Raw genomic sequence first — 53,990 nt, forward strand, 5'->3', positions numbered from 1 at the left:
TCAGTGCTTGCTATTGTTATCTGGAGTAAGCCACCAGCCACTTCTAGATATCAACCTCTATGTGTATGCTGGGCAAAACAGTCTATTTTCCTGCTAATGTTGCAGGGCCATTGAGAAAACAAAATTTGTCTGTAAATTGTCAGTAACTACTTGGAAAGAATATCTGTTTTAAAGTCAATTAATCCTCTTCAAATAAAATTCTCCTCTATATTCAATCTGAACCCCTGTGCTAGGAACGTGGGCTCCCTGAAACATCCGTCTTATTTTCAAGAGACTGTTCATATGTAAATACCTCATCATCTTCAGGAAGGAAATATTAATTATTTGTATATTATCTTTCTCCCACTCACCATCCCTAGAATAGCACCTTGGCACATAGGAGGTTTTCACTAAATATTTGCTAAATTCAATATAATTTCTAATCCTTCATTTTTTCATAAGAAGTAGCCAAGATACATTTAATTTTCATATTTTCTCCTTAAAATAAAGGCATTATTTAAATAAAGTAAAAATAAACCCTAATTCACTGAGGCAGTGGAAATCATTTAAATAAAAATAAAATTCCTGATACTTAAAGGTCTGTTTACAATGGGGAAAGCCTTGGAAGAATGGGAAGAACATGTCCTCATTTTTTGTTTTTGTTTTTTGTTTGTTTTATTTACCTTTGACCTGGAGCTTAATGGTGGAAGTATCAACAAAAGGAATTTTCTCTAGTTTTCTGCTGATGCCCCAAAACCATATAAGTTTTCTCCTGTGTTTGGTTATCACAACTGGCAGCTGGCCGCTAAATATAATAACCTGGAATAAAGGAGAAACAATAGCGATTTTCAGTGGTAAAGACTGTTCGTCTTAAAGAATCTTCAAAGTATTGTCACAGAGCTATGTTTAGAGAAAGGATAGGAAGCACTTACAATTCTCCTTAGAAAAAGTACAGTGAAACAAAAGGCAAACATCCTCCAGCTGATGTTATCCAGCTAGTATATGATGCTGTATTTACAAGTTAGAATTTTATCTACACTGCAGTTGATGTACGCTCCTAAAAGTCTCCTCAGTAGCAACTCTGCTTCCACACAGATGGTGATGTGGAAGAGTTTTCCCTGCAGGTTGCTTTTTGCCCAGGATACCAAGGCTTTTTAAAGATGTTAGCACGGAGATAACCAATTTTATATCCTAGTTCACCAGTGATGAAATGGGTCACTGATTCATCTCATGGAGTTTTTTTTTTTTTTTTTTTTTTTTTTTTTTTTAAGGAAAAGAAAAAATATCTGTCCTACAAATGTGAACAGGCTTTGTCACGAGGTATTAACAAAGTGTACTGAATATATTTTTTAAAACACATTGAAATAATTAGTAGAATAATAAATAGGTGCACCTAGAGTCTGAAAAAACCTCTTAATAAAATGAGCCTTGTACAAAAGTCATATACCATTTAAGTAAGATTTTTCTGCTTTTTGTACCTTTTGGAAACCACAAGAATCTCTCTACAGAGGAAGTAACTCCCGAATTTTAAGACTGCTCCTGAGACAACCTGCTAAACCCTTGTGCGTGGTTCACAGTCTTCTTGGATCCCCCAAATAAAATCTGCCCATCATCCTTCTTGAACTTCCTGATATTCCAGGGCTCCTGACCTGTTTCCTGTTGATAAGTTCTAAGTACTGGTTCAATATCCGCAGGAAAAGGAATAGCTCATTGTGTACCCTGGGGAACTCAGCTCTACCAGGAAAGGCTGTGTTCTTGTTTGACTTTTCCTGCAATTTCTTCAGAATTACATACTTACAACCTAGAAGGATAAAAACATCTTATGCTGAAAAACCAATTAAGATGAGGTCCCAATCTGACTATCAACTGAAAGTTGTTCTCTGCAAATCATATTTTCAAATTCATCTTGTGATTACGTGCTACTCTTTAAAAAAATTTAAGTGTGTGGAGAAAACATTGTGCCATAATGTTTTTGTTCTGAAATGTTCGTTCATAATGCAATCAATATTGTGTTTTTTTGTTAGACCAGGGGATTGAGGGCAAAGATGAAGAAGAATAGTTCAGGGAAAGAAAGTATGTCAAAAGAATTCTCTTTTTCCTCCTCACTATCTACGAAGACCTCTCCTTTAGGTCCAATATTGGTACTGAAGACACTGGTCACCCTTCACTCTTCAGGTAGCTAGACTCTTCAAAAGAATGGCAGTTAAAGAGACATTATCATTCATCCCTGAGCACAGAATGCCAGGAGTCGATACGTAAGTGAGTATTATATCCCTACTTTATAATTTAGTCCATAAATTTATTTGACTTTTTCATTTTAACTGGATTTTCTTTGCAGCAGTAAGGTTTAAATAATGATTGCTTAACAACACACCTAATTCTCATTTCTTTTTTAATTTTTTTTTTTTGGTAGTTGTAGATGGACACAATATCTGTATTTTATTTCTATATCTTTATGTGGTGCTGAGGATTGAACTCAGGGCCTCACACATGCTAGGGAAATGCTCTACCACTGAGCTACAACCCTAGCCCCTCATTTCTTATTCTATACATATTATATTAGCCACTTTCATTGAACATTGCACTCATCATATAAAATATTTGATAATATCCTCAAAGTGGTTATCTCTACTTTTTGTTTATGAATATAGTTTGCCAAAGAAAGTTGTTTATGCATGTTTGTGCTCTCTTATGCTTAAAAATGAATCACTAAATCTTTTTAAATATTTTATAAATTTTCTTTCCTTTTTATATTACAATTTAGGATGTGAAATTAATTTCCCAGTTACTTTATTTTAACAAACGGTACCATTATGAGGAACTTACAAATATTTCTGCTTTAAACTTAATGAAATCAGCTCCATGAAGTAAAATGATTGGCCCATAAGATAATTCAGAATAATAAGTCTAAAACTCTCATTTTCTAACCACAAATGCAGTTCTCTCTGTATGACACAGGATATCAACACAAAATTTGTACAGTACTGAAGACATTTCCTAGATAGCTAACAAGAAGAAAATTAAAAGAAGAGTCCTCAAGGAAGAATCTGCAAGTAGTACAGATAAAGTAACAATCTTACCAAATACAGTCTTACAAAAAGGAACACTGCAAGAGTTTTTTCATCACATGATTGCTAACTGAATGTAATTTCCCCATGAAATACATGTTTACTGAAAATAAAAGCAAAGCACCCTGGTTTTCACTGTTGAAAAATGAAGATTTATAATCTTTTGTGGATGATCCTTTCTAATATTAAACCCCTAAAAACTGATGAATCTATAACCAATAAAGTCAGTAGTCATGACAGTTTTATTCACAGAGATCCCTGTTATGATTGTGCATAACAGCCATCTTGAGCTCTGTAGTTTGTCAGTCTCTTTCACTTTCCATGACCTGACTGGAAATCATGTGGTCTATTGCAAAGCAGTTTACTCACCAGTCATGTGTTGATGTCATAATTTTGCTTCAATATCTCATTTTAGGAAAATATTAAAAACCTTCTCCTTGAAGATAATATGTATTTCAAAGGCTTGGATTTTTCCATAAATAATCACATAAGCAATTCGCAGAGTCCTCACAAACTCTCAGTAAGGCACAATCAAAACAATGATTATTATCATACTCTGAAAAGAATTCTCATGCTTAATTTTTCCCCAAATGACAAATCCATTCTAAAATCACACACACTTTACATTATTTATATTTATTATTATTAACTCTTCAGTACCTGAATGGTATAAAAATGGATCAAATGGGAGAAAATAAGAACTGATACCAAATTATTTCTGGTGTACATAAGAGAGGTTGTTTTCTTTTTCTTTTTCTTTTTTTCTCTTATGATCTTCAGTCTCTCTGAAGTGGGTATCAAGGGCAGTGATTCTATGTAAAGGAGATTTGAGAAATTCTTAGGAAAAAGAAACAACTATTGGAGTATTAATGGGTATGCAGAGGTATGTTTATAAGAAGATTCTCATAAAAGGAGTTGTTTCAGCTGTTTCAGCTGTTTCAGATGCAGTCTCTATCGACAAACTGGGAAAGGAAAAGTGTAAACTGAAGAGGAACAAAAAGAATTAGTCATGCACTTAGAAGCACAGAATGGGAAGGTCTGTTAATTTCCCCTGGACCACCTGCCTCTGGAGCAAAGGATGTGACTTCCATTTAATTCCTCTCTTTTAGTGAGTGTGTCCCTTCTCTACATATGAGGAAGACATAGAAATAGGGAGATGATGTTGGATGTTGAGAAGGAAGAAAACCAGAAGGTTATTTCTAAGTCAAGAAAATGGATAAAAACTGTAAAGTTTTCTGGGACTGGTTGGTGGTCCACAGATGAAGACTTCTTGTGACTGGTAAATATGTGCATGACCCCGAAATTCAGAAATGCTAGTGATCCCAAACAAGAAAAATGGGAATCCTGATTGTACCAGTTGGAGAGTTTGCCTTTCCTGATTATTTTCCATTTCCCAGTGTCTCAAATATGCCTTGCATTGGCCTCCCTTGGCTCAGTTCTTTTGTTGGTAGCTGAAGCAGAACGGTCAGTCCCCTTCATCTGCTGGTTCAAGGGGGCTAATGAAGATTTCCGGGCTCCACTCTTGCTGCCGTCCTCTGACATGCACATCGTCTCAGCTCTCTACAGTCCTTTGAGAAAGCCTTTCCATTGAGGATGGTCACACAGTCCCTACTTCTTAGGCTGCTAACATCTATTATAATCTCAAACCTTAAAAAAAGAAAGAAAGAGTTAATCAGTTTATTTTTCAAGTAAAATATTAAGTATCCATAAAGTCCCTAAAAGTCTTCTTCTGGTGATAAAATTATAGAATATACACCCAGAATGAGTTCACTGAGAAGATGGGGTCACCTATTTCTTTATTTTCAGCCCATCAATTTGATTCTTGTTCTTCAGTGCAGCAGGAAACCCAGAACAACAAAAATTGTTTCTAATTTGAATTTATCATATGATTCTACTGCTACTTAAAAACTTATTTACTGTCTCTTTAATCCATTTACTTAACTGTAAAATACAAATGATTATATTAATCAATTCTATCTCCTGAGAGAATAAATGCTTTAGAGAAGCTTTAGTGAAGAAAAGCAGATATAGCTTTAAGTGTAATATATTTTGGTATAAGGGTTGCATTTTCCTATTCAAATACTTTCATTCATTCTTCTTTCTAAATGTTCTCATTATAAATAGAGCTAGTGTTTTATAATGGTCTGTTTATATTGTCAGCAAATCTACTCTCAGTGAGCTTATTTTTTTAAAGATGTGCTCCCTATTTCACTATACTAAGAAAGAAGGAGAGAGAGAGAGAGAAGGAAAGGAAGGAGGGAGGAAGGAAAGGAAAGGAAAAGAAATCTGAGGTTTTGTCCTTTTTCTAGGTATGACAAGTTGTGGCCTTAAACACTCACTTTTAGAACTTGGACTCCTGGACTTCAGTATACACAGACATAAAAGATTTTCTATTTCTTTCCCTCACATTATAATTATCTAATTCACAGTTACTCCTAGACATCCAGTGTTGAAAACAGCCCAGGAACTGTCTCCTGATATTTTACTAGCACTACAGATCTGTCTCCCTATTTTATAAGCCATTCAAAAGCAAGCAAGCCTATTCTACACATCTTTGGACATCTTGTGAACACAGCATTCAGTAGAAAACAAATGTCTGATTGATGTTTGCTGAACCAAACTGCTAACTCCATCACTCTTTCTGTTAGATGCCTTCCCTGTAATATGTTCTGAAATCTTACAGTTCGAAGGAGTAAGGTGCTCCATCCATCCACAGCCAGGCTTTGCCACTGCTATTGCGGGAGAGCCCTATCCAATAAGAGTAGAAAAACTCAGAGTAGCTCTGAGGCATGGCAAACTCCTGTGAAAGACATACAAGAAAATCTTTAGCTTTAAAGAAGTTGTAATTTATTTTCAAATAAGTGTGGGGGCAGCCAACACTGTTCATGGGAGATCAACAAAGAATTCCTACCTCACATAGATGAGGGTGTGATTAGGAGATAAAAGTATCTGTCATGAGATCCATTAGAAATTCATCCAGGTTAAAGAACTTATTTTGCCTTAGTTGAAGTATGCAATTTTATATATTGATATTTTGAAACCAAGAATTTTATCAGTCAAGATTTATGCATAATCCATTGTTTTTAAGACACAAAATGAAACATCAAGAGTGATATAACATAGTGGGAAGACGATTTACAAAGAGATATGGAATGACTATGGGAAATGGAAAAATTTAAAAGGAAAAGTTCATGAATGGAAAATAAACCTTTATAAACACCTGGGAAAAAAATAACTGGGTATGAGAAAATAAATGGGAATATACTTCAATGCACAAAGAAGTGAAAAATGGACTTGGAAGGATGATCTATGTCTCAAACTATAGGGGACAAAGAAATTTTAAATTTTACACACACAAACACACACACACATATAGTCATGTGTATGCCCATATTGCTAATATGTATATTGAAATTTCAAAAAGTTATTTACTTTCTTTCATCTACTCTCACTCTATATTCATATATATTTAACATAGGAATTATATATAATTATTATGATTATATATAGTATAATTATTATGATCATCCATTTATGTCTTTCCTTTCCAACATATTATGAACTCTTTAGGGATAAATACTTACTTTTAGCAATTGTTCTATCCTCAGTGCCTCAGATAATTAGTGGCACATGCTGATTCAACAAGAGATCATAGGTAATATCAGGGAAACTATTGCAAAGTGATGGTCACACAGTAGTCATGTGAAAAGAACTGTATTTGAACATATTTTCTTCAAATTAAATGGTATCACTTTAAAACTTCTGAAAATAAATCATGTATAAGAGATTCAAACATATACAAATTTATAAAGTATATAAAATAAAATAACTTTATAACTTTCATAGCAAAATTTCCTACCATTCCATATAGTACAGTTTATTTATATAACTGAGTCTTCAGTATGGGCTGGAAGTAAAGCAAACAAATATAATAAGAAAATGTTTTTTCCAGGACATATTATGTTAGTAAAAGAAATTGGGCCGGGTGCAGAGGCACACACCTATAATCCCAGTGGTTCAGGAGGCTGAGGCAGGAGGATCACAAGTTCAAAGTCTCAGCAATTTAGTGAACTTAGCGACACCCTGTCTCAAAAAAATAAAAAGGGCTGGGGGTTTAGCTTAGGGGTTAAGTGCCTCTGGGTTCATTCAATTCCTAGTAACCACCCCCCCAAAAAATATAGAAAGAAAGAAATTGCCTTCCTCTATGCATAAATGGAGCCATAGAGGGTAAAGGATATTAAATAAAGATATTACAAAAGTTTATTCATACAGATTTCAGGAAGTAGGAAGGAATTAATATGTGACTGGAAGGATGTTAAAACTTTGTATATAAAGCTGGACATCTGTTGACAATCTGCTCTGCATCAAGACCACTGCTCAATTATAGAGAAAGATAAACAAGTAATGATCACATTGATGAAAGAATTCAATCCCAAAGCAATAATGAATGTGGAAAAAAAGCGGGGGTGGGGGGTAATTACATCATTTTAAACGTGTACTTATTCAAAATGTGTCAGTCTATAGTTTGATTTTCATATTTTTCTTGACCAGTCTTCTGGAAAGCAAGATATATATTTGTGGATCATGCTAATGATTTAACTAAATATTTGCCACTCATAAATCAAGTACACAGTCAGTGCTATTTTCATCTTCCTGATATCATGTAAACACTCTTCTTACCCAAACTAAAAGAGGTTAAAAAAATTAAGGCATTCTCCATCTATTCCCTGGCTGAGGGGTGGTTTCTGTGGAGTAAGCATTTATGAAGAACGGAACTCCTTTTTATGTAGTTGAGGGAATCATGCAAAGCAATAGGAATAAGACAGAGTCCTTGATCAGAGTAAGTGGGAATATTTGTGAGCTAATATCATTCACTCCTCTGAATTTTCTTGGCCAGCTCTTTCAAGGCCTCTTCTTAAGAATTCTTCAAACATTGAAAAGAACCAGGACCTTACCAGCACTTCTTGTGTGTTTATCTTCAGCATGGTGGCATTCTCACCAGTGCAGAAATATTCACAGCCCTGCCAACTTTTACTCTCTTTATAGAATTGGTAGCATTGGTCCCCATGCCACCTCCATTTTTCTGGGCATGGGTTGCACTTGTGTCCTTGAGAGAAGAAAAATATTTGTAAGTTATTTTCTACTCATGTCTGCTATATTTCTTCTCATGAAATTATAGAGTGTTTATGTCCCAAATAAGAATTGATTTCCCTTCTCTCAGATATTTAAATTTCCCAGGCAATGATAAATACAAATCTGTATTGAGTGGCCACAATATGCCAGGCATTATAATTGGTGCTGATTATACAGTGGAAATTAAAATAGACACCGCTTAATGGAGTGTAGAATCTAGTAATGAAAACTTCCTTGTCTAGATGGAAACTTCCTTGTCTCTTGGCTATGCAATGTAGCACATGGAGAGTAAAATCAATTCATGAAGCAGCTCATATGTTCAGAAATGCATAATGCATTATATTCAATAAACAAAGGATCACAATTTTCTTTCTCAAAATCATATTCTTATGACAAAGGGGTTTTAAAAAAATACAATGTATACCAATGTGAAATGGGCTCTTACTATAAACAAAAATAAAATTTTAGGGAAAAAAATGCTGAGACAAGCCTTGAAGTTAGAATGGTAAATTTCTATGTATCAAAAGTTAAGATTGGCATCCATGCCAAAGAAATAAGTACACAAGTTGAGTGTTCTTAGATGGAACATTAGGTACTGACGGTATATTTAAGAGTTAGGCCCTGAGAGTTACAGGCCCTAAAAGGAATGTGGTAAAGAGTAAATAGGAAAATAGTTTCCTTAGCACAGTAGCTTATACATGCAACAGGCTGAATGGATGTTAGTTTCAAGTCTAATCATGACTGTCACTGTGACAATTTAGATTGGTAATGCCTGCTTGGAGCACTCTGTAGGAAAAGATTAGGAAGCTGCATCTGAGCTCCACACAAAGGAGAATATTGGCTCATTGTAATGTCTGCTCTAGCTTCAGGAGATATAAACTGTAACTGATACAGTTGATGTACAGTTGATACAGTATATTAATATCTTACTCCCCTTTCCAGTTATAAGATTTCTTGCATAACTTTAATCTTCACATATGGTGAGTGATTTTCTCTGTACAAGTAAAGTTCCATATTTCTATAAGAATTGATAGAAAGTGTAATTTCAATGAGTGTATAGGAAAAAAAGCAAGATACAATTAGATGGAAAGGAGAAAGACTCAAATATAGTGCCTTATGTGAAATAAAAATACTAGGCAGCTGAAGTGATAGAAATAGATACCTCTTTACCAATATAACTTTACCTACTTTAATATTTGATTTAATATTACATTAAAAAATTAGAAAAATAGAACGAGTCAGAAGTAATTAATTTTCCCTGGACTTGCACATACATAACGCGCATGTATACATACAAACACACACATGCACGCCATGTATATGGTGTGTATATGTATATATACACACACACTAGATAGGTAGATAGATAGAAAGAAAGAAAAAAAGAAAATATATTTAAGGAGAAATGCATATTTTGAGAGAGAAATGAATGTGTGCACTGAACATGGATTGTTTTCAACTGTTTTATTCATGGCTGTATGACTAGGGAAATTACAAACACCATTGGATTCCTAAGATGAACATGTGTGATTTCTTTGAACTATCCTCATCTATAAATTGTGTGTGTGTGTGTGTGTGTGTGTGTGTGTGTGTGAAATAAAGTGATAAAAATTTAACATTGTTCATGATCAGTGAAGCAATAATGTATATATTACCAAGGCTAATATTCTTAGGAAGAACATTCAGTTTTATAAAAACCTAAAAATATATCATCAAACATAGTCCTATCAATTTTTTTCCTTATAGTCCTTTTTATTTCTGTTTCTCCTTTATTTTTCCTAGGACTTGGACTCAGGAATGCAAGTTTATATAGGTGGTTCAGACCCAAACTTTATTTTTAATATATTCAACTCTCAAGACAGCATTTATTCCTAGTTCCTAACTTTGGGATGTCAGTTTTATATTTAAACTAAATGTGGTTTATTTTCCTAGCTTTTCTTTTAATTTTTTTTAATATAGCTAGATAAAAATTATAGAGAAAGCTGGATTCTCTTTTTGCTGAGATAGGGCACTGAACAAAGAGAAGTATACCCACTGGGCTGTTAGAAAAATAAGAGAGAATAACATGATCTGTGAAATCAGTATTCATGTGAATAAAAATCATTTAGAGAAGTAGAAGTATGCCTATTCATATTATTTGTTTATGCCTATTCATATTGTTGGGTGATTATATAATCAAGATGTCTGCTTAAGGTGTGAAGTAGTGTATGTCTGGAAGTCTGAGATTTTGTCCTGTTTTAGAGTTCCCAAAAGATAAATAAAAACTGAAGAATTGATAATACATATTTCTTCTTAGGTATATATGTTAAAGAGAGCAGAAGATATAGACCGATGAGTGGGTAGCTGAGTCAAATGGTAATTCCATTCCCAGTTTTCCAAGGAATCTCAATACTGCTTTCTATATTGGCTGCACCAGTTTGCAGTTCCATCTGCAGTGTATGAGTGTGCCTTTTCCCCCACATCCTAGGTTATTTGTTCTTTTGGTGTTTCACTTTTTGAGTTCTTTATGTACCCTAGAGATTAGTGCTCTATCTGATGTGCTTGTGGTAAAAATTTGCTTCAATTCTGTAGGCTCTATCTTTACCTCACTGATTGTTTCTTTTGCTGAGAAGAAGCTTTTTAGTTTGAATCCATCCCATTTATTGATTTTTGATTTTAATTCTTGCACTATAGGAGTCTTATTAAGGAAATCAGGGCATACTACAGGGACACAGCCACATCAATGTTTATAGTAGCACAATTCACAATAGCTAAATTGTGGAACCAACCTAGATGCCCTTAAGTAGATGAATGGATTAAAAAATGTGTTATATATACACAATGGAATATTACTCATCAATAAAAGAGAATAAAATCATGGGACTTGCAGATAAATGGATGGAGTTAAAGAATATAATATCAAGTGAAGTTAGCCAATTCCAAAAAAGCAAATACTGAATGTTTTCTCTGATATAAGGAAGGTGATTCATAATGGGTTTGGGAGGGGGAATATGGGAGGATTAGACAAACTCTAGCCAGGGTAAAGGGTTGGGACAGGAAGGGAGGAGGCATGGGGATAGAAAAGATGGTGGAATGAAATGGACATCATTATACCCTAAGTACCTGTATGAAGACACAAATGGTGTGAATATACTTTGTATAAAACCAGAGATATGAAAAATTGTGCTCTACATGTATAATACAAATTGTAATGCATTCTGCTGTCATATATAACAAATTAGAATAAAAAATAAATTTTAAAATTCAAACAAAAAGAGAGCAGAATAGAGGACTGACTTGAATAAAATGGATAATGAAATACAAATAGGACAGGAAATAGTCTCCCTCTCTCTCTTTCTCTCTCCCTCTCCCCCCACCCACTTTCTCTCTCTCTCTCTCTCTCTCTCTCTCTCTCTCACACACACACACACACACACACACACACACACACACCCTCACTGACTTCTCCAACAGTATTTTTATTTATACAACTGTGGTACACCTATCATTGACATTGATGTCTCCTAGAGTACTTTTTAAAATGTACATTTTTTTTCAGTATCAGTCAAATCATATGGAATTAAAATAACAGATTTGATTCAGGTTATCTGCCTTCTTTATCTGATCCTTCTATGATTCTTAAATTATGAGTTTATTGACTTATAATAGGAATGATTTTTCAATTATGGGACAAGGTAAATTGAAACATTTCCATCTTATTTACTTGTAATGTTATGTTGGCTATTCCAAACTAATTGCTTTGTTATTGTTTTAAGTGTTGCATTTAAAGAATTCTTTCATACACAGTAACACAAACATGTATGGACTGCATGACCTCCTAAACTTATCATGGTCTTGCAATCCAAACTCCTTATCAAGTTTTCCAGAAAACTAATTAAATAATACTGGTTCCCAGTTATGTTAATAAGAAATTCAACTTAGATTGACAGATAATATCCTGGGGGCAGAGTGATGAAGACCCGCTTACCTCCACTTTTGTTATAAAGCTCACGACAGAGTTTTTCAGCCACATGCTGCAGGGTTTCTGCAAGCTTCCTATTCTGGGCTTGGACAGACTGCAGATGTTGAGAGAGATTCGCCAACCTTTCTTCCTTTTCAGAAATGCTGTCTTGCTGAGTACTGGATAGCTGGTAGAACTGAAAAACTAACCCAAGTGGCTAGGTCAGACTGGACAGTTCATTTCTTCACTTTTACCTCTAATTTCTACTTAAGATGAAGGCAAAAATGTATATAAGTTAAGATCTTAGGTTCTGAGATCTCACATTGCATATATCCAAGTAGAGACTCTAGTACATACATAACAAATTGTATCATATTGCACAAATTAATTTCTCTAAGTCTTTCTGAAAATGTGGAGTCATGATAACAGTTTCTAGCTTCAGAAGTAAATTCTCAAACTATTTTACTACTGAATAGATATGTTTCTGTTCATGCAAATGATTACTCAATCTAAAACCATGATTCATTTACCTATAGAACATTACATTAAATATTGGCAATATTCCATATATTGTTGTTTGTCTGATTATTAAAATGGTCAATTATCATTTCCATATTTTTATTGATTTATGATTATTATCAATGGGATCAACAAACTTCCCTAATGAAATTTAACTATAAAATTTTAATGCACGTTTGAACTTTGGTTTTCTAAATCTAAATAGAGAAATCCCTTATGAATCATGAGAGTTGCTTTATATTCCTAAGAGTAATGATGATTGCAAACTAAAAGTTATGTCATACAAATTTTGGATTTAGGGAGAAACAAGAAGTTTTTTTACTTTTAAATTTAAGATCACATATTTGTTGATTGATTGTAGATCATCTTCTTAGAATGAGTCTCTTCAGAACCTTGGCCCATTTATTGATTGGGTTATTTGTCTTTTTGGTGTTTAGCTTTTTGAGTTCTTTATATACCCTAGAGATTAGTGCTCTATCAGATGTGTGAGAGGTACATATTTGCTCCCAAGATGTAGGCTCTGTATTCACCTCAAAGACTGTTTGTTTTGCTGATAAGAAACTTTTTAGTTTGAGTTCATCCCATTTATCGATTCTTGATTTTAATTCTTGCACCACAGGAGTCTTATTAAGGAAGTTGGGGCCTAATCCCACATGATGGAGATTAGGGCCTACTTTCTCTTCTACAGACACAGGGTCTCTGGTTGTATTCCAAGTCCTTGATCCATTTTGAGTTGAGTTTTGTGTATGGTGAGAGATAGGGGTTTAATTTTATTTTGTTGCATGTGGATTTCCAATTTTCCCAGCATCATTTGTTGAATAGGCTATCTTTCTCCAATGCATGTTCTTTGCACCTTTGTCTAATATAAGATACCTGTAGTTTTGTGGGTTAGTCTCTGTGTCCTCTGTTCTGTACCATTGGTCTACCAGTCTGATATAGTGATACCACCTGCTTCATTCTTCCTGCTGAGGATTGCTTTAGCTATTCTGGGTCTCTTATTTTTCCAGATGAATTTCATGATTGCTTTTCCCATTCTATAAGGAATGCCATTGGTATTTTGATTGAAATTGCATTAAATTTGTATAGTGCTTTTGGTAGTATGGTCATTTTGATAATATTAATTCTGCCTATCCAAGAGCAAGGTAGATCTTTCCATCTTCTAAGGTCTTCTTTGATTTCTTTCTTTAGGGTTCTGTAATTTTCATTATATAGATCCTTCATCTCTTTCATTAAGTTGATTCCCAAGTGTATTTTTTTGAGGATATTGAAAATGGGGTAGTTTTCCTCATTTCCCTTTCTGAGGATTTGTCATTGATATACAAAAATGCTTTTGATCTATGGGTATTGATTTTATACCTGCTACTTTGCTGAATTCATTTACTAGTTCTAGAAGTTTTCTGGTGGAACTTTTAGGGCCCCATATTCCTTAGTAAGACTCCTGTGGTGCAAGAATTAAAATCAAGAATCAATAAATGGGATGGACTCAAACTAAAAAGTTTCTTACCAGCAAAAGAAACAGTCTGTGAGGTTAATAGACAGCCTGCATCTTGGGAGCAAATATTTACCCCTCACACATCAGATAGAGTGCTATCTCTAGGTATATAAAGAACACAAAAAGCTAAACACCAAAAAAATACAAATAACCCAATAAATAAATGGGCCAAGATTCTGAAGAGACACTTTTCAGAAGATGATGTACAATTAATCAACAAATGCATGAAAAAATGTTCATCACCACTAGCAATTAGAGAAATGCAAATCAAAACCACTCCAGGATTTCATCTCACTCCAGTCAGAATGGCAGCTATTATGCATGCAAACAACAATAAGTGTTGGCGAGGATGTGGGGAAAAAGGTACACTTATTGCTGGTGGGACTGTAAATTGGTGCAGCCAATATGGAAAGCAGTATGGAGATTTCTTGGAAAATTGGGAATAGAACCACCATTTGACCCAGCTATTCCTCTTCTTGGTCTCTACCCAAAAATAGCATACTACAGGGACACAGCCACATCAATGTTTAAAGCAGCACAATTCACAATAGCTAAACTGTGGAACCAACCTAGATACTCTTAAATAGTTGAATGGATGAAAAAAATGTGGCATATATACACAATGAAATATTACTGAGCAATAAAAGAGAATAAAATCATGAAATTTTAGGTTAATAATGTAGTTAGAGAATATAATGCTAAGTGAAATTAGTCAATTTCAAAAAAACAAATGATGAATGTTTTCTTTGATATAAGGAGGCTGATTCATAGTGGGATAGGGAGTGAGGGAGCATGGGAGGAATAGACAAACTCTAGATACGGCAGAGGGACTGGAGGGGGAGCAGGGGGCATAGGGTTATTAATGATGGTAGAATGTGATGATCATTATTATCCAAAGTACAGGTATGAAGACATGAATTGGTGTGAATATACTGTGTATACAGCCAGAGATATAAAAAGTTGTGTTGTATATGTGTAATAAGAATTGTAATGCATTCACTGTCATATATAAATAAAAAACATTTAAGATCATAAACAAAATTTTTAAATTTTTCTATAAAAATCAACTTTTTGACACATCTGCTTGTTTTTATGACCTTTTGCTTTGAATCACCTTCAGCTGTTCAGGGAACATGACTGCAGGATCTTAATTTGATGAGGCAAATTTATCCACTTTTATTTTTAAGGAACTTGTCCTTGTTCATTTAAAATATAAAGATTTTCACACATGCATTCTTCTGTGTTTTATTTTTCACAATTTTTTGCAAAATGTCTTCTTAATGGAAAATACAGTGATTAAGGGCCTTAACTATTTTCCTTGTATTGAGAATATAAATAGAAATAAAATCTCTTTCCTTTGCTCTAGACCACTGAGACATACACACTGAAAGCAAAAGCCACTGCCAACCCACTCTTGTGGAACAGGAGAGAGATGAAGTCATTGTTTTAAATATTGATATAAAAGCATACAAAATCCTGAACTGAAAATAATGTTTAATTCTAGTTAGCAAATGATAGTTCTATTTTAATACTTCTTCCCCCACTGATCTTTAAATGGTTGCTATTAGAAAAGGAGCATTGAATTGCCCCCTAAGCTCCAGAATTAAAAGTTTAAAAATTCATAACAAGTGTTCCGTGTTTCACCTAGACAGATCATGGAACCAGGATCCTCCCCCAAGGCAGAGCTCAGACTTACACACAAAGCCCAGGGCTGCCAGGCCTAGGAGCAGCACCAAGCACAAAGTCAGTAGTGTGAGGGCCACTGGACGCCAAGCTGAAGAGGGAGTCCTTTGCTCTGTAGGGAACAAAAGAGAAAGAAAGGTTTAGCTTTTCCTCTTCTTCCATCTAAGTCAGCAACCAGCAAATAGGAGGAGGTGGTTCTGGACAGGAAAAACCATGCAGGACCTGGTCATCAGGTCTAGATAACTTACCCTTTGTCCTCAGAAACATGGTCATAAGGCTCACTTAAACCTCACTTTTCACAACTAGAGTTGTTCACAAGTCCCACCCTTTCCTATCCTCCCCCCCAGTCCTACTGTGCTCCAAATCACAATATATACAACTGTTATCTTTATGTGGTTGTTTTTATAACCTCCTGCTTGTCAAAATTTTAATGATGAAAAATTCTCCTAAAAAATGCCTGAAACAGAGTTTGAGACACCTGAAGCTACTAAAGAACAATTTTTAACATCATCAAAGAACATATGAAACTAATTTAATTTTACTTCTGCAATATGTGACTCCCCCCACATGTCACATGTATCTTTCTTCTGAAAAGCAAATTACATATCAGTAATGAGAAATGACCATTTTAAACTTTTTCTTTGGGGTTTCTTGGTCCTTCTTTTGCAAGGATGCTTTTTATTCATTCATTTCATTTATATTTCCTCAAAAATAGAGTATACAGAAACATAATTATCAAATTTCTCAAAGACAGATTTGAACTATTTCAAGTTTTGCAGGAGTTAAGTAATAACAGAGGAGGAGGAGGAGAGGAAGGAAGAGGGGGAGGAGGAGAAGAGAAAATTCCCTGCTTCCATTTCTAGAAGTTTGACTTGTAATTACAGAAGTGCCATTGAACGTCCTGAGTAGACCTATCGCCTAGTGAAGTCATCTATGTGGGTCTGAATGACCACAGCTCTAACAGGGAGGACTTCAACTCAGATGGAGTTGGCATCTGGAATTCTGAGTCAAATTAAACAAAAGGAGAAGGAAACCCTCAAACTCCGACCTTTCTGTGATCTCTGAGTTCTACTTCATTGAGAATTCAACTCAGGTTCTAAAACTAAGAAAGACTAAAGAAACACAAATTCATTTCCATCTAACAAGATCCTCTATATAAAACATTCTAGGCACAAAGATTTGCACTAAACATTATTTCCAAAGGGAGAAAGATAAGTGGTAAAGACTGTGTAGAAATAGGAAATACAATTACTAATCTCTTAAAATCTACAAAGGAAAATGTTTACATCACAGAAAACACATGCTGCATTTTAAAGCATGAATCTTATTCTCTCTTCATATTTGTATTCTTCATAAATAGCTTGAATTATATTTTGAAAATGCAAATCACTTTTCACAGTTTGCCCTTTTAAAAAAAACAGCAATTTTATTACAATATTTCCTGACTTAAAAACTTCCAATAGTTTTTTTGCACTTGGAACAAAAATCCCACAAAACAGTCTTTTCATCTAGACCTTATTTACTTCTTTTATTCTTTTCTGAACCATTCTCCCCTTTCTCAAATGCTCTATTCCTGGTAGCCTTCTCTTCTATTCTTGGTCTGAATGAGCTTGCCCCTGTCTTTGTACCTCCTGCTACACTGGCCTCTGCCACTGCATTAGTTCTTCCTCAGATTGATTCTTGGCAGCCTATTGCCTGTTCCTCTGCTTTCAGTGTAAATGGCACATCCCTAGAAGAAGGGCTGACTCCATCTCTAGTACAGTACTCACCTTGTTGTGTGTGTGTGTGTGTGTGTGTGTGTGTTTAATATTAGGTAACATTTTCATGTCAGGTTGGTTTTTGTCTGTCTCCCTTTCCTCCAAATATGCATTCCATTAAAATAACCATCTCATCTGTCTTGTTCACTAATTATTTCCAATACTGAAACTAGAATATATCCCATAAAGGTAATAAATATTTGGTGTTTAGATTAAAAAAAAAAAGAATGAAATCATGAAAAAATAGCCCCTAAACTATGTAAGTATACAGAAGAAGAGAGTATTATCTAAAGTTAAATTTGACAGGTTTTCAAAAAGCTATTTTTTTTAGCAATATTTCTGTCAGCAGAGGGCAGAGTCAGCAAAATATAAGTCCCAATCCTACAGGTTTCTATACAGTGACTTGCGTGAGATTCTGTGTCCTGAACAAATATAAAAGATGCACTTCCTCTGGGTGCCCTTCAACCAGCTGACCTATGTGGTTTATTCTACATTTTCCTAGAAAAGTATGCTTTCTTCAGGGCATTGACTTTAAGAGAATTTCAGATCAAAGAATGGAAAAAAAAAAACAAAACAAGGTCAGAAGCACAACATAACTTAGGCCAAATGTCTCTAAAACCCTAAACGTTTTTAAAGTTAAATATAGTCCAAGAAAATTTATTTTATCTCAAGTGTTCGTTCCTAATCATACTGAAGCCTCTCTCTGGGGACCACTCCCACTCTAAAATAAATGTATATTCCTAGCTTCCAGATGTACCAAGTGCTTCATGTTTTTTTTCCTTCATATTTCTTATTACCTTTAAAGATATATGACTCATTTATTTCTTTTGTTTTGTATCTATCTTACCCCACTAGAAAGTAAACTCTTGGGCTAGGGTTGTGGCTCTGTGGTAGAGCACTTGCCTCACCTGCATGGGGCATTGGGTTTGATCCTCAGCACCATATAAATAAATAAAATAAAGGTAAACATTTTTTTCAAGTAAACTCTTTCTTGGAAAAGATTAAAATTTAAATAGCCACTATTGCAGACCAATAATTAAAAATAGCTCAAATAATGTTCAGTGAATTAATGAATGTCTATTCTGTATCTCTGGAATATTCCTGGTTACCCCTACTAAACCTTATTATGTATATATATCTCAAAGTCATAAAAATTAAAAATTATATCCCTTTTTATGACTAATATTTCCCTGGACAAACTAGAAATTTAAAAAAAAGGAAAGGAGAAGAACTATAAAACTCAACCAAATTATTTATGCTTTCCCTTGGATAATATTATGGACAAGGGAAGTGTTGATTTTCTGCCTAATGAACCTAAAAGAGTAAACTTAAATCTTTACAATAATGTCAGAACCTTGACTTTAGATATTAGAGCATTATTTAATAATATATCCATGAAATACATGATCCTTCCTGAAATTGCCTCTAGGACAGAAAAATAAAGTATAACATGTCTTCTGCTAAGAACCAGTTTTTTAAAAATCCTTTCCAAGTAATCATCTTTACCTGATCAAGTTTTGCATTTGAAATCTTTCTTTCCTCCTCAATATTCATAATACATCCCTGTTTTATCTAAATACCCAGAGAAATCTTACCTTGGGGTGTTTCTACACCAGTCATGGTCATGTCCTAGGAAACCAAGCTTCCATGATGGAAAGACCATGAACTTGAACGTTTCATTTTTCCTTCAATGCTGTTTTCCCCTCTAATGTTTTTCTTCTAACTGTTAGACCAATGTTCCTGAGTTTTATCTCAAGTGTTCCTAATCATGCTGAAGCCTCTCTCTGGGGACCACTCCCACCCTAAAATAAAGAGAGAGATTTTCACAAAAATAAGCCAGGAGGTGCATGAGTTTGGTTTGGCTTTAATGTGGTTTTATTTTTTGGAAGAGAATCCCTACACTGTCTCCTGAGGCATGTTTAGAAAGAGGTGTGGACAGGCCAAGGAATGATATAAACATCCCTAGGAATAATAAGATATATATAGAAAAAAAAAAAAAAAAAAACACTCCTTTCAGTATCCTCTTACTATAACCATACTATAAAAGGCTACAGTGTCAGGGTCAAGTTTTGAGTACAAACTCCTTTGTCATTATATGAAATTTTACGGATAAAGGGAGTTGTCATATTTGACCAGTTACCCTTTATCAGGTGACAGAGAAACCTTTACACTTCTCCAAGCCCAGGGCCTGCAAGAAATTAAGCAGACAATACTCAAAATGTTCTCTTTCTCTGAACTATAAAGGGTCTTAACAGCTGGAAAACAAAGAGAATTTCAATAATTTGCAAAAAGCCACATTACAAGATTTTGTGATTCCCCAAATTATCCTTATCTAAAATTTAATACAAAATTGGCACCTCATCGTTTTCTCTGAACTCTTGCCTCTTAATTTTACTCATTAAAGGTTGTATCTCTGGCATGTACACCAGGCTAATGCCTGTCTCTCTGCTGGTGGATCTTTGCACTGTGGTCCTTGCTAGGGAAAAGTGACCAAGTGCCACATCTTGCTTTGTTTAGAAAACTTGGACTGAGCCTTCCAGATTCAGAGCACCTGTCTCCTTATCTAGGAAGATGCAAAACTAGACACAGTCAGTAACACATTCATTCCTATGTGGATTCTATGCCTCTGGTATGCATTCAGTAGCCCTAAATGACATTGTATTAGAATGATTGATTCCAATTATTCCTCCCACTTTTCTAAGTGCCTCAAAACCAAGGCCTTTCCAGAGCCTACCATAATGTTTAGTATTCAGTGGATGTGCTTCAAAGATTTGTTGAATCAATGGGGTGTGATTCGTGCCATGCCGCTGCATGAGGGGTTTATACTGTAGTTAAGGAAACAAAAGTAAAAATCTGTAGGAAAATGCAATAATATTGTAATTAATATGAGCAGGAAAAAAGTCAGAATTGAATTTACTATTAAGTGTTGTTTTAATTTTTTTTTTTTTTTACTGTTTTTGCTAGGATAACGTTTAGTCTTTAGCTAGAATCTTTGTCCATCTGTCACTTCACTCTCTCATCACCATGTTAATGTGAAGTTAGTCTCCTATGCTTCTTTTCAATCTATGATTAAATTAGAATCTCTTGCACCTTAAAAAGTAATTTTAAAAAGCCTTTGCTCATTCCTATAATAATTCATCAATTACTACTCAGTGTCCTTGGCTTTCCCATTACTTTTGAATTTACTATTTCCTGCTTTCCTCGATGCCTCTCTCTCTCCCAGCTCCATACTCCACCCCTCTCTACTTCTTAGTCCTAGAAGCTCCTGTTGGATCCTCTTGTTCTTCCTGTCCTTCAGTTGTTGCTATTGCCCAAGCTCCTCTCCTTGTCACTATTCTTCTGTTCTGTTGTCTTTTCATTTTACATTCCCTCCCTCCCTGTGTGATCTCACTCACTCCCATAAATTTAAGTGCTATTTATTTTACTTCATTGCTTAAGCACTTATTTATTTATTTACTATGCCGGTAATTTCTACATATATGTGTAGCTCAGAATTCTTACCACAAGCCCACACCTTCACATACCAATGTCTTTGGACAACCACAAATGCATATCTTGCCTCCAACCAGACTACCTTAAAGCCAGACTGAATTTATTACTTTTTCTGTTCCTCCTAAAGTTTCTGGCCCTCTCCATAGAATATCTGATAGACTTTAGCCAACCTACAGTTGATGCAATTGTAAGTCGACTTCTTACATGCAACTGAACACTGATCTTTAAGCTCTTTCTCCTCAACATCTCTCATATCTGATTCCTCTTCCTCCTTCTTACTCTACTACCTCAATTCAGGATTCTCATCTAGCCAGACCAGTGAAAACACTGGGTGCAGGCTTATCCTGTTCCATATTCTTTCAGTTCGCCCTCTTCATTTTAGCCTAGAGGAACTTCTAAGAGCACATTTTATGTTTATCTCTGTTTAAATCCTTCATTGATCTCATTTTAATAATTGATGGAATTTAAACACCTTAGTATGACCTAAAAGTCCTAACTTACCAGACTTTCTTTTCACCAGTCTCCCCCTCCAACTTTACATGTATCTTTTCCTGTAGGGTCCCTAATCCTGAACCCCTGCTCCTGATTCCTCATCATGTGGAACATCCTAATGTCAACTTGGTGCAATGCTCACTCCCTCTCTCAAGTCATTCCTGATCTCCTTTATCCCTATCAGAGAGAAGTCAGACAGTCATTTGTACCCAGCACATGCTTCCACCACAGCATGCCATTACAATTGTAGCTTAGCTGAGAATGGTATTAGACTAAGCTGGGATTATATCACATTTGACATTGTATCCTCTGTACTTTGCACTTGCCTGATATAACAGTAACCTAAACATAAGTTTATGGAAAATGTGTAAGGGGTTTCATTTTTACTTTCTATTTTGTTGGTATTTTTAGCATAAACATGATTGAGATTTATGATTTTTGAATGAGAAAATAAAAATCTGGGCAATAAATATATGTGCCAATTCACAATTTTGCCACAGCATTATATCGACTTTGAATATTCTACAATGCCAAAAAAAAATTTCAAGAGTTATCATTGCCATTGTTTTTAACACAAAGTTATATCAGATATATTTTCCTAAGAGACGTTTATAGTGACATTCTTCCAAATATTTGCATTATCACAAGAACATGAAAACAAGATATCATTTATGTAGGCTAAGGTAACTATTTCCAGATGTTTGTCTCCAAGATACTTCTTTGTAATCTCCGCTCCTAACTGTTCTGATTTCCATCTCTTACAGAGAGACTGCCAAATGCTGCATTTGTGTTTTATCTTGCTACAGCCCTCTCTCCATCCTCCAACCTTAACAGAACTTATTTGTACACACTGTTCCTGCTTATGTTGATCACTAATCCTTGTGAGAGTTCCTGGCTCCAGTCAGAGGTGAAAAATGTAGTTAAACACAAGCTGCTCAAAACCAAAGCCCTAAGAACTGATTCTTCCTAGCATTTGTAGAAGAAAAGCATTTAGTATCCTATTACACACATCCTGTGGCTACAGAAACCATATCTCTCCTGTTGTCACTTAGCTTTAGGTCAAGGAGGCTGGAAATCCCCCAATGTTCCCTGACAGCTTACTGAATAGTTTAGTTGAAAAACAAAAAGCCGTTATCAGTGGGACTCAGGTGGAGGGTCTTTTATACATAGAAAGTGAATGTAACGGTTTAGTGTAGGGAAGGGGGAAAAAAACTAAAGAGAAAAGGGAAAAAAAAAAAAAAATAGTGAAAAAGGGTCTGTCCTGATTTACAGATGTGAGAAAAACCTGGATATGGTCAGAAGGGAAATGACATGTTAAGATACAAGCAACAAATAAGGATCTCTCTGATGCAGACTGACACTTAAATGTTAAACAGAACACTTTAGGGATTCTCAAAGTACTAAATATCAAAAGGAAGTTCACATTTTTGAAGTGTCTGTGATATATCAAGTACTTTACATCATTTACCTCTAAGTATTCATGGCCACTTTATGGAAGGTTTTGCCACTTCTGTTTAATGTTAGTTAAATTTAACATGAACTTATATGCATAAAATACTTAAAACAATACCAGACACAGCATAAGCACTAAATACCCATCTACTATCATTGATGTTTTCTAAATAAACTTGATGCTCAGAACACTTAAGTACTGTGTTCATGATCACAAAAATGGTAATGGCATAGCTTACAGTAGAACCGAGAACCTAGTTCTATGTACAGTACCATGTGAGCTCTTCTCTAGAATTAAGTCACTTCTGCTTTAGATGGCTCAGTAGTCAAGGGAATAATGAACGTGAACTATGAAAATCAATGGAACTGAAAAATTTGTATTAATGTATCATAGGATGAATGGTTATAAATAAAATGATTAGATAGAATTCATATGCAACTAAAATGAAATATTTCCGTACTCTGATAAACCTTCTCAATAATACTCTAAGATCAATAGAGTTGAATGAAAATAGGGATTGGAGTAATTGAAATCTGAGGCCACTATTTAAATTATCAAATGGTGGAATTTGGAGCTAAGGGGATGCCTCAGAAAGCATTTATTTTAATCATCCCTCATTTCACAGAGAGTAAAACCAAACACCTGATGTTGTCATGAGTCTCCCAAGATCTTGCAGCTTCAAAATGCAAAATTATTATTACAAAATACCAGGGTTAATTGGTTCATTTGGAAATCTTCCTTTTAAAGCCATGAGTTCAACACTAGCTTTCATTTATCTATATTTTCAAATCAGATCACAGATGGTAAAAAGAAAAAAAGAAAAAGCAACACTTGATTTGGTCTTCATTGGAAGAAAAAGGGGAGAGGATGTTGCTTTAATGTGCATACAGTTTGACCTTTGTATGCTATTCCTTCTCAGAAAATTTGACAACCCCTCAACTGCAAACCACTATGCTAATAGGATTTCAGAAAACAAAACACCTGTGTGGAGACTAAGTTTTTTTTTTTTTCTTCAGTTGTTTATATGTGGCACGTTCAGTTCCGGAAAGTGCAGAGTTACTTAGCACTGCAAATCTTGAAAATATTTCCTCTTCCCTCCATTTTGTATATTCCTAAGAGAGGTACCTCATCAAATACGTTTTTCAAAGCTCTGTCTGCTTGAACTCCAGGAGACGAGAATACCTGCTTGCCTGGGCTCTAGCTGCCGGGTGATAGTTGAGGCTTGAGAATACAGGCTCATGGTGGTATCCCCATCCTCATCCAGCATGTCTCTCGAGCTGCTGTATTTGGCCTGCATCCAGATTCCTGCAGGGCTGAAGGTGAAGATGCAGTCAGATTGCCCCAAGCTGCCTGGCTACTGTGAGACAGCTCAGGAAGCCAGGCACTGAAAGGCATTCCGAATGTCCTCTCCCAGCAAGCAGCAGGGGAAGCCTCTGACTCCAGTTCCTGCCTGGAGAGGCCCAGCCCCTCCCCTATGAGCTTGTACTCTGAATGCCAAATTGGTCAGGCTGAGGGGAAATAGCATGTGTTTTCTGTTTGGACAGTCTCAGAACAGTTATTGAAATGGTTGCCTTTCTCAAACCTCCTTTGTTTATCTGTTTGCACTTCTTATGAAACTGCAGTGTAAAGATGGTGAGACCTTACAACAGTAGTACTGTGTTTTCTTCAGACCCTAAAGTCAGGAGGACACATATTTCCCAGTTTTTCTCTCCATCATACATTCACGAAGTCATTTAAATGTTTAACTCTCTGTGCCTTTGTGGGAAGAGATGACACTCTGGACCTAGCTTCTTCCTATCTCCAAGGGCATAGCATAAGGCATCATATACATGGAGTTTCAGCACAGAAGAGTCCTCTTGAGAGCATCTGATTCATTGTATTCTTTCATTTTACAGAAAAGGAAATTGAAGCCCATCTAAGTGAAGTGATTTGTTCAAAGTCACATAGCTGGTTAGTGGCAGAATTACCTTTAAAAGTGCTCTCCTGTTGTCAACTCAATGATCTTTCTTTGTATGGTATATAGACTTGATTCAACATTTTATAGCACACTTGCCACATTATCATCATGAAGAATTGCCCATTTGATGGGGAGTCAGGACTTTTAGAACTATTACTAATCACAATATGATTATGGGAAGCCAATTGACAGTTTGTGTCTATATTTCTTAAACAGAGCTAGGAAATGTAAAAATTGTTTTCAATGATGTCCAATAATTCTTCCTGAACAGTAAAATCATATTACTAGTAAACCTGTTTGTGCTGCAACAACAGAATACCTGAGACTGAGTAATTTATAAGCAATAAAATTATTTCTCAGAGCTCTGAGGCTGGGAATTCCAAGATCAAGACACTGGCAGCCTCAATTGTCAGGTGAGGGTGGCATTCGCTGGAGGGGAGGAGCACATGGCAGAGGTGGAAGGTCACACCAGCCAAACTTACATATTATATGTGTGTCATATACACATGTAATATCATATAAACAATATATTCCATTATATGAAATTACTTTGTCAATTTTCTTGATGTTAGGTGACAAGTGGGCCAAGTCAAGCATGCTAACTATATAAACAAGTGTGGGAATTGCTTGAGATGGGATAGTGAGTATCTACAAGAGATCTATCAGGAAGTGTATGTTGTGAATTAATGTGTTTCAAGCTGCATGTTGTTCATCAGATTACTTAAAATTTTTTAAAAGCTTAGGAGACATTTTATAGATTAGCATCTTGTAAAAAGTAGAATATCAAAAATTATTTGTCTAGTTATCTTAAGCTAAATGTCTAAGAGTGGTATTAGTAGAGAAGGCAGAAAGAATTGTGGAGTCTCAAGGTAAATGAAGGATTATGAGAACAAAATAGGAAGAAATTTAGAATATTAAAAATTGTAAAAGTTCAGACCAGAAAAATGCATGTAGGAGATGCCTCTAATCAGTGTTCTAATGAACAGCCATTAGAACTATTTTGTGAGCTTTAGTTATCAAGCAGATTCTTGATAATTTTGACAAACAAACCACAACATTTACACTACCTTCCCTTAAATTCTTTTATATTTTCAACAATGACAAAAATACTTTTTGAACATCGACTGTATGACAGGACCTATTCTCAGGTTCTTGGACACATACATAGTGTTAAACAAAGTTCTCTGTTCTTTTAGAGCCTACATCCTATGAAGAAACACAGATGATGTAAAAAATGATAAGTAAGAGGATATTAGACTATGATAAACAGCTAATATAGAGTGAGGGTAAAGGAGACTAAGACTGTAGAGGAAGGAGGGTTGGTGATTTTTTAAAAAAAGTAAGCACATTAAGTCTCCTTAAGAAGGTGATTCTTGTACAGAGACTTGAAAGAGAGATAAAGAAAACCCTGCTGCATCTCAGTAAGAATCATTCAGTAAAGGAGTAGAATCACAAAGCCTCGAGGTGGAAGCATGTCTGATGTGGTTATGAAACCATAAAGAAGCCAGAGTCCTGTGTGCAATAAGTGAAGACTGGAGAAGTAGGAGAGAGCACAAGGAAGTGAAGGGGGCTAGAGTGTATGCTACTCTAGGCAATTTAAAAGGCATTTTGTCCTTTTGTTTTACTTTGCTTTCCTCTGAGATACGACAAGTCCATGAGACTTTGAAGTAGAAAACACATAATCTGACTTAAATTCAATAGAGTCACTCTGCTATGACTGAAAATGAACTATAGAAGGACGTGGATAAATAGGAGACTGCTGGAGCATTGCCCACGACTGCAACCCCAGTGGCTCGGGAGGCTGATGCAAGAGGATCACAAGTTCAAAGCCAACCTCAGCAACTCAGCAAGGCCCTGAGCAAATTAGTGAGACACTGTCTCAAAATAAGAAATAAAAAAGGACTGAGGGTGTGGCTCAGTGGTGGAGTAGTTCCCTGGGGAAAAAAGAGTAAGAGACTATTCAAAACATTTCTTTATGGGACTGGGATATAGGTCAGTGCTTGCCAAGCATGTGTGAGGCCCTGGGTTTAATCCTCAGCACTACATAAAAGAAAAAAAAGTATTTTTTTTTCAATTATTGCTATAACCAGGCAAGAAAGATAGTGTTCATTGGTCATTTTTTTTTTGTATATTTTATTGGTGCATTATAGTCACACACAACAGTGAGATTTGTTGTTATATATTCATACATGCACACAATACAACTCATATGTTGACCAACATTATTTCCCAGTATATTCACTTTCTCTCCCCTCCTTTCCCCCCCCACGCTGATTCTTTTCCTCTACTCTCCCTTCAATTCATGAGATCTCCCACATCTTTTTTCTTTTTCCTCTCTACCTTCCACATAGGAGATAAAACATATAACTCTTAAATTAAATTTAAATAAGCAACTTATAAGTTGGCTTATTTTACTTAACATAATGTTCTCAAGTTCCATTCATTTTCCTATAAATGTTATAACTTCATCTTTCTTTATGGCTGAATAAAATTCCATGTGTATATTTACCACATTTTCTTTATCCATTTTTCTATTGTCAGACACCTGGGCTGGTTCCATAGTTTGCCTATTGTGAATTGTGCTGTCATATACAAGGGTATGCATGTATTACTATAATATGATGACTTTAAATCTTTAGGATAAATACCTAAAAATGGTAAAGCTGGATGATATGGTGGTTCCATTCCTAGTCTTTTGAGGAATCTTGATACTGATTTCCATAGTGGTTATATTAACTTATAATCTGGGCAAAAGTGTAAAAGTGTTCCTTTTTATCCATATCTTCTCTAGCACTTATTATTATTTGTATATTTGATAACTGCCTTTCTGATAGAAATGAGATGAAATCTCAGTGTAATTTTGATTTTCATTTCCCTAATTGGTAAAGATATTAAGAATCTTTTCATATAACTGTTGACCATTTGTATTTCTTCCTTTGAGAAGTATCTGTTTAATTCTTTCCCCATTAATTAACTGGGTTATTTGCTTTTTTAATATTAAATTTTTTGAGTTCTTTATATATGCTAAATATTCTCTGCCAGAAGAGTCACTAACAAAGATTTTCTCCCATTTCATAGGTTCTTTCTTCACATTCCTAATTGTTTCCTTTACTATACAGAAGCTTGTAAATTTGATTCCGTCACATTTATTAACTCTTAGCATTATTTCATAAACTTTAGGGGCTCTATTGAGAAATTCATTTGCCCATGACTGTATGCTGCAGTATTGACTTTACATTTTCTTCAAGGAGTTATATAGTTTCTGGTCTAATTCCTAGGGCTTAGCTCCATTTTGAGCTGATTTTTGTACATCATGATAGATAAGGATCTAGAGTCATTCTTCTATGTATGAATAACCAGTTTTCCCACCACCACTGTTTAAAAGGTTGTCTTTTCTCCAGTGCATGTTTTTGACACCTCTATCAAGGATCAGATGACTGTATCTGTGTGGGTTGGTCTCTCTGTCTTCTATTCTGTACCATTGTTCTATGTGACTGTTTTTATGCTAGCACCATGCAGATTTTGTTACTATAGCTCTGTAGTATATTTGAACTCAGGTATTGTGATCCCTCCAACATTTAGTTATTCTGGGTCTTTTATTCTTCTAAATGAATTTTAGGACTGTTTTCTTGTAGTTCTGGGAAAAATGCTATTGTTATTTTGTTGGGGTTTGCATTGAATCTGTATTTTGCTTTTGGTAGTATGGCCATTTTAATAATATTAATTCTGTTTAACCATGGACATGGGAGGTCTTTGCATCTTTTTGGGTCTTCTTGAATTTATTTCTTCTATGTTCTCTGGTTTTCATTGTAAAATTTCACCTTTTGATTAGATTTATTGATAGGTTCTTTTTTTAACGACTATTGTAAATGGGATGGTTTTTTCTGACTTCTTTTTCACAAATTCATTATTGCTATGCATGAAAAATATAGATTTTTTTGTATGTTGATTTTTTAACCTGCTACTTTGTTGTTGTTGTTGTTGTTTGTTTGTTTGTTTGTTTTTGTTTGTTTGTTTGTTCTTCTTTAGCTGTATTCTTGTGGATCCTTTTGGATCTTCTGGGTATAGGATCATATCATGAGCAAACAGTGATAATTTGAATTCTTCCTTTCCTATTTTATCCTTTATTCCTTTTCTCTTACCTAATTGTTTTGGCTAGAATTTCTAGCACTATTATTAAATAGAAGTAATAAGATTAGACATTCTTTTGTTGTTCCAGATTTTAAAGTAAATGCTTTCAGATTTTCTCACTCATTTGGCAGGCTTTGGGTTTTTTTCTGTTATATCCTTTATGATGTTGAAGTTGGTTTCTTATATCCCTATTTTCTTCAGTGTTTTTATGATGAATGGATGATGAATTTTATTAAAGTCTTTCTCTACATCTGTTGAGATGATCTTTGTGATTTTTTCCTTCATTCTATTTATGTGATGAATTACATTTAATTATTTACATGTGTTAAACCATCTTTGCATCACTGCGATAAAACCAACTTGGTCATGATATACTATCTCATTGCTAGTTTTTGGTCTGTTTGAGTTTTCTCTGCCCTTTTGATTCAATTTTGGAAGATCAGAGTTGTCTAGAACTGTATCCATTTCCTTCTAGTTTGCAAGTTTATTGGTATATAAGTTTTCAAAAGAGTCCTTACTGGATTTCTGTGATATCTATGGTGATTTCTCTATTTTCTATCTCTTATTTTATTAATTTAAATCTTCTCTTTTTCCTTTGGTTAGTTTGGCTAAGGGATTACCAATACTGTTTATCTTTTCAAATAACCCACTCTTCATTTTATTGACCCTTTGTATTTTTAAGAAATTCTCAATCTCATTGATTAGCTCTGATCTTTATAATTTCCTTCCTTATACTGGTTTTAAAATTGGTTTGTTCCTCTTTTTCAAGACCCTTGAGATGTATCATTTGGTTGTTTATTTGGTATCTTTCTAATTGTCTCATGTAGGCACCTACAACTTTCCTCTTTAAACCACCTTCATAGCATCCTAGGAGCTCCAGTATGTTCATCACTATTTTTATCTGATTCTATGACTGCTTTAATTTTTCCCTGATTTCTTCTATCTCCCATTCTTCATTCACTATTGTTCAATCTCCATGTATTTTTATAGTTTTTATATGTTTTTTCAGTGTTGATTTATAAAATTTCATTCCATTATTATCTAAGATGCAACAAATTTTATTAATTTATTTGTATCTGCTAAGAATTGCTTTGAGGACTATAATATTGTCTATTTTGGAGAAAGTTTTGTCAGTCTCTGAGAAGACAATGTATTTAGGTGTTTGTATGAAACATTCTGTAGATGTCTGTGAAGCCCAATTCATATTTATAATATTTTTCAGGTCTAAAGAGTCTTTACTGAGTTTATGTATGGATATCATTTCTATTGGTAAGAAAGATGTGTTGAAATCACCCAGTGTTATTGTACTGGAGTCTATTTGAGACTTTAATTTGAGAATTGTCCCCTTTATGTAATTAGGTGCACTAATATTTGAGGCATAAATATTTACTATAGTTATATATTCTTGTTGGATTGTTTCCTTTATCAGTATGAAGTGACCTTCTTTGTCTCTTTTGATTAATTTTCATATGAATTCTGCTTTGTCAGATATGGGAATACCTACTACTTCTAGTTTGGGGGCTCCAGTTGCATGATACCTTTGCAACTTCCACCTTTGCACTTTCAGCCTGTGGCTGTCTTTGCCTGTAAGATGAGTCTCTTGCAAACAACATATAGTTGGATTTTGTTTTTTAATATATCCTGACAGTCTATGTCTTTTAATTGGAGACTTGAGATCATTTACATTCAATGTTACCATAAAGAAATATTTATTAATTCCTGTCATTTTTATTTGTTGATAATGTTTAATGTGTTTACAGTTTTCTCATTTGCTTACTACTCTTCAAGTGGGATTTGTTCATTTGTGTGTTCTGGGGTTTACTTTTGATTTCTTCTGTGTGGAATTTTTTTTTAAGTAAGTTCTGTAATTTCAACTTTGTAGTCATGAATTCTTTTTGTTTTACTTATATTGGAAGATTTTCATTTCTTAGTTGATTTTGAAGAATAGTTCTGCTGGATATAACAATCTTGGTTGACAGATATTTTTTTCAGGATTTGGAATATCCTTCCAAGCCCTCCTGGCTTTTAGAGTTTATGCTGAGAAATCACAAGTAGTTCTGGTTGGCTTGCCTCTAAATCTTACCTTATGTTTTTCTCATTGAGCTTTTAAAATTCTCTCCTTGTTCTATCAGGCATTTTAATTATAATGTGCTGTAGAGATATTTTTTTTATCTTATATATTTTGGGTCTGAACGAGTTGTATATCTGGATGTCCATCTCATTCTCAAGGTTTAGAAGTTTTTCTGTATTGTTGTTATTGTTGTTATTTCTCTGAAGAGGTTTTTCATTCCATTAGTCTGACTCTCACAGCCCTCTTCAATTCCAATGATTCCTAAATTTAGTCTCTCAATGTTGTCCCAGAGTTCTTGTATATTCAAATCATGGTTACTTATTTTCTTTTAATACTCCCTGACTGTTCTAGGTTGGCCTAGTTGTATTCCAACTCAGATTCTACCATCAGCATGGTCTACTCTATTAGAGAGACTTTTAAATGAACATTTTGTTTGATTTATTTTGTCTTTCATTTCCAAGATTTTTGTTTGGTTCTTTTACAATATCTCTATATCCTTATTGAATTTTTCATTCATATCCTTAACTGATTTTCTTAATCTATTCAGTTGTTTTTCTGTATTCTCTTGGAATTTTATGGATCATTTCTATAATAATTCATTTGAATTATTTGTGTGATATTTCACCCACTTAAATATCATCTAGTTTCTTATGAATTATGATCTTTAGGAGGTGTCATGTTACCTTTTTTTCATATTTCTTACATAACTATAAGCATATGTTGGGATGGATTTCTCTTCCATACTTATGGGTGAGCCTTTTTAGGGTACAATCCTATCTTGCCAAACTGTCCTTCAGTCATCTAGATTTAAACCTCCTCATAGGCATGGTATCCATAGTCTTTGTATTAATTTTGTCTCTTTTTGCTATGGGAACAAATGTCAATGAATGGAACCTATTTGGGGCCTGGTCATTAGTTTGGGTTTTTGTCTCTTTTATTTTTTTGTATTAGAGTATACCACAAAAGTTTAGTGTCATTAACTTGTGTGTGGAGCAAGGTACACTGTCTTTTGACTGAGATTAGTTTAATAGCAGTGTCTACCCTGTGAATTTTATAGTGTTCCTGTAGATTCCCACCACCTTGCAGAAAAGGAGGAAGCAAACAATATCAACATCTAAAGCAAATAATGTATGATGTTAAAAAAAAGAAAAGAAAACAATACCCACTATGACATCTTCAACACTAATTACCACAAAAACAGAAAGGGTGAGGTCAGTAATTGTCAACAACAAAAACAATCCACAACTGTGAACTAGATTTGACCTTAAAGTGAACAGCAAGTGTCAACTATGTCATCCATAGCAGTAATAGTTGAAATAATATGAATAGTAAGGGCAGGAGTTATAGAAACCAAATTGTTTTAAAAGATGGTAAAAATATAGTTCATTGAAAAAAGCAAACATGACAGGAAGATAGAAATGAATTTTGAGTGGTCAAAATGTAAACAGACAATGCAGAAGACACATTGCAAGTGATAGTTATAAAAAAGGAGGAGAAAAAAATAGGGAAAACAATATAAAGGAAGAGAAAGAGAATAAGAGAAGTTGGGTTTTAGTTGGAGAAGATAGAAGAGAAAGAGAAACCAAAAAACAAAAACAAAAACAGAAACACCTCAACCCTCAAAAGACAGGCAAGAAAAAGCAATTATATTTTTTAAAATGCTAAATGAGTGAAAAAGAGAAATAAATATGTATGTATTGTTTATAGATAGATATATAGATGTAAATATATATCTCCACAAATCAATCCACAGAGCAAGACACACACACACACACACATACACACAGGAAAAAAAAAAAAAAAGATTCTTAATGAGAAATAAAAAATTCTCCTCCAGAGAGGTGGTCAAAACAGAAAACAGTCGACAATAATGGACAGTCATTGCCATTTTTCTTTCCATTTTTTCTTGGGCTATGTACAGAGAGACAGAAAGATCTGAGGGTTGTTAATCTTTTCCTCTCTTTGTGTTGCTCACTGAGATGCCAGTGGAGAGGTTTAAGACTGAAGCTGGTTAAAAGGGATCTTAGCTTCCCTCTCACATGTTTAAGGTAGAATGTAATGGGAAGTCCTATAGATTGGTGTTTTTTCCAAACAGACCAGGTCAGTGCACTCCCAGGGTGGAGCTGCTACAGAGTTCTATGAGAGTTCCGCAGTAGGGCTAAATCTAAACTGGCTCAGGGACTTTGTTGAGTGATGTCTGCTCTGGAGAGATTAGATCAAAATACCCCTAGGACTCAGATTCCCATCTCAGCTGAGAGCCTGGATCTCAGGAGCCTTGCAAGAATTCTCCTCCTGGGACAATCCTCTACACACTCTGCTACCCATGAACACAACTTTCCCAGGTTTAGTACCTGAGTATATTTACACCCACTTGTTCAGGTTTCCAAACCACTTAAACTGGTGACATGAGCGGTCTGACTCAAATGGAAAACAAGTTGCACTCCCCTTCATTTTTCTGAATTAAATCCCCCTGGGTACAATCTTATTTGTACCTGTTTGACTCTTGTTCCACTAGGTACCCCTAGGCCATGTTGGGTGCTTGCTGGGACAGGATGGCAACATTTGCTATGATCTCACAGGCTCACACAGGAGCAAGCTACAGCACAACCTCTTCAAGACATCTCCTACCTCAGCCCTCCATTTGCCAGTTGAGGGAAAAAGAAAAGAGCCCTTTTCAAATACCAGTTTGCTACGCAGCTGCTGGATCACCTAAATTCAGGCTCATTTTCTAATCTACAGGTGTTTCTGGTCCAAATATTTCTGTTGTATTTCTCTCTGACCCTCCCCTCTGTGGTGAACCAGTGCTGCACTGCTGCCACTAACGCTGTCACAACTGCTTAGCTCCAACGTTCTTTCTTGTTCTTTGATCAATGTACCTGAATTTTTGAGTCTCTAAGATACTCTGGCTGTCCAGTATTCAATTTTATTCACCTACCTTGTTGAGAAGTAGTAATCTCCATCCATGAATCCTGAATCACAGAGCAACTGGAAATGCAGCCTTCCTCTACTGCACCACCTTGAATCTCAGATGGTGGCCTTTCAAAGGGTGTTTCTTCTAGAATAACCAATCACTGCTCAGCTTGAATTTACCCTGCAGGCTTAGGTCTAGGTAAGAGTTATTTCCCCTTCTGTGTCTCATGAAAAGTGTAGATGCTTCCTGTTAATTTGGATGTGTTTTTCTAGGTAAATTGCTCTATAAAATGTGTATTAACAGGTCAGGAATAGTGCACCTTGGACAGCCTACAATAATCTTATTTTATGCCATCACTTTTGTCATATTTGAAGTCATGGTAATTGCCTAGCCTATCTGTTCTAGTAAGTACAGCTTGATTTTCAGCATCCGGAATTATTTCCCTTGCTTATAATGATTTCTTAAACTCATCCAGGGGACCCAGGAAGAATCACTCAAACCAAAAGTGAAATTAAAATATGCGACTTCTCTTCAAAATCTATTCTGTGCTTTAATTAACTGTTTAAATCAGTTAATGATGTTTCTTATACTCTCAGCCTAAATTATCTCTAGACAGCTCTATTTTTTCCAGATAGTGATAATACAAATTTGCATAGTAAAATACAATAGTCACCTTCACAATAATCTGTCTTCTTTTAGATTTTTTAATTCTTTTTTTTAATGTTTTTTAATTGTTGATAGACATCTATTTATTTATTTATTTATTTATATGTGATGCTCAGAATCAAACCCAGAGCCTCACACATGGCAGGCAACTGGGCTACCACTAAGCCACAGCCCCAGGCCCAGATTTTTAATTCTTTAAGAATCTAAACTTAGGCTTTAATACAAAAGTATCTATTATACTAATACAAGTACCCTTTGCCTAGTATCAACTTTATCATCACTTTTAAGAAGGCAATTTGTGAGAGTGATTATTGCACAGAGGCATACAATTTAGAAGCCAAAGAATTTTTTTTTTAGTTGAGATGAAATCTACATTACATAAAATTAACCACTGTATAATAAACAATTCAGTAAATTTGGCACAGTTTCTTTTCCCATATTAATCAACATGAGAAAGCTACAAATAATTTTGTATATCCCCAATAATACAGAAATCCCCATTGAAAATATAAATAACATCAATGAGACAATTTAAAAGAAAATAAATTAATCATCACATGATGAAATATAATTACATTCCAATAATATTTTACAGTGATAAGGAATTGGTACAAATTGCAAAACACTATATTATAAAAATAATATAATGTACCTTTTCTCCAACATATCAATATTTCTGCCAATAAGATTGGTTACTTTTGTATTTGTTATCAGATATTATTTATTTTTTGATTTATAATATTTGAAAAGGAGAAAGTTTTCCTAAAGACCATCTTCCCTCCAATTTCACATTATACAGGATGCTATTAGTCAAAGCTACAGATGGCATACTCTCTGGGTTATTTAGTTGCAGTTGCTGGTTTTTAGTGATGATGATCATAATTATGATCATTTTAAGAAAAATAACAAGATGCCTCTGATTATAGTGAAGATTTTTTTTCCCATTTCTTTATTTAGTAATTCAGAACTACATTTTACCTTCTACCCAAGCATGATATACTGGTAGAAGTTGAGGAACAAATTAAAGAAACACACAATGACACTCCATTGGCACTTTAAAATGTATATATTAGTTGTATTTGGACACAATACCTTTATTTAATTTATGTATTTTTATATAGTGCTGAAGATCGAACCCAGCATCTCACATGTGCTAGTTGAGTGCTCTACCACTGAGCCACAACCCCAGCCCTCATTGGAACTTTTTGAGGATAAAAAAATAATAATAATAACATTCTGGTAGAGCCAAAAATGAAGATTCCTTTGAAATCACCAAGGACTTGTGGCTTAGCAATGGTAGAACAAAAATTCAAGCTTAGCTGCCCTGACTCCATGAGTAGGACTGTGTTCACTAGCATAAGATTGGCCTCCTATGGAGCTGACAAGTACAGAAATCACAGCCTCTATATCCTATTTCTCAGCTGAGATTTAAGTTTGCCATGCACTTTTAACATTTTCAGCATCTATTTATACCTCAAATATCACTCTTCTGTTTTTGCCATCCATACAGTCTCATATACTTATCTCCTTTGATTACTTCTCCTCCCCCTTACTTCGACAGCTTCTTCTCACAGATACTGAATGAGGTCACATAACAGTATTGGTCATAAACAGTGGACACATGAATCCATCCACAATTGTGAAGTAAATTTTCCTGGGTAGCTGTGCTTCTGATTTGAAACCTGGTAAAGTACAATACAATGACATAATTAAAACAAATGTAAGGTATACCCTCTACCTATAGGAGCCAAGGAAACACCTGAGTTGGTAGCACCAGACAACTATTTTTTTGATTCTTCAGTCCTCTTTTCTTCCTGTCTTTTCTGGCTCACTTTTTCACTCCCCCCACCATTGTGATCCTTTCTCTTTATAAAACATGGCCAGTAATCAGGTTAACTGCATGACTTGCTTTCATCTCTGTGAGAAAGTGGATGATGCCTTTTCTTTTCAGACACTTACAAATTAGAAGAGAAGGTGGATCCATCTTCCCAGTGCCATGGTTCTTCACTCCGATGGCGAGAGAGCCCTATCCAAAATGAATGATCAGGTTGGGAAGACACTTGGCTTTCTATAAAATCCTGGAATGAAATAGAAATGCAAATATACAGAAAGAGAAAATATAGATTTTTGGGAAAAAAAAGAACTGATTGAATCCCTTTGGTGAAGAATGCATCATAAGATGACAAGGACCTAGAGAGAAATTCCAATATTTTTATTTCATTGAATGTCTCAAAATGTTTATTTTATTTAGAGTCACTTCCATTTAATTTCTCATAAAAATACATTCATCATTCATGATTTCAATAAATAATAGATTCAAAATGTCAATGAAAACTGCATCTATTCAATATACCAGGCAAAGCTTATCCAAGAATGATAAGATTAGTAGGCAATTTTCATGGTAGATATGACCCTATTATTTCCATAAATTGATACTAATCTTGTCAAGAAATGCTTCTCAGAAGACCCAGATAAATAAAATAAAATTTGAGATTTCAAAGGAGTCTTTACATCTGATACTACAGAAATTCAAAGAATCATTAGAGATTATTTTGAAAAGCTACATGCTAACAAATTGGAAAGTCTTGAATAAATTTATGGACATTGATGACCTACCAAAATTGAATCCAAAACATAGAAAATCTGAATAGACCATCGACAACATAATAAGCATAATAAGAAGTCTACCTACAAAGAAAAGCCCAGGACTGGATGTCTTTACTGCTAAATTCGACCAAACTTACTTACTTAATATATTTATTTAGCAGTAATGAGGACTCAATCCAGGGGCACTCTACCACTAAACTACATCACCTGTCTTTTTTTTTTTTTTTTTTTTTTGAGGCAGGATCTTACTAAGTGACCCAAGTTGACTTCAAACTTGCAATCCGCCTGCCTCAGTTTCCTGAGTCACTGGAATTACAGGCATGTTCTGCCTTGCCCAGTGTAACCACACTTTTAAAGAATAACACTAATGCTTTTAAAACTATTCCATAGAATTAAAAGGAAGAGAACACTTCCAAACTCACCCTAAAGAGGCTAAAATCTAACAATGTCACACACACACACACCAAAAAAGAAATCTAGACCAATATCTCTGATGAACACACATGCAAAAATTCTCAACAAAATACTACTGGATTGAATTCAACTGCATATCAAAAAGATCATTCACCATGATCAAGTTAGTTTCATTCCAGGGATGCAAGCATGGTTCACCACATACAAATAAATAAATGTAATATATCACATAAAAATAATTCAAAATAAAAACCATGATTACTACTGTGGATTTTGAAAAAGCATTTGATAAAATTCAATATTTCTTAAGGATAAAAGACTTGAACACATAAGATACTGGAAGATCATACCTCCGTGGCATAAAGTCTATACATAACAAACACATAGCCAATACAATATTGAATGAGGAGACTAAGATCAGGAACAGGAGGGGGTTGTCCACCTTGACCACTCTTGCTCAATATAGTACTAGAAATTGTAGCCAGAACGATGAGAAAAAGAAAAAATACATACAAAGGAAAGGAGAAAGTCAAATTATCCCTGTTTGCAGATGATATGATTTCTATACACAGAAAAACCTAGACTCCCCCAAAAGACTCAGATAAATGAATTCAATAAGGTAGCAGGATACAAAATCAACTTACAAAAATCAATAGCTTTTCTATATACCAATAATGAATTTGCTAAGAAAATTGTCATGAAATTCCATTCTCGGTTCTCATACAAAAACTAAATACTTAGAAATAAATTTAACTAAGGAAGTGAAAGATGACTATGATGAAAATTAAAAAAATACTGAAGAAAGAAATCAAAGAAAACACCAAAAAATGTAAAGATACTTCATGTTCATAGGTTGGAGGAATTATTATTGTCAAAATGGTCATACACCGAAAGCTATCTACAGATTCAATGCACTATCCATCAAACTATCAATGACATTCTTCACAGAACTAGAGAAAAAAATTCCAAAATTTATATTGAAGCAAAAAAAATAAATCTCCCAAATATCCAAAGCAATCTTGAGTATAAGGAGAGAAGCTAGAGGCATCATAACATCTTATTGCAGGACAGATCACAGAGTCAGTAAAAACAGCAGCATGCTATGGCACCAGAAATTAATCCACATACCTACAGCCAAATGTTACAGTTTGGATGTGAAGTGTCCCCCAAAGTTCGTGTGTTAGACAACACAAGAAGGTTTGGAGAAAAATTGATTGGATTATAGCATTGGTCTAATCGGTGGGCCAATCCCTGATGGGATAAACTGAGTGGTAACTGAAGGCAGGTAGGGGATGGCTGGAGGAGATGGGTCACTGGGGGCATAGCATATATTTTGAGTATATATTTTGTAACTGGAGAGTGGAGTCTCTATCTGCTTCTGATGGTAAGCTGCTTTCCTCTGCCATACTCTTCTGCCATGAGTCTCAAGGAATGAAGCCGGCCCTCCATGGACTAAGACTTCTAAAACCATGAGCACCTAAATAAACTTTTCCTCCTTTAAAATTGTTCAGGTCAGGTTCTATAGTCAAAACAGCAGAAAACTGACTAAAACACTAACTAATTCTCATCAAAAATGCCAGAAACACAATGGAGAAAGTACAGCCTCTTTAATACACAATACTGGGAAAACTGGATATCCACATGTGGAATTCTGAAATTAAACCCCTATATCTACCCTGTACAAAAATCAACTCAAAATGGATCAAAGACCTTACTGTAAGACCTGAAACTTCCAGAAGAAAACATTGAGGAACTACTTCAAGATATCGATAGCAGTAGTGATATTCTAAATAGGACTCCAAAAACTCAGAAAACAAAAGCAAAAAAAATGATGAATAAAATGACATTCAACTAAAAAGTCTTCTGCACAGCAAATGAAAAAAACAAACAAACAAAACAACAACATCAACAACAACAACAAAAAACTATCCATAGTTAAGAGACAGACTACACAATGGGAGAAAATATTTGTCATGGATTCATGTGACAGAGGGTTATCTAGAATACACAAAGAACTCAAAAACATAACAAAAATCAAGTGATCTATTTTAAAATTGGACAAATGATCTGAACAAAAACTTCTCAAAAGAAATACAAATTACTTCAAACTATATGAAAAAAAGGCTTAATATCATTAGCCATCCAGGATATGCAAATCAAAGGCTATAAAGGACACCATCTCACCCCAGTAAGAATGGCTATTATCAAAAAATAAAAATAACAAGTAACGATTAAGTGATGGGAAAAAGGAACCCTTATACACTGTTGGTGGGAATGCAAATTACTACAGCTTCTATAAAAAACAGTATAAAGAGTCCTCAAAAAGCTAAAAATAAAACTCTGTATTAAACAGCTATTCCGCTCCTGGGTGTATAGCTGAAGGAAATGAAATCAGCTTACAAAGGAAATACCTACATGTCCATGTTTATTGCAGAATTATTCATAAGATATATGATTATAAGATATAATTATAATTAATTATATAAGATATAGAATTAGCCTAGGTCCCATCAACAGATGAATGGATAAAAAAATATGGTATAGATATACAATGGAGTATCAGTCAACTATAAAGAAGAATGAAATCCTGTCATTTGCAACATGTGAAAGGAAATAAAAGACATCATACTAAGCAGGATAAATCAAACAGAAAAACAAATATTGTGCATTCCCTCTCATGCACAGAAACACCAACAGAAAAGAAGGACTGTGAGTACAAGAGAGATTACTGAGAATGGCAAGGGTAAGAGGATGATGGATGAAAATGATCAATGCACAACATATCCATAAATGGAAGTATCACAGTGAATACATTAATTTGGATAATTAATATGTGTTAACAATTAGAATCATAAACATTAACTTAAAAGGTAAAAAAAGAGATGCTTCTCGGAATTGGATAATGCCTTGAAATTAATTTAGTGCCATTTCAGATTTTATGAATAAATAATCTGTGGTTCACTGAAAATATATGAATTGCTGACAAATACAAGATGATTTATTATCAATTACAGATTGATCCAGTAGCCACACAGATTTCTAGTACAATGCTCTTACTTTACCATGTACCTACTTTCATTAGCAACTATTGGGATTGGCATTACAGAAACAAACAAAAAAAATGGAAAATAGTGAAAATAGGTGTAGAGGTTATGGATAACTTTAGATTTATAAGGTAGAAAGTTTCCTATTAATTCCTTTTCATAACTCATCTGAGTTCTACCTTTCATTCATGACAGATTGTCTCCCTTTTACTTTAAAATCTCTTATGTGTACAAAGATATCTCTAAACTCCTATATTATTTATTATCGATATCAGATATTGATTGCTTAACAATTGTTTGTTTTTTCTTAATGAATTAAATAAGCTCAGTAATACACATTTATTACTTTTTAAACTTTTTTGCCTTTTCTAGTATATTGCAAAGAGCAGATGATTTATAAATATATATTATCATTGTTGCTGTTTTCCTTGAAAATCATGATGATGGGGAAATTTTTCTGTTTTCTCCACTAAATTTAGAAATTGAAATACAAACCCACAAAAATTAATATAGGACTTATTGTTGTAGTCATTAAAACATGGAATGTATTTGAAAAGATTTATTTTAAAGTGAAACATGATTGTTTTATATTAATTAATTTTTAAAAAGCATATAATATGTAATTTACATGCTTAATGAATGCTAATATTACAACTATGAAGAATTCTGAAAATAAGTTTCACATAAGAAAAAGAATTATTACCTGGATTCTCTCTCTGTTTTCGTGTTTCATAAAGACTACTGATAATTACAGCTGAAGTCTACACTTACCAATTCACTTGAGCTGTCTATCTTCAGGAGATGAGAGCCCAGCTGAGAGCATCGGATCTTACTTCTTTGCCAGGAATCTAGTGACATGCTAAATAGATAACAGCTCTTCTCATGTATGATCCACTTAGGGGGACATGGGCTAGAAAAGAGTCCTGGAAATAAGAAATAGTAAGTACCATGAAGCTCACAGTACACCATCTCCTTTTTCTTATGCAAATACAATTTATCTCATGAATACTTAATCAATGAACTGCCATTAATATCTTTCATTTACAATTCAAACCTATAAGGATATGATTTTATAGAATACATTCAAATCCTCTCATTCATTTAAACTTTAGAAATTATCTGAAAAGCTATATACAATGTTTCAGAGAGTTAACCATCCTTTCCTTTTTGTCTTCCTTTAATTCAAATTTAGCCCAGAACTCCCTTTCTTTATTTCAACCCCCTATATTAAATGCACTCAAAGTCAATCCTAGGATTCATAGTAATTTCATGTGATTTAAGTTATTTTATGATGAGAAACTCATTTTAAATTGTCGCTTTCCAAAGTGGAAAAGCTTAAGGGCAATTGTTTACATTTCAGAGTGTCTACATTGAGTATTATCAGCTGTTTGATAAGAAAGTCAGGAAGTATGAGTCCAGAGATTGGAACTTGAACTGAAAATATAGTCATTGTCAATTATGATGCAATTAAAAGTAAAGGTCGTCCATGTATAAAATTGTAATGAAGTCATATGGTTAAAGGCAAACACATTTAATCAGTTTTCAGGAATATATTATTAGTGCTAATACTTTTGTATTTTTTAATGTAGTGCCTTATTTCTTGCCAACATTTTTGCTCTTTTACTTTTCCTTGCCATTCTTCTGTCCTGATATCCTATTTCCTCTTTTAATGGTATCACTTTAAATATATCATTTCCCTGAGGAGGAATGAACATATTTTTTCTTTCACATCAATTATACAATCTTCTGAAGGTCTAAACATATAGCCAGTGATAAATCAGTTACTGATTTAAAAAAAAAACAAGTTCAATATAGAAGTGTTCATACAAATGGGTATTAATGAAATAACTTTATTGCTTTATTATAGATCTGACAGTGATGCATTATACTGAGATAAGTACTCATCAGTACTATCTCATCTTCCACCTACCCCAGGCTTAGCACCAAAAAATTAACCATCTTGAATCAACGATTTTATTAAAGCTTTAACTCTGCCCTTGCCTGTAGTTTTGAGAGTCTTGGTAGGAGCCACATTCTCTTCTAAAGATGATTTTGTGGGTTGACTGTGATTCTCTTTATTTCTTAATGTAAAGTTCTCTTTTTCCAATGGGTCGCTGCCTGAATTGGATCTCCTAAATGCTTTATATTCCAAGAACAATAATAGTAACAGAAAAAAAAAACAAGTTATTCTGCTATGTTTGAAAATTAAAATTCTGAAACTCAAATTTTATTGGAATATAAAGGGATAGATCTTTGATGACAAATAGATGCTTTATTGTTAGTGGAATGGTAAAGTGACATATTTGATTGATAGATGAAATAGGAAAAAAACAAATAACTTCTATAAAGAAGTAGTGAGAAAGAAAAATGAAGCAGATGCAGAGGAAAGAGATGACAGATCAGCTAGAGGCAAACGACATAAAGTCAACTAAAACCATGAGAGATTTGAAACAGTAATAAATCTTCTATTTTTTTTCTATTACGGATAAATGAGAGCTCCTGGAGAACCTGCTCAGCACCCATAACATAAAATGTACTCAGTAAAATTGACTAATTAAGAAACAACATGAAGACTCTCTGAAGGAATAATAATGCTTTATTGGTAACAGCATTCATGAGATATAAAATCTAAAAAAATCTATTCATCCATCACTAAGTATCTACTTAGAATGCATTAAGTGCCTCAGGCAATTCCTGATATATTCAAAGGAGTTTATATTAATGATCAGATATAAAACAAGTCCCATCAATCATGAGACTCATTAAAATAGCATATAATCCCTTCAGTGAATTTTTTTCATTAGAAAGATAACATCATATCATATTTCCTTCTCCAGCTCCACAGATTTCCTTCCATTAAATTTATCCTTCAAATGTCACAGTTTTCAAACCAGTTATTCCAGGGAGATAGTAAAGTAATGTAGTTAAGACTATGTATTTTTTTTAGACAGAACTTCTAAATTTCTAATCAACACCCCACTAACTAACTAACTTATGATCCTGTAAAAGTAAGATAATCTCCCATTCTCTTACTTCCTTATAAGTGAAATGGGAATTAATAGCAACGATTCAATATGGTCGATGTGCAGACTAAATTAGATCATATATGCCAAGTCATTAAAAGAATGCCTAGCACACATTAAATACTGCCTGTGACTATTGCAAACCTCACCCCCTAGTACTCACCCAGGACACCCAGGACTATAGCTATCACCAGTGTTATCAAGCAGATAACACTGATTGTCACAGCAATCAGCCGCCAAGGAGGAGAAGCCTTCTGATCACCTAAGGAGCCAGAGGGAGCAGAAATTGAATGAAGACTATGATGGAGGACAGAATGCTTTAATCCCACAGTTCATTAAACTCCTGGCCAATTCGTAAGAGAATCATTTACTACTGATGCCTACATAATCTAGACATTTAGAGTGAGTTTCCATTTTTTTCCCCATCTTTAGGATACTTCTTCAGTTGTTGGAACTGAAACTGTCCATAGGTCTTGACACTGCTCAGGTCCCTGAAATCCCACTCATTCTTAGGGAAACAGCTTAATATAGGGAACCTAGCCCTGATTACCAAGGATAACTTTCTTTCTCATTTATTTAATGAATGACTTAGGCATATTATTTTCCCTTTTATTTTTCATTTCTCTTTGAAATTGGGATAATAATACCTCACAGGATTCTTGTGGGAAATAAATGACCTAAAATATGTAGAAGCACTTCCTTTAGCAAGCACATACAGGTCTCTAGTTATTTGTCCACACACACACATAAACATATTGCCTAATTATCTCTTCCCTCATCCAAATTTTCTGCTCTTTGTCACAAGTTGCATTAAAAAGAATTTCATAAGTGGTGATGAGAGGAAAATAGCTGACCAGTGCGAATACCAGAAAGCAGAAGAAAACAAAATCTGATGTCAAAACCCATGAATTGTCTTTCTTGAAGATAACAGGGAACTGATTTTGTATCAACATCAACACACCAAAAACATCTCTCTGCTTCTCACTGGTAATGTGCTAAGAGCAATTCATAGAATTGTCAAACAGGAGACTCATAAGGGACACTAAAGCCACTCATTTTGTGAAAAGACAGATCCTTTAATGTCCTTCTGAATAGTTCCTTTCATTTGCATTTTTGTTTAGATTCATGTCCATAGGAGCTTTTTATCTAATATATGTTTTCCTTCCCTGATATTCCAAGAACTCCCTTCGATCTCTTATCACAAAAAAAAAAAAAAAAAAATCAGTTTTGAAATTTCAAACCCTACAACTTCCAACTTCCCTCTGGTCTTCACCATAAAATTGTAAGAGTTTTAGTTTTGTCATGTGTCTCTCATCTTTCCATTCTTCTCTTTCTAGTCTCCTATTTTCTGATGTTGTTCATAAGAATTTCTTTAGGATTCCTGGACCTCCCTCCTACAATTGATTCTTTACTATCAAACCAGGAACAAGTAAATCTATTGAAATCCTTCAGCTTTGTGTAGCTTCACACTTAACTTTCAACTCCCCAGTGATGAAATGTCTTTTGTTTAGAACAAACAAATTTCATTTTCTTCCATCAAACAAATTAATTTAGATATAAGAATTATTCCCTGAATACCTACTATGAAAGAGCCTTAATGAATTTTCAAGTTATTTGCAGTGACTTCTAAAAATCTTTAAAAACATATTAATGAGTCTCAAATTTTCCCTACTTTTAGTATTTTAGTCAATGAGAATGAGAGTACTAAAGTCAAAAGGAAAAAAAATACCTTTCACAGGTCTTCTGGTGAGGCCTCTAGAGGTGAAGTCTAATTGAGTATACCCATCTTCGTCCAAATTTTCTAAATCAGAGCGAAATTCCATTGTTTTATATGTTCTCTAAAAAGACACTGCATTAGTTAGTTATTTCCTTTTGCCTCTCCAAATGACTGTCCATGGGCAAAAGAGGATCTATAAGTCAAATCATGTGGTTTAAGCATTATTGAGGTTTAACAAGTTGAGATTTACTTCTCCACATACCCAAAAGCAGGAAATGAAAATTCTGCTGTAGTAATTTCCCGTTTTTACCTTTAAGTTTTATTTCTGGGTCTAAAAACTTCAATGAAATTAAAAAGCCACGTAATAGCTATGTCCTTGTTTCAGATCAAGTATAAGACAAATGCATGAAGGCTTATGCCACCTTCATGATTCTCAAAACTGAATTTGACACCCTTAATTGACTTGGCCTATGTAAACTATTAAATAATTTGATACCTTGGGTTTACTATCATTTTGTTATAAATGTACATATGTGCACATATTCATGTATTTTTTCACCCAGCAAACACTTATTAAATGTTCAAGGTTCCATTCAGCAGGAGCTGGAGATCAAAGGAAAAATGGTATCTGTGAAGAAGTTCATTGCCTAGTGGAGAAAACATATAGATAAGGATAAGAATGATGCCATGGGGAGGTGCATTATTATAACAAGAGAGGAGACCGTTCTCTTTGGGATTCATCAGAGATGAAAAATACAAAGCAGTAAGTATTCATTGAGCACTGACTATGTTCTAAGTACTGAATATCACATATGCTTTCCTATTCAATCTTACATTCCAAAAACTCTATGTAGTATTATAATTCCTATTTTCAATGGAAGAAAATGAGACATTGAAAATGTAGTCCTTTGCTGGGGCTTAAGAAGCTAATTTTAAAAATTTGAGCAAAGACTTGAACCAGATGCTTTTGCTGCAAAACTCATGATCTTGTTGACTATCCTACACTACCTTCTTTCCTCATTCAGTACATTAATATTGCCAAGTAATTGCTTATGGAGCATTCTGGAATTGAAATATTATCATAATTTTCTAATTTTTTTCCCTTTCCAAATTTCCATTGTAATACTCAAAATCAATCAAATGGACACATTCATCATTGCTGCCAACTTAAGCATCCAACCCGTGCACCAGACTGAAATGAGCAAAATGTAGGGGACAGACAGATCAACAAAGCCAGACTTTAAAGTGATGAGGACAGATTTCAGTAATACTATCTCATCAAGGAAGAGGGAACTGAACTGAACTTCCCCAAAATAAGTCTGAAGACTTTTAAATGACTTAAGTGTACTAAGGAAAAGGCATTGGGGTGAAACTCAGTGTGACTAGGGTTTATTAATTAACATTTATTCAGAGGAGAAAAAAATCTCTTCTGTCTTTATGTTATGAGGTAATGGTGCAAGTTGAAGCAATGTGCCCACCATCTAAATTGGCCTTTATTCTCCCAGAGTGACTGGGAGAAAGAGTAAGAATTATCTTCCTGAATACTGAATACATTTCAAAAAAACAGATGCTTGAAAATACTGTTCTGTGTGGTAGATTTACATCAGAAAGGGAAGAAAACAAATTTAGTATTGCAAGTCTTTTAAAATAACTGTCATAAGAATAGATTCAAGGGCTATCTGTCTATCACCAAATTTTAAATAGAAGGAAAAGTAAATTCTCCTTAGCATAAAGAGAGCTTCCTCAAGAAAGCTGAAAGGAGTCATCTTGTGAACAAGGCTGGAAGTCATGCTAAAGCTGTTCACATCTCTTGATGCAGAGGTTTGGGGGAAGATGATATACCCAGGACTCTGTAGTTCTCACTGTCAAACTCTAATCAAAATCTGAGAGAGCTCATTGGAGAATAAATAAATGAATTTCTCCTCCTTGCCCAGTCTACCACAGAAGTCTTGCCAACTTCTTGCAGACCTGTTGCAAAGTAGTAGTGTGTAAGTCAATATTCACCAATTGTCCAAGTCAATAACATAGTCTTTGGCAAACAGAGTGATTCAGGACATCCTACTCCAAAATGTGGCTTGTTGGCATTTGAGAAAACAGCAGAAGCAGGACAATCACTCTCAACTTGGTTTTGATCTTCTCCTTGATATGGACCAAAAAATTTGACAGGTACTCTTCCAAAATCCAGAGTAAAGGAATTTATCCTTATTTCTGAAGACAGAAACACCAAGAGATTCTAAACAAACAGTCCTTGCTAAGTACCCCTCCCAGTTTTTTATCATTAGATCATATTCCATTTGTCCAATGTAGGGGAGAAAAAATATTACCTTTTCTTCACTCATCAAAAAATTCATTTTACAACATTTTACAACAAAATCAATGAGAGAAAAGCATACTAGTTTTAAACGACACAATTGTCTTCCAAAATGAAGACCCACAGACATAAGGCAAACTGTGTTTTTATGGATAGTGATGCAGAAGTTTGATTGAAAGGCAAGAGGATAGCAACTAATGGTAATAGACTGAGGAGAGATCAGAAATTCCTGCTTGTTCAGATTTTTTTCTGTCTTTTTATGACATTCTCTACTTCTGGGTATAGGGAAGGTCACTGTCAACTGTGGATCTTCAGAGGAGAAGGGGAAGGAGAAGTTCAGAAAGTGATAGTCTAGAATCTATGGGCTGCATCAGGTAGGAAAAAAGGGGAGAATTTCACTTTCTATGTAGCCCAGGAGAGGGGAGGCAGGCAAGACCTGCCTGCTTCTGTAGTTTTCTTGACTTCCCTCTAGCTTAAAATATTCAGTTTGCCAGAGTACCATATTTTAGGTATGACCTTGACACCAATTGTATTTCCCAATGACTGTCTATTCTTTAACAAATATAAACATAAAAATACAAGGATTTCCTTGCTTCTTTGGATCTTCTTTTTCTTATGAAGTCTCTTTTGACACACAAAACTTATATTAAATGGAAGTATGTGATTTTCCTTTATTAATCAGTCTTTTGTTACAGGTGCCTCAGCCATAAATTTAGTCATGGGTGAGGGGGAAAAAAAAGACCTTTCCTCTCCTACAATGAGTACTAGGAATAAGACAATGGATAAATTGACTCGAGGAAGAAGGACCAGCTTACTAAATACAACCAGAGAACAGTGATGACAGACCACCTTTCAAGCAGTAATAAGAAGCGTTTTCTTACTATCAATTCAGACCCCCAAAAGGAAAGACTTTCTCTGCACAATGACTCTAAGAACATAAACTTTTATCTTTTTTTCCCTCATTTTTTCTTTTTCTTCTTTTTATTGTATTTTATTTATTTTTTGGTCTTTTGTCTAAGATAAAACAATCCAAGAGTAATTGCAAAATGGTTTGCAAACTAAAAAAAAAAAAAAAAACCTTGGCAATTCAAGATAATGTATGGGAGAGAAGATGTATTCAGAGAAAAATACCCTTCATTAAATACTAATGTAAGAGGGACTGGGATGTGGCTTAGTAGAAGAGCTTTTCTAGGCATGCATGAGATAAGTGAGGCTCTGGGTTAGATCCTAATACTGGCGGGGGTGGGGGGGACTAATGGCAACAACAGATGAAAACCAAACCAACCTAACCAAGAACAACAACAACAAAATTCCAAACAATAATAATAATTATCTAATTTATATAATCAGTATAACATGAAGAATAATGATATCAGAGAGTTAAAAGACTTGCCTGTGTTATTCATTGATGCATGCTAACAGTCTAGACTTGTTTCTGATTCATCATAGGTTATCAATAATATGTTGAGTCAATGTATAAATTACTGCATTTTTACATTTATATGCATTTTTATAGATATTAAAGAAATACTTTTTTATTAGTTCCTCATGACAATGCAATGATCTTGACATATCATAAGTTTGATTCAAATGAGATATGAATTCTCATTTTTCCACGTGTACAGGTTGCAGGATCACATTGGTTATACATCCATGTGTATACATACAGCAATGCTACTGTCTATTGAAATACTTTTTAAAAGTAAATTATCATTCTTCATGTTGATAATTATCTGATTAAAAGTTAATCATCTGTATTTGGTATAAAAAAAAATTAAAATAGTATATAAGCAATATATGACTCCATATATTATAACCTGGAATCTATTGTTCATTACAACTAATTCTAGTTTATAAACTTTAAAATAATAAGCACACAGCTGGGCCTGGTGATATAGGTCTATAATTCCTAATCCCAGGCACTCAGGAGACTGAGGCAGGAGAATTGCAAGTTTGAGGCCACCTGGACAATTTAGTGAGATCCTGTCTCAAAAAAATAAAAATGGCTAGGATGTAGCTCAGTGGTAGAACTCTTGCCCAGCATGCATGAGTCCCTGGGTTTCATCTGTAGGACTTGGGACAAGGGGTGGGGGGCTGGGGGTGGCTAAGCATTCTTACTTTACAGGTATTCTGAACACAACGTCTAGTACAATGTCTTAATCATCTCCTGTCTAATGGAGGAAATAGATAAGAAAACAAGCAATTTTACTTCTTATGAGAGTCATCCCACTACCCTTCAATAGATGATGGATTAAAAAAATATGGCATATATACACAATGGACTTTTACTCAGCAATGAAAGCGAATAAAATCATGGCATTTGCAGGCAAATGGATGGAGTTAGAGAAGATAATGCTAAGTGAAGTTAGCCAATCCCAAAAAACAAATGCCAAATGTTTTCTTTGATATAAGGAGGTTGATTCATAGTGGGATAGGAAGAGGGAGCATGGGAGAAATAGATGAACTCTAGATAGGGCAAAGGGGTTAAAGAGGAAGGGAGGGGGCATGGGGTTATTAATGATGGTGTAATGTGATGATCATTATTATCCAAAGTACATGTATGAAGACACAAATTGGTGTGAATATACTGTGTGTACAAACAGAGATATGAAAAATAGTGCTCTATATGTGTAATAAAAATTGTAATGCATTCTGCTGTCATATATAGTAAAAAATAAAGAAATAAAAAGCTAATCTGCACAGTAAAGAGGGTATGTGGCACCCAGCACCCAGTACTCTGCTTACCAATGCTGTGTAGGATTAAAGGTGCTGATAACAGAGGAGCCACCATTTGACTAAGCTCTTCTATTGCAGAGCCTTGAGAGACATTCAGAGGCTCCTTACCTACCACTTTCAGCCAGAAAAACAAGTCATAGCTCTGCACCCTATGGACTTGGCATTTAGACAATATTCCCAGACTTAGTGAAGAAGGTCAGCCTCCTGGAGTCCCTGATCTAGGCAGGGAGAGAAGAGCTCAGGATGGTCAAGGGTCCTCACTTGCCTCTCTTGGGCCCTTCCCATCTCAGAAGCACAAGGTCGATGGCTATGTGAAAGTAATCTGTCTACGGCATTCTTTTCATGAATAATTTCTGAAAGTCTTCACTACATACCAGTGACATTAACCCCCTTATCTCACGGAAGAGTAATGGGTGATTTGAAAAAAAAAGTCTTCCCACTTAACAACCAGTAATTTCAATTTCTAGTCCCACATTACCACTGAGTTGTCTTTAAATTTAAAAAATGGCAAATATTTTTTTTAATTAGTAGTAATTAATTATTTTAAAATTTATATTTTTTTTCAATTGACAAATAATAATTGCATCACACTCATGGAATACAATGCATATTTTAATACGTGTATAGAATGTGAAATGGGTTTTATATGTATATTTGTATGTATATTTTTTGTTTGCCTTGTGTGAGCGCCATGTCGTCCCTTGTTCTTCTCAATGGCTCTTTTTTTCCCTATGCATTCGTTTGTTACTTTAATATGTTGACTCTGTTTTTTTTTCCCCCTGTATCATATTTATTAGAAAAATGTAGCAGAATGTGAGACAGGAAAACTCAACTAGGAGAATCTCATTGGCTCTTCCACTACTAATTCAACAAAAGCATCCTTGTACTGGTTTATTTCGCATTTTGGAATTGAATATACAATTTTCCTTAAAGAAAAATAATTTGGCTAAGAAAAAAAATTTGAAGTCACTCACAAGGCTTATCTCATTCATTTTTAGAGAGAAAACAGCCCAAGATAAGTGAATTGAATTGCAATTTAAGTCACCAGCACAGTGTCTAAATTCAGAGTTCATGTTCTACCTGATAAACACAGCATGTGGTGTTGTCATTGCTCCTGTCACTGAGTGATCGAGTGACTTTAGAGGTGTCATTTTAGTTACTGTGTTTGCTTCCTCACCAGTTCAAAAATGATGGGCTTTAAATCTCTATTGGGACCCTTATACGTGAATAAAAGAGGTGCAGGAAAATTAATAAATGCCCTCTGGAGTGCTATTTGAGCTAAGTTAATACAAATTAATCAAAATGGTTTAACAGACTCTGGCAGGAGTGAATGAGGGGCTGGTGCCATCTGCTGTTCTGTTTGGGTAATTTCAAGGCAGATTAGAAGAAGTTAATATATTTTCATTTGGCAATAAAGTTGAAGAATTTAAGCGGGCAGGTGTGAGATGAAGTCTTAGAGTAGTTTTATTTGCATTTCTTTAATTACTAGAAGTGTTGAACATTTTTTTCATATATTTGTTGATCGAAAATGTATCTTCTTCTGAGAAGTGTCTGTTCAGCTTCTTAGCTCATTTATTGATCAGCTTTTTTGTTGTTGTTGTTGTTATTGTTAAGTTCTTTGAGTTCTTTATATATCCTGTAGACTAGTGCTCTATCTGACGTGCGTGTGGCAAAAATTTGCTCCCAAAATGTAGGCTCTCTCTTTACCTCATTGATTGTTTCTTTTCCTGAGAAGAAGCTTTTTAGTTTGAGTCTATCCCACTTAGTGATTCTTGATTTTATTTCTTGGGCTATAGGACTCTTGTTAAGAAATTCGGGGGGCCTAATCCAACATAATGAAGATTTGGGCCTACTTTTTCCTCTATTAGGCACAGGATCTCTGGTCTAATTTCTAGGTCCTTGACCCACATTGAGTTGAGCTTTGTGCAAGGTGAGAGATATGGGTTTATTTTCATTTTGCTGCATATGGATTTCCAGTTATCAAGAATACATACAGTGTTGTCAAGGATGTTGGGGGAAAAGGCACACTCATACATTGCTGGTGGGACTGAAAATTGGTGCAAACATTCTGGAAAGCAGTACAGAGATTCCACAGCAAACTTGGAATGGAACCACCATTTGACCCAGCTCTCCCACTCCTCTGTCTATACCCAAAGGACTTAAAATCAGCATACTATAGTGACACAGCCACACCAATGTTTATAGCAGCTGAATTCACAATAGCTAAACTGTGGAAGCAACCTAGATGCCCTTCAATAGATAAATGGATAAAGAAACAGTGGTATATATACATAATGGAATATTACTCAGCATTAAAAAAGAATAAAATTATGGCATTTGCAGGTAAATGGATGGAGTTGGAGAGTATCATGCTAAGTGAAATAAGCCAATCCCCCCAAAAAACAAAGGTTGAATGTTCTCTCTTATAAGTGGATGTTGATCCATAATGGGGGGGAGGGGTACTTTGATTGGACAAAAGGGAGGGAAGGGAGGGAAGGGGACATGGGGGAAGGAAAGATGGTGGAATGAGATGGACATCATTACCCTAAGTACATGTATGACTGCACATATGGTGCAAATCTACATCATGTACAACCAGAGAAATGGAAAGTTGTGCTGCAATTGTGTGTATAATGAATCAAAATGCATTCTGTTGTCATATATGCCTAATAAAAATAAATTAATTAATTAGAAAAGAAGAATTTAAGCAGGAAAGATTTGAATATGATAAAAATGCTACTTTCATTCTGCTTAAAGTTATCTATGTTTCTTTTTCCCTAAGGAATTATGATTGTTATAAGTAAGCTTTTGTTCTGAGCTCCTGCTGAATTCAATAATTATCATATGTGCTTATTCTATTTTTAATTTTAATTTCTGTTACCAAATTACAAGTTATCAAAGGTAAAGGAACTTGACCTATTTAGTATTAATCTAGTGACTACAGTAGTTCTTATACTATATTAAATAAATGAATAAAATTATATATATTCAACTTTTTGTTTTGTTTTGTTTTTCAGCTGGGAATGCAACCCAGAACATTGTACATGCTGGGCAAGCACTCTACCGCTAAGCTCTGGTACAGGCCCAGCTCTTTTTATTCATACATTTATTTTATTTTTGAGGTAAGTTTTCCCTAAAGTACTGAGGCTGATCCGAAACTTGCAATTCTCCTGCCTAACCTTCCCAAGTAGCTGGAATTACAGGTGTGCAACACCACAGCCAGCTATATATAAGCTCTTTTAATTTATTTCTTTATTTTCTTCCTCCATATTAGACATGAGAATAGTGTCTATGTATGTTCATTACTGTCTGCACTGTTAGCACTAAAGAAAGAGCCTTCCCATGAACTAATCCTTGCTAGAGAATTGTCAAATGAATGAATAAATGAACTTAA

The 53,990-nt window shown here is 34.6% G+C and overlaps 2 protein-coding genes across 6 annotated transcripts; both read right to left on the reverse strand.

Annotated features, from left to right (window-relative positions):
- Window positions 1–3,667: 3,667 nt before the first annotated feature.
- Clec1a (C-type lectin domain family 1 member A) lies at window positions 3,668–24,404 on the reverse strand. The gene is made up of 6 exons (XM_076854120.1): window positions 24,191–24,404; window positions 15,828–15,926; window positions 12,148–12,324; window positions 8,003–8,154; window positions 5,729–5,847; window positions 3,668–4,694 (listed from the first exon to the last, which is right to left on the reverse strand). Exons 1-6 carry the CDS (start codon window positions 24,303–24,305, stop codon window positions 4,544–4,546), a joined length of 813 nt encoding a protein of 270 aa, XP_076710235.1. The 5' UTR covers window positions 24,306–24,404; the 3' UTR covers window positions 3,668–4,543.
- An 11,425-nt stretch (window positions 24,405–35,829) lies between these two features.
- On the reverse strand, window positions 35,830–45,655 carry Clec7a (C-type lectin domain containing 7A). Of its 5 annotated transcripts, XM_076852646.1 has the most exons (6): window positions 45,562–45,655; window positions 43,996–44,094; window positions 42,811–42,948; window positions 41,581–41,732; window positions 36,704–36,822; window positions 35,830–36,426 (listed from the first exon to the last, which is right to left on the reverse strand). In XM_076852646.1, the coding sequence occupies exons 1-6, from the start codon at window positions 45,653–45,655 to the stop codon at window positions 36,294–36,296; spliced, it is 735 nt and encodes a 244-aa protein (XP_076708761.1). In that variant the 3' UTR covers window positions 35,830–36,293. The 5 variants fall into 5 exon arrangements, with proteins under 5 accessions (XP_076708761.1, XP_076708762.1, XP_076708763.1 ...); XM_076852647.1 differs by lacking the exon at window positions 42,811–42,948; XM_076852648.1 differs by lacking the exon at window positions 36,704–36,822.
- Between the last annotated feature and the right edge of the window lie 8,335 nt (window positions 45,656–53,990).

This window comes from Callospermophilus lateralis, chromosome 4 (assembly GCF_048772815.1).
Source record: "Callospermophilus lateralis isolate mCalLat2 chromosome 4, mCalLat2.hap1, whole genome shotgun sequence".
Lineage (NCBI taxonomy): Eukaryota > Metazoa > Chordata > Mammalia > Rodentia > Sciuridae > Callospermophilus > Callospermophilus lateralis.

What these genes read in the sequence shown, in the direction of transcription:
- Clec1a (XM_076854120.1), bottom strand. Translation starts at nt 24,305, where the DNA reads ATGCAGGCCAAATACAGCAGCTCGAGAGACATGCTGGATGAGGATGGG. An exon ending in GCTAGAGCCCAGGCAAGCAG is followed by an intron (nt 15,927 to 24,190) that starts GTATTCTCGTCT and finishes TGTTCCCTACAG; the next exon opens with AGCAAAGGACTCCCTCTTCA. An exon ending in GCTTTATAACAAAAGTGGAG is followed by an intron (nt 8,155 to 12,147) that starts GTAAGCGGGTCT and finishes TCTTCTCTCAAG; the next exon opens with GACACAAGTGCAACCCATGC.
- Clec7a (XM_076852646.1), bottom strand. Translation starts at nt 45,655, where the DNA reads ATGGAATTTCGCTCTGATTTAGAAAATTTGGACGAAGATGGGTATACT. An exon ending in CACCAGAAGACCTGTGAAAG is followed by an intron (nt 44,095 to 45,561) that starts GTATTTTTTTTC and finishes CTGGCTCCTTAG; the next exon opens with GTGATCAGAAGGCTTCTCCT. An exon ending in TCCACCTTCTCTTCTAATTT is followed by an intron (nt 36,427 to 36,703) that starts GTAAGTGTCTGA and finishes GTACTTTACCAG; the next exon opens with GTTTCAAATCAGAAGCACAG.